The sequence below is a fragment of the Neopsephotus bourkii genome, unplaced genomic scaffold (genome assembly GCF_033783945.1).
Source record: "Neopsephotus bourkii isolate Nb327-2 ecotype Australia unplaced genomic scaffold, CSIRO-AGI_Nbou_v1 NB_1547, whole genome shotgun sequence".
NCBI classification, from domain to species: Eukaryota; Metazoa; Chordata; class Aves; order Psittaciformes; family Psittacidae; genus Neopsephotus; species Neopsephotus bourkii.
The window spans coordinates 652,648-724,736 of record NW_026902023.1 but is presented as its reverse complement, the minus strand read 5'-3'; positions in this window follow the sequence as shown (position 1 = coordinate 724,736).

The window sequence follows — 72,089 nt, the reverse complement described above, 5'->3', positions numbered from 1 at the left end:
ACAGTCAACTGGCAGATTGCTAATCCTTTCTCATTTGTACTGTATTTCCTCCTACCTCAGTGATTATAAGGTTTGTTTCCCTGGCTCAATATCCATAATTTAAAGAACTAAACTATTTCTCAGTATCACAGTGCTAATTGTATGAGGTTTTCTTCCTCTTCTTTTTACACGTGGGAAAATAAACAACAATTTTCTTAAAGACTATAAACTTCATTTGTTGCCTTTTAGTAAATGCAATAATGGAAAGTTTCTCTTGCATGTGTGTGTAAAATTCATCCAGATTGTTACTCTGTGCACACACATACGGCACATATAGGCCAGTTAATATGCGTTCAGAGACATTCACTTTATACTAAGTTGCTTGTGTGATCGCACATAGTCACTGGAGATTATTCTGTGCTTTTCTGTGGCTGAAGTTGTTTACAGTGAGCAATGGGAGAGGGCTAATCCTCCCTCAGAGCTCTCCATCTGCAGAAGCAGATGACTGTTCATTTCAGAAATTTGTCCTAATATAGGGCAAAAAGCGCATCTGCTTAATCACCCAAATGGTCCATTTTTATAAATGGATGCTTTCTTTTATAACTATCATGCACACATACAAATACAGACACAAACTCCACTGCAGTTTTGGTGATTGATTTCATTATTTTAATGGGTGATAATCCACATTATGAAATAACACAGATCTTTTCGGGTAAAGCTTTCACAAACCACTTTATTAGAATATGCTACTTAAAATAGTAAGTGAAAACTGAATAGTTATTGCTTAACATACATATACATGTATTTCTTCTGAATAGCTCAACTGATAGACACCAAGCAACTGTTTATTGTCAAACATATACAAAGAAAGAATTATATATGTAGCAGATATTATCCCTGACATAAACAAGAGGACACTATAGGTAAAATTCTTTGTTTGAAAAGCTGCTGCCAGGAACACTGTCCCAATACCCTTCACTCTTTCATCACACGTACTTCATGCTCAACCTTTATTACCTGCAGGATCAATGCATTTAGAGTTAGATTATGCAGTTAGACTAAGCCAGTACAGTGTTTAGTGGCAACTATTCACTGGAGAACATTATAAATTGAGGTGATGTGAATTTCTGAAAGAATTCTGGAAGTTTTTTCATATATTGAACAAATACTATAGTGCCATGCAATTTTCATATTTTAGAGAATTACAGCATTATTTCTCTATTGGCAAGACAGGCCTCGGCCCTAAGCAGTAATAGGGCCTCTTAACTATAGTACTGAGAGAGGCTACGTGGAAAACAGTTTTCTATACAGTGAAACTTTTCAGCTTTCCGAGTTCTTCCCTCATCTTTCTTAAGGACTGGGAAAAAAAGGCTTAATAATTGTGTGTGTGAGTGTGCTTAGAAGTTGGCTTTCATGGACAGGTAAGAGGAGTATAAAAGAGAAATAAGATGAGGCAAATGTTACAAAAAAAAAACCCCAAACCCTCAATATGTGATCAAGTACTTGTGCTTACATCCCAATCAAGCTCTTAAATTATTGACACAGTTTGCCTTTTTTCCTGGTGGATGTTTTGTCAAAGCTGACTTACTTTGACTGAAATGTTTCATTTTTTAAAACCAGGCATTTCCAACAGCCACGGTTTCATTAAAGCTTTTACATTAGGAAAACAAATGGTTCAGTGACAAGCTTCTAAGTGTGGACTTCACAGTATCAGTCTTACAGTGCTGGTGAGTAATGAACAACAGTTACACAGGGCTCAAGGAATGTAGTGTACCCACCAGTGCCATGCCTGTATTATTTGTGGCACACAATAATGTAGAAATATCATAACATGATTAATATTTCATATCTTTCCTGGTATAAAATATTAATTTGGTTATTCATTCACCTTTAATGAGCTAAATTAGAATAAAGTTTGAAACAGTTTAAAACATTAGCCATGTTTACTGTCTTATAACCTAAACACCCATTAAAGTTTCCATATATGAAGCTGCCATAGCCAAGGTTTTTTGACAGATTCCCCTCCTCCACATAGATCTTCTGCTGTTAGTAATATTTGAACTTATATTTTGCTTATTTATATGAAAATTTGAATGTAGCAGAAAAAGCTATATAGAAGTGCTGTTGAGACTGTGGAAAACACAGAAGAACAAGCTGTCATTCCTATTCTTTGTCTGGGGGAGATGCACAAAACTTCCACTTCAACTACTTCTGTGGTCATGAAGTGACTATCTGACATGGCCACTCCACACAAGGAAGCCTGGCTTCATTCATTAGATGCAGCCACAATTTAGGCAGAGGTGGTAATAAAGAATAAAAGCACTCATTTTCCATCAGGCATACTCAAAGGAATGTGAAAAGTACAGGATGAAATTTTCAGAATAAAATGAAGTGATGTAAAGAAGAACATAATGGCAACTGGAAGAGTAATAAAGAATAAGGGGATGCCAGGTAATTGGCATCAGAAGGCAAAAGGGCATGAAAAAGAAATAGAAAAGAGTAATCAAGATGAAGGAAGCACATGTTAAGACATAAGGCACCAAGTACAAGTCTTTAAATGTTACCTGTGTATTCTGTCAGATATATCTGAAGGGGAATGTTTTATGCAGTCATATTTTAAACTTTATGACTTAGTAATTACATAGCCTGACTGCCTCAGAAAAGTGAATTAGAATACAGTATTTAAACTACTATGAGCCACTATCTCATCTGCCAGGTGTTAGGCATTTCATAGTAGCTTGAGGACTCTATTTATATGTATTATATAGCTTTAAATATTGTACATATGTGAATAGAATTACATCATTTTAAATATGCACATTCAATGAGGCATCTGTGTTTTTCACAAACATAATTGCATGAAAGGGAATTGTGAATGAATCCTTGGATTTGTGATTTTAACATAAATATGTGGTAAATATTGTTAATGCTCTGTAAAGGAGGACAGGGGGCTAAATACAGTAAGTGTTGAGGAGAGGTGTTATTTCCAAATGTTTTGTGTTAAATATCTAATCAGCATGGAAGATTCCATCTAAATCTCAGCAATATAAAATGAATGGCTTTCAGTTTATCCTCTATTTTTCGAAGAAAAGTGCAGTACATTCTACTAAAAAAAAAATAATCACTTCCCATACCCAAATTCCTGTTTCCCAAAAAAATGGCTTTCAGTGTTGCATTTTTATTGAAAAGATTGTGTTGAATGCAATTCTGATGGTGCAAGTCTATAATGTAATGGGTCTGTTTAAGAGAAATAGCACCTTTGCATAAACAATTGAAAATAATTAAAATGCAGGTACTTGCATTTTTCATTAAATGTTTGCATTGCATTGCTATCACCTGGCAGCCTCTGGTGCAGGCATGGGTTCTTGAAGTAGCTACTTCCTGACACCCGCCCAAAAGAAGATCCCGTGTCTGCAGTCTTTTCTTGAATGCTGTTTTAACTAGGATGGAGTAGAGGCAGTTGATCACACAGCTGGTCTTGTGTTTCACCAGGAAGGTGTATACCTTCTGGATGTGAACAGTGTGTTTCTGTGTGACCTCTTCAGACTGTTCTGTGTTGGATATTTACTCCTGGTTTGTTCTGGAATGGAATAGGCAGAAGTAGATAATTAACTGGTCTTGGGCAATTCTTCTGTGCTATAACTTGGCATTGTTAAGGTCAAGTGTTTATTCAAACCATCTTCAGTGGTTTTAAGCCTAAACCTACAACCCTTTTGTTCTGAAAGGTACTAGGTGTGTTCATATCATTAGATAGAGCAAAGAAGCAGAATGGGGCAGTTTCCTTGCCTGTTTCAGTACTTAGATAAGATCCTCCAGGTGGGACTTGATACCAGTATAATTGCAAGTGTAATTGCTGTGTAATTACTGTGTTTATTAAATATCAACACAGCATGATTGAGTTTATATCTCAGAGCATCACTTTAGAGTGCTACTGACATGTCCGTTGGGTTGTGTCACACTTTTTGAACAGATGTCTGCTGCAGGACTGATCTTTGACCAATATACCCGTCTGTGTTCTGGGGAGAAAGGCTTGGATTAAGCCCTATGGGAAGTGCAGTTTTATTTGCTTTAAAAATCCCATTGACTGCAAATGTTTTCTCATGATGCAATGATCTGTGGTGGTACATTTATGCTGGCGAAGCCATCCCTACTGAGATGGGGCTTTTCAAGTGTAGGTTGTATTACAAGCAATTTTTATCAAAATACGTAGTTTTTAAGAATTTCAAACATTAATAAATTACTTATCTAATTTTTTTCCATAATTTGCATTCAGGACAGAATGTCGTCATAGCATGTTTTTGAAAATCTGATTTCAAGCTAAAAAATGGCTATAACTATATAACTAATTCAACACATGATTTTCCTGAAATGCAAGCAGCAGAATGCAAGATTTTATTTTTTTTTTTATTACTTAGATCACTGTAGTTTTAAGGATAGAGTTATAGAACAAGTTCCTGAGGAATTTGTATCTAAACCCTATACCACTCTCAGCTCAAGATTATTATATTCATACATCTGATTGGTTATTTTGAGCAGAGAATAAAATTCCAAACCACCTATGTTATTTTTATTGTAAGGGTTTTTGTTTGGGTTTTTTTAATTGTTGTTTTTTCTAACAAGTTCAGCACATCCTTCTGGGCAGAGAGTTATTATTACTACTGTAAAATCATTTAGAATGCATTTGCATGGCTTAATTGACCTTGAATAATGCAAACTGTTCTGCTCTGGCTGACATGAGATGGAAGGAAAAGGCAATGAGACTTGCATAATCTTCCTATTAATTCAATCTGCCAAAATGAAAGGAAAACTGACTTAGAATTTGTCTCAAATCACTTCCCTCTTCCCCAGTGACACAAAGATACAGAAAGAATCTGAAAAGAATTTGGTCAGCTCTCAGGAAGGCACAATCATGCCTAATTTTAAGACATCTAATAATGACAGACATGTTTTGTGGCTCATGGAGCTCTCCTTTATAATGGTTATGGTTTCACCAGTGGTAGGTTATTTTAAGTTTATAATAAATTTATTTCTTTTTAACTAAGCAGCTTTACTTGTTGATTTGCTCATCTATTCATCCACAGTATGCAAACCAGTCCTTTCCACAACTCTGTATGAGATGCTTGCATTTCCCTCTAACTTGTAATGACAACTCTGGTCTTCAGCTAAAACTCTTCTCAAGTGCTTTCTTTATAACCTTCATTTTTTTATGCTGTTGTTTTTCTCTTGGTGGTTTTATGTAATTATCTTAGATATTTTAAAGAAACTTTACAATTATGTCCAGTATTTCCTCTTGGAAAAGAGCTCTGGTTGGTAACTTCTCAACTTGCTTTCCTCAAATACCCCCACCATGTTTTGGGGATTTTTGGGGGGGTTGTGTTCTTTTAGACAGGTGTTTTTCTATTTAAAGTCTGATAGATAGGGTTGACAATTTTATCTCAGAAAAAAACACGCAGCTTTACTCTGATGCTAAATTTTTTTGTTGGGTTTAGTGTGGATTGTGTTTCTAATTTTGAAGTATATCCTTGGAGGTATATCCTTGAAGTATATCCTTGGAGATGCATTGAGTACAGTGATTCTAACCACATAGGTATAGTTGAGCAACAATAATCCAAATAAAAGTGTTACAAGAATGCACATCACTGATCTTTCTGTTGCACAGCTACAGTGCCTGTGGAATGCATTACTTTTGCTGCAAGCCTACCTCTTTATCAGTCAACTTCAGTCAGATGAAGTCTGAAAATGTATTTCTAGACTTCTCATGTTAATCATCCAGTTGCGCAGCAGTTCATGCAGGCAGGCGAGCAGGATGGTGAGCACTCACTGTATGACCAAGGCCCAGCCTGGGAATTCCGCTCTGGCTGTCCAGGGGGTGATCAGTGTAGGCACCCAGACAGAGCCAATGAGAGGGGAGGCTGCAGTGCAGAGCTCAGAGTGTAGAGATGGCCTGCACTGGTCTTGTGAGGGAAAGGTGCACAATGGTCAGGGCTGCATCCAGTGCTCCCTGGTGGAGGTCCTGCTGCAGCAGGTGGCTGAGCTGTGGGATGTTACCTATAGACTCTCAGGGAAGCTGAGAGGAAGCAGGACTGCTTGCTCCAGGCCCAAACTGTTCAGGGGGCCTCAAATGTCCACTGTAGTTCATGGAGGAAAGGAGGAGGCCATTAACCAAGGAAGCTGGGAAACAGCAATAAAAAAAAAAAAAAACAAACCAAACCAACAAACCAAAAAACAGCAAACAACAAACCAACAACAACAAAAGGAGGAAGAGGACAATTAAAAGCAAGGAGCTTCCTCCTAAATATATTGTCCCCACCCAGAACCGCTTTGCTGTCCTGCAGGGGGCTGATGAGGGAACACACTTGCACCAGAAACAACCGCCTGGGGCACTGCTAAAGAAGATCACTACTGGTGCTGCCAGGAAACAGCAGTGGGTGGTAGTAGTAGGGGACTCTACTTTGAAAGGAACAGAAGCACTCACCTGTCGGCCTGACCCAGTCTCAAGGGAGGTGTGTTGCCTACCAGGGGCACGGATCAGGGATGCTGCAGAGAGGCTGCCTGCTCTAGTAAGTCCCACTGACTATTACCCACTTCTAGTGATCCATGTGGGTGCTAGTGATATAGATAGCAGTAGTCTGGAGAACATAAAGAAGGAGTGCAGAGCCCTCGAGGTGGTGGTTAGGGGCTCTGAAGCTCAGATTATCTTCGTCAATTCTCCAGGATAAAGGGGAGGACCCTAAAAAGGCTAGGAGGATTGGCCAGGTTAATAAATGGTTAGAAGGGTGGTGCCATAGTCAGGGGTTTGGGTGTCTTGAACACAGGACCTAAGTTAGTAGGCCAGGTCTACTGGGGACTGGTGGAGCTGGTCTTTTGGTAGGAGGATTGCCAGACTGGTCAAGGATGCTTTAAACTAGATGTGTTGGGGAAGGGGGGCATCATTCCATCCCAACCTACCCAGTCAGTTACCAACACCTATAATAAATGCTTGGAGCAATGTAGAGATATTCCGGCTGCTCCAGCCAATGAGCCAGCTTCATTTGGAGCTTGGCTCAGATTCCTCTATGTCCTAGGTTCAGCAGTAGCAGTCATTTTTTCTCCTTCTTAGTAGCTGATGCAGTGCTGTGTATTTTACTTTCGGCCTGGGAACAGCGCTGATAAGACTGATGTTTTTAGTTACTGCTCAAACGTTTAGTCTGACCAAGGACTTTGTGAGCCTCATGCTCTGCCAGGGAGGAGGGGAAGGCGGGAGGAAGCAGAGACAGGACACCTGACCCAAACTGGCCAGAGAGGTATTCCATACCACAGCACGTCATGCCCAGGATGTAACTGAGAGTTACCCAGAAGGGCTAGTTCACTTTTTGGGCGGGATGGGTATCGACAGGTAGTATTGTATTCTCTTCCCTTGTTGTTTCCCTTATTATTATTATTGGTGGTAGCAACAGTGATTTGTGTTATACCTTAGTTACTGGGCTGTTCTTATCTCAGCCCGTGGGAGTTACATTCTTTTAATTCTCCTCCCCATTCATCTGGGAGCTGGGGTGGAGGAGGAAGGGGGGGAGTGATCAAGCAGGCTGCTTGGGTTACTGACTGCACTTAAACCACAACACTCTATACAAAGGCTCATAGCATGGGGAACAAACAAGAGGAATTAGAGGTGTGTGCGCATCTGCAGTGGTATGATATAATAGGCATCGCAGAAATATGGTGGGATGGCTCCTATGATGGAGTGTTGGAATGGAAGTTTACAGGCTCTTTAGAAAAGACAGGCATGGCAGGCGTGGAGGGGGAGTTGCCCTTTATGTTAGGGATAGGCTGGAGAGTATGGAACTCTGTCTGGGAATAGGTGAGCAGTCAACAGAGAGTCGTGGGTCAGGTTTAAAGGGAGAACAGTGGTGGGAGACATTACTGTGGGGATCTGTTACAATCTGCCTGATCAAGAGGAATCTGTGGATGAAGAACTTTACGGACAGACAGGAACAGCTTCATGCTCACAGGCCCTTGTTGTCATGGGGGACTTCTACCACCCTGATATCTGTTGGAGTGACGGTACGGCCCGGCACAAACAATCCAGGAGGTTCCTCAGTTGTATGGAAGACAACTTCCTCCTGCAAGTAGTAGAGGAACCAGAAAGGAGAGGTGCCATGCTTGACCTGGTGCTCACCAACAGGGAAGGGCTCGTTGGAAATGTGATGCTCCAGGGCAGCCTTGGTTGCAGTGATCATGAGATGGTCAAATTCGAGATACTCAGGACAGTGAGAAGAGTGTGCAGCAAGCTCACTGCCCTGGACTTCAAGAGAGCAGACTTTGGGCTCTTCAGGAACCTGCTTAGTAAGGTTCCATGGGATATAGCCCTGGAGGGCAGAGGGACCCAAGACTGTTGGTTGGTATTCAAGGATCATCTACTACAAGCTCAGGAGTGTTGCATCCCAACTAGAAGTAAGTGCAGCAGGAGGGCCAGGAGACTCCCTTGGATGGATAAGGAGCTGCTGAGGAGACTTTGAATGAAAAAAGAGACTTATAAAAGGTGGAAGCAAGGACAAGTGGCCTGGGAAGAATACAGGGATATTGTCTGGGAAGCTAGGGACCAGGTTAGGAAAGCTAAAGCCCAGTTAGAATTAATTATCCTTCTACAGAAGGGATAAATAGTGAATAAAAGACAGACTAGGGACAATGTAGACCCTCTCTGGAAGCTCTCAGGAGAAATGGCTTCCCTGGATTGGGAGAAGGCTGAGGTTCTTAATGACAAGTCCATGGGACATGATGAAATCCATCCACGTGTCCTGAAGGAGCTGGCAAATGAAGTTGCTAAGTCACTGGCCATCATATTTGAAAAATCATGGCAGTCAGGTGAAGTTCCCGACAACTGGAAAAAGGGAAATATAACCCCCATTTTCAGGAAGGGGGAAATGGATGACCCATAGAATTATAGACCAGTCAGTCTCACCTCTGTGCCTGGCAAAATCTTGACCAGATTCTGCTGGAAGGCATGATAAGGCACATGAAAAACAACAAGGTGCTTGGTGACAGCCAGCATGGCTTCATGCTAAGGGGAAATCCTGCCTGACCAATTTGGTGGCCTTCTATGATGGGGCTACAGAACTGATGGACAGTGGTAGAGCAGTTGATGTAATCTACCTGGATTTCTGTAAAGCGTTCGACACTGTCCCACATGACATCCTTGTCTCTAAATTGGAGAGACATAAATTTGATGGATGGACCACTCAGTGGATAAAGAACTGGCTGGATGGCCACACACAAAGAGTTATGGTTAATGGAACAATGTCCTGCTGCAGACCAGTAGCAAGTGGTGTCCATCAGGGGTCAGTGTTGGGACCAGTCTTGTTCAACATCTTTGTCGGTGACATGGACAGTAGGATTGAGTGCGCCCTCAGCAAGTTTGCCAATGACACCAAGCTGTGTGGTTCGGTTGATACGCTGGAGGGAAGGAATGCCATCCAGAGGGACCTTGACACGCTTGTAAGGTGGGCTGATGCCAACCTCATGAAGTTTAACCATGCCAAGTGCAAGGTCCTACACCTGGGTTGGAGCAATCCCAGGCACAGCTACAGGCTGGGCAGAGAAGAGATTCAGAGCAGTCCTGCGGAGAAGGACTTGGGGGTGCTGGTTGATGAGAAAATGAACCTGAGCCTCCAGTGTGCACTTGCAGCCCAGAAAACCAACCGCATCCTGGGTTGCATCAAAAGGAGTGTGACCAGCAGGTCAAAGGAGGTGATCCTGCCACTCTCTACTCTGCTCTTGTGAGACCTCACTTGGAGTATTGTGTGCAGTTCTGGTGTCCTCAACATAAAAAGGACATGGAACTGTTGGAACAAGTCCAGAGGAGGGCAATGAGGATGATCAGGGTACTGGAGCACCTCCTGTATGAACATAGACTGAGAAAGCTGGGGCTGTTCGAGCTGGAGAAGAGAAGGCTCCATGGGGACCTCATCACAACCTTCCAGTATCTAAAGGGTGTTTGCAGGAATACTGAGGATGTACTTTTCATTAGGGACTGTAGTGACAGGGTAAGGGGTAACGGGTTAAAACTTAAACATGGGAAGTTTAGATTGGATATAAGGAAGAAATTCTTTCCTGTTAGGGTGGTGAAGCACTGGAATAGGTTGCCCAGGGAGGTTGTGAATGCTCTATTCCTGGTGGTGTTCAAGGCCAGGTTGATTGAAGCCTTGGTTGACATGGTTTAGTGTGAGGTGTCCCTGCCCATGGCAATGGGGTTGGAACTAAATTATCTTTCCAACCTTAACTATTCTATGATTCTACGACCCCCTGATTATTTCTGGTTTTGTTTTCTCAAGTTAGTTATATTTTTTTCGTTGCTTCCTTTTGTAGTTGTGCAGGTGAATAGTATAATTTACTGCATTTCCCTTGATGCAAAGCTCCATTATTATTGCAGCAAAAGCCAATGGAGATTCTGTAGGAAATGTATGGCTCCATTGCATGTCAAGTGTGGGAAGAGTTTTCAGAAGCTGATTGGAATCATCTGAAAAGTTATAAACCTTCTTCAGTTATTAGAGGTTCTTTGGAAAGATTTTTTTTTTTTCCAATTCTGTAGTCTTATTAGAAGATTGGGACTGTATTGGGTTTCAGAGTGTACTTGAGAGTTCAGTTTATGGTCCTTGTACTGCATTCCCCATACCAGAGGCTGTTTGGGACTGTGAAACAGTGGAAATCTAGTGGCCTTCCCATTTAGGTCATAAAACACAGAATCCCAGCACATGTATTAATTTTTCTCTAGTACATCCATTTATTTTTTCTTTTATTTAATGTATTTCTAATTACTGTGAGTCTTCCATCATCCCTTGGCTGACATTTCAGTAAATGTTAAAGAACAAAGATTAAAGAGCAGCCAATGCAAGTGTGACTTTAATTAAACCATTGAGCCAGGATATTTCATTCTGAATATTACTGAACTTGCATTATCTTGCATTTCATTGATTAACTGCATTTAAATGTAAATTTTGATTCCATATAGCCTATATTATTTTTAATCAAGATAGTTCTGTCTTAAAATGAGGCAATTTATTTCTGAATCAGTGTTCAGTGTTAGTGAGAATACAGTATTTATTATAGATTATTTTAGCATACTCCTTGGACCAAGAAAAAGTATACTTTGAACTATCCACATGTTTTTTCCTACTCTAGGTAATATAATGCCTTTTGATAGTGTTTCTGGATTTTTAAGCAAACACCATGAGTCTGTGTAAAGTGCAACTGTTACTGCAAGTAAGCATTTTGCAGGACAGGAGGCTGAAATTACTGATAATCAGGTATCTGATAGCTTCCTTATCACATAAATGAAAAGCATTCATAATACATTCAAATAAATGGTTTGTATCAGAAATGGTGACCATTTCTGTTCAATAGGAATACATTTAACTTCTCATGTTAAAGCAGCAGTTTTTCTTTGAAAATTTCCCTAGCTGAAGAAGTATTTGAGCTCCTGAAGAGGTCAACCAGCTTCTTTTGAGTAGAGCATTTTTAACATTTATCTTAAATTATTTGGAATTTTGCTTATTATACTTCCTCTGTTAAAACCCCACAGCTCTAAACCATTTAAACAGATTATTTATTCTGTCTTCTTTACCATAATATTCCATTATATATATTATGTTATTCTGTGCCTCAACATAAATCAGTTGCCTAATTTGGTGAGTGAATGAAGAGTCCATTCTTGCTATATTTAATGAAAAAAAAGCTAAAACAAAACTCTACAAATTTTATACTGTGGTTGCCTGGGTAAAGGAATTGGGATCAGCAAGGGCATCTATTTGCTTCAGTTCTTTTAAGAACAAGTTCAATGCTGCCACTTGTGCTTTTGAAAATACCAGAAATACTGAACATGTGACTGATGAGCAGTGAATGGTAAGACTGGGTCAGTACATTTTTTTTATTTTTTTTTTAACTCTGCCCTTGTTCCCCCCTGTTTAAGTCCATGACAGTTGAAATCAAAGCTCCATCAGCTCTGAATCATATCACTCCATTTATGGACAGTCTAGCAAAATGAATCTTTTCAGACATGACTTTAAGGTTAACCTGTTTCAAGTACAGTCACTCATGGGTTAGTGCAGCCTCTGCATCTTGTAGAGCTGAGTATAAAGTAATCCCATTTAAGCTATTCCCGCTTGAAACTCAACTGGGTGTTCATGCAGTTGAAGCATCTGTTGATGCTTTACACTGGTGCATACTTGAATAGTATTTGCTAAATATTGAGAATATCTTTGCAACATAGAATCATAGAACGGGTTGGGATTCAAACAGATCCTAAAGATCATTCAGTTCCAAACCCCCAGCCATGAGCAGGGACACCTTTCACTAAAGCAGGTTGCTCAAAGCCCTGTCCAACCTGGCCTTAAGACTGCCAGGGATGGGGCAGTCACAGGTTCTCTGGGCAACCTATTTCAATGCCTTACTACCCTCACAGTGAAGAGTTTCTTCCTAATACCTAATCTGTATCTTCCCTCTTCAGCTTAAAGCCCTTCCCTTTGTCCTGTCATTACATTCTGTTGTAAAAAGTCCATCTCCAGCTTTCTTACGGGCTTCCTTTAGGTACTAGAAGGATGTTCTAAGATCTCCCTGGAGCCTTTTATTCTCCAGGCTGAACATAGTTATCTTTTTAAATTTTGGACAGAGAGTGCTCATACCATGAGACAAGCTCAGTGAGACCCACGTTATCAGTTGATGGAAACCATTCAGGCTAGGTTGGGGGGATGGCTATTAACCACTTTTGCTTCTTTTAAAGGACATGGTAGAGTGAAAGCCAGTCAGGAAGCCTGTATGCCTTGCAATACACGTTTGTGAGACAAAACAATTAATGACCTCTTGCTTAGTTGGAATAGGCAGAGTAATCAAACCCAGTGTATCACAAAAACAAATACAGTTCTTGAAATAATTGTCATGTGAACAATTACATGTAATATGAACTCAGCTAATATGAATCATTATGAACTCAGTAATATGAAGCCATATCAGCAGTTGATAATGTATGATTAAGACTTGAATATCATTGAACTGCACTGATGTAGATGTGATTTCAGTTTAAGAAGCAAAAAGCCTGTGAAAGTTTCAAACCAAAGTGACTCTATCTTTCCTAAGCTTACTCTGTGTATCAAGGTAAATATGAATGAATATTTACTGAGTGGAAATCTCTAAGCAGGGTTTAGTCATCCGTACATCAGGAGCAACTTGGACCTTATTACAGATTAGTAGCTCCTTGCCTGATAGTCAAGGTATCATAGGACCCTACCCAACTTTCTGAGTGGCAGTGGCATTCTAAATATTTTTTTCTGAGAACAAGAGCAAACATTTACTTCTGTTATGCTTTCAAGTGTACCCTTTTGTATGCCTAGTGCATTACTAAGTCTGAATCCTTAGCCTTGCCCTTCAGGTTGTAGCACCAGTATCTGTGAGTTGGGCCTTCTCTAGGCTGTTGACAGCCATACTGGACTTAAGTTGAAGTTCCTTTTTACAAGTTTCCTTTTTACATCCCACCAAACTCTAGACATTACTTTTGTTTAAAATAGACTAGTAGCTTATTATCCTCATCATCATTTTTGCAGCAAACAGAGAAAAGTAATAATTTCTAAGATACAGTTCATCTCATCCTGAGGTACATGTCTGAAACAGGCCACATACATCACACAAAGTATCTGTTTATCCTCAACAATTTTAGAGAGTGCTCAGGGTGATTAGCTGAAAAACCTATGCCCCTAATACAACAGGATAAACCCAGGTGAGATAAATCTTAAAATCCATGGGCAGCTGCACTCTCCCTTAATAGCTTTAAATAAACAGACTGTCATGACAAATGTATAATCGCTTCCAAAATATTTATCACTGTACTAATTAGTTTTGACTGGAGAGGCATATATTTTTTCTGGTTTGCATATTTATCTTCTAGTTTTACAATACTAACTGCACTGGGATAACGTATGTAAGTATCATATAGTTTTGCATAAGATTTGAGTCTTCTAGTAAACCAGTTTTTAAAATACACTCTATCTGCTTTTAAAGTAATCTCTTAATAATAATCTTGTCCCATCAGCAATAATTCTGTGAAGGTATCTAAAAAGCATAGCATTTTTCTTCATTGCAGAAGTTGTTCTTTCGTATATATGAAATGATGAATAGAATTCTCTCTTAAATCTAGGGGGTTTGGAAGCTTACTATTAGAAATTCAGGTTCTTTCTACTCACAATGAAAAGAATAAAAATAATGTAGATATTTTCCTGCTGAGAAGTATCTCTGGTGTCAGTGATGAAAGGGCTGTTATCAGGGAACTGCAGAAGAATTATCTTGCAGCATTTGTTTAAATTAAGCCTATTTTATTGGCCTTTTACACCTTAGAAGGACCTCTTAGATTATGGCGGGTTGAATACTTGTCAAAGTGTGATAAACTCTAGCTCATGTTGAAATCAGTGACAGCTGTGTGAAACTCTGCTTCTACAAATGCAGGCAAATTTTGGGGTGCAGTCATACCTAGACGAGGTTGTGGGATTTGAATTTTTCTCTTAGAAGTCTGTTGGCTAAACCACACTAGATTAAAGGGAATGTTTGAGAATGTTGTGACACAGAATCACAAAGTGGCCTGGGTTGGAAGGGACCTTAAAGCTCATCTAGTTCCAGCCCCTCTGCCATGGGCGGGGACCATTCAGCCTGGCTTTGAATGCTTCAAGGAATGAGACATGCCTCTGTAAGTACACTTTTACAAATGCTTGTGCTCGCACACCTGGGCACATGCTGAGACAAGGCAAATAGTCTTGGAGGAGCAGGAGCCCATCTGAGCATTCACAGTGGTAATATGCACACTTGCATTGTTGTGGTAGATATGGTCCTCACATCTCAGGAACAATTTGTCAGTGCATAAATAACCTTGCTATCAGGTTCATAAGGAAAAGTGAATACCAGCAGGTCAAAGGTGGTGATCCTGCCCCTCTATTCTGCTCTCGTGAGACCTCACTTGGAGTACTGTGTACAGTTCTGGTGTCCTCAACATAAAAAGGACATGGAACTGTTGGAACAAGTCCAGAGGAGGGCAATGAGGATGATCAGGGGACTGGAGCACCTCCTGTATGAACATAGACTGAGAAAGCTGGGGCTGTTCGAGCTGGAGAAGAGAAGGCTCCATGGGGACCTCATAGCAGCCTTCCTGTATCTGAAGGGTGTTTGCAGGGATGCTGCGGATGGACTCTTCATTAGGGACTGTAGTGACAGGACAAGGGGTAACGGGTTAAAATTTAAACAGGGGAAGTTTAGATTGCATATAAGGAGGAAATTCTTTCCTGTGAGGGAGATGAGGCACTGGAATGGGTTGCCCAGGGAGGTTGTGAATGCTCCATCCCTGGTGGCATTCGAGGCCAAGTTGGAGAAAGCCTTGGGTGACATGGTTTAGTGTGGGGTGTCCCTGCCCATGGCAGGGGGGTTGGAACTGAATGATCTTGAGGTCCTTTCCAACACTAACTATTCTATGATCCTATATCAATGGTGGGAAAAAAATAGATATTTTATAGTGTGCAAGTATGTTTATATATGTATAAATGTACTGTAAATATAAACACTTGGCAGTCAGGAATTTCAAGCTGGCTTTAGAGTAGCTGCTGCTACTGAAATTAGTAGCCAGCAGGGTCTCACTACCATTTTGTATTGTCTTGAAATGTATTCCAAAGATCCAAGACTAATTAGCTTTCAGTTTTAATATTATTACTATTTTTCAGCAACAGTTTAGGCCATCTCTTTGCTCCTCTATGTATATAGGGGTATATTATTGCAGCATTGGATTTCTAGGAAATAAACAATATAACAAGTTTAAGTAACACTGTTGTAAATATTCAGAATTAAATGTGCCCTAGTTCCTTCTCCCCCCATCTCTTTCACTGCTTCCCAAGACTGTATGAGGTACAGGGAAAAAAAAAAAAAAAAATAAAAGAATGATTTTTGTTGAAATTTAATACTTTTCCTCTTGTTTACACACAGTAGTTACAAAGGCATTTCTATTTCTGCCTAAATTACAAACTGACATAGATTGATGAAATCTTTGCAAACAATATGACAGTAATGTATATAGCACTTTCTGTGGTTTGAGAAAAGCAGTACATCTGGCAGGAAAACTGTTTCCATTGAGAAAGATAAGCTATGATGTGGTATAAAGATTTTGCTAAAAAAAAATAGACTCTGCATTGTACTTACAAGAAGAAAAGCATCATTTTGGTTTTGTTTGCTCTGTTAATCCTACAGACTGTACTTAGGCTGTCAAAATCTCCTTTTAGAGATATCTCCATGACCGGTGAAACATGACACATGAACCATGAAAATCAGGCTCATGTGTACTGAGTTATTTTGTGATACTTGTGGTTCTTTTGTAAGTTCAGCTAATACAGCTTCACAGGTCAGCTGTGGGTTATAATTGAGTTAGATTATGTGCTTGAGGCTTTGAAACAGCAGATCCTCCAGCAAAACGTCAACAGCTATAACACTTGTCACACACTTAAACCCAGTGACTCACCATAGTTTCAACTCTTTTGTGACTTATCTGTGAAGGTGCTACAAGTTATTAGTTTAAACATAGGTATGGAAGTGTATGGAAATATATCTACTTATAGAAATATTTTTAATAGGTAAATGCCTTTATACATGCAGTTGCCTCCGTGTGAATTTAATCAATATACTGCAAAGCTTTATTGATTTTGAATAAAAATGGAAAAATTACTTACTGTTTAGAAAAGAAAAGAACAGATTTTGGCAAACAAAGGTTTATATTTAATTTAGGCTGTGCGTGGAAAATATGATGTTTTAGTGCATGCAACATAACAGCAGGGAAGAGCTTCCCACATTCCACAGAAGCAGCTCTGTTTCTCATTTGTGATGCTCTTTTAACAACCAGACAAGAGGTTTCTGGCAGAAATAAGCTGTGGGCCTTGTTGAAGTCCTTCCCTCCAGTGAGGTTCAAGTCATACAACTTATCATATGGATTTTTATCAATTAGTTTCACTAGCTCTCACAGGTGAGTTTCACTGGTTGTTTCTAGGGAAGCACTGCAACACTGCCTACAAATTGACCTCCCACTGTTGTAACGTACCTGTTGTGCAGATTGCTTAGCAATGAGAGTTTTACCTTGAAAGCATAAATTGCAATGTTACTGTGCCAGGGTGGGGTTTCATTATGCTGCCAGAAAAGGTGGATTGGTTAGTTTTTGTGCTGCACACAGCATGTCTGCATCGAAACCAGTACCTGTCCTGCAGGCATCAGGAACACAAAATCTCATTACCCAGTGTGCTTTCAAACCAGGACTGCAGCCACTTTGATAGAATCATAGAGTGGTTTGGGTTGGAAGGGACCTTACAGATGATTCAGTTCCACCACCCTGCCATGGGCAGAGACACCTTCTGCTAGACCAGGTTGCTCCAAGCCCTGTCCAGTCTGGCAGGGGGCAGCACACAGCTTCTCTGGGCAACCTGTTTGTTGGTCTCATCAACCTTAAAGAATTTATTCCTAATATCTAATCTAATTCTCTTTCAGTTTAAGGCCATTCTGCCATGTCCTGTCTCTACATGCCCTTGTAAAAAATACTTTTCCAGCCTTAGCGTATTGGTACTGTGTGCAGCTTCTCCACAGCAGGAGCTGTGGAGGTTGACAAAACGAGTGGGTGGTAGTGTCCCAAAAGGTGACAGTGGTGGTAGTTCTGGCCCGGGGCCCACAGGACCCCCAGCATACCAGTGTGACCTCTGGTGTGTCAGCCTGCTGCAGCTGGGACTGCGTGTCTGCCAGGATGGTGCATCGGTGTTGTACCATGTTTTGCTGCTCTAGAAAAGGCTCCATACCTAGGTAGGTACCTAGCTGTGATAGAAACAGAAGTTAAATCATTGCAACAAATAAAAGGGTGGATGTATCTCCCTGGAGAAGAGAAGGCTGCGTGGAGACCTCATAGCAGCCTTCCAGTATCTGAAGGGGGCATATAGGGATGCTGGGGATGGACTCTTCATTAGGGACTGTAGTGATAGGACAAGGGGTAATGGGTTAAAACTTAAACAGGGGAAGTTTAGATTGGATATGAGGAGGAAATTCTTTCCTGTTAGGGCGGTAAGGCACTGGAATGGGTTGCCCAGGGAGGTTGTGAATGCTCCATTCCTGGCAGTGTTCAAGGCCAGGTTGGACGAGGCCTTGGGTAATATGGTTTAGAGCAAGGTGTCCCTGCCCATGGCAGGGGGGTTGGAACTTGATGATCTTAAGGTCCTTTCCAACCCTAACTATTCTATGATTCTATGATTTGGGTTTGTATGCTGGAGCTGTGTCATTCCATCAGAAGGTCTTGCTGGGCTTTGGATGCCCATCTGAGGGGCAGACATGAAAAAATTATCTGCTCTGAAGTTTGAGGCCTGCCCTGAAGGCAGAATTGTCTGCTAGCAGAGATTAAAGTTGCCACTGCTCTTCACTTTCCGTGGGGGTAGAGGCGTGTGTTGTCACTTCCAACTTGACAGTAGCTCCTGGAGGCTGTGATGCATGGATGCTGTGCCAAACAGCTTTGCTGTGGAAACTGCTTCCACAGCAGGGGCTTTCCAGTAGTACAGTAGGGTATATTCAGCACAGGAATATGTTCTTGGTTCTTGTCGTGGTTTAACCAATGCCAGACAGCTTGTTAACTCACTCCCCCCCCTTCTTGCCCTCCCCTATTCTCGGAGGGACGGAGAGGAGGATCAAAAAGAATGCAACTCCCACAGGTTGAGATAAGAACAGTTTAGTAACTAAGGTATAACACAAATCACTACTGCTACCACCAATAATAGTAATGATAAAGGAAATAACAAGGGAAGAGAATACAACACCCCATCACCAGGTGACCGATAACTTGCCCCCCCCAGCCTGATCAAGCACCAACCCATACCTCCTCCAACCCTGCAGTCCACTCTCTATCCCCCTTCCGGGTCACTCTCCCAGTTACATCCAGGGCATGACGTGCTGTGGTATGGAATACCTCTTTGGTCAGTTTGGGTCAGGTGTCCTGTCTCTGCTTCCTCCCAGCTTCCCTCCTCCCTGGCAGAGCATGAGGCCCACAGAGTCCTTGGCCAAACCAAAACATCATTGTTTTTCAGCTCTGTTCCCAGCTGAAATTCAAAACACAGCACTGCACCAGCTACCAAGAAGGAGAAAAATGACTGCTACTGCTGAACCCAGGACAGTTCTGTTCAACTCTGTAGATCAATTGTAGGCAGACATGCCTTTACGCACATGCTTCCAATTTAAAAAAATTCTGGAGAGAAAAAGTAATGTGTTTCCCCTGTCCCATCTCCAAAGTATTTGTTGTCTCTGTATTTATCAGGGCTCGATGCATGCTGATAGGCTCAGCCTGTCTTGAGTAATGTGAACTTTGTTATAGATATAACTTTAGTGGGGAAAAAAAAAAAACCAACCAAACAAACAAATGAGAGATTTTTATTTCTTACTGTATAAAAAAGGGATATTTATTTCTCATCCTATGAAAGATGACCTTACTCTGGTTGTCTTTTGGTTTGTGACCTTTGAGATCATGCTGGATAGTAGAGATACCATATACAGACTTCTGGGGCTAAGGAGAATTAGTTTGTCTTCATTACATGGTCAGTATTTTACAAGAAAAGTCTTGTGAGGGCATGACTCTACTGCTTTTAGGGTAGAAGAGTGAGTAAGCTTTCCTCACCTCTCAGCGCATCTGTACCATAAGGGTGTGAAAGTCCTTTTGTTCCAGTTTGCTTTTTTGGCATACCATTTTTATGGGCAGAAGTACTTAGATTATCTGATTAACTCTAGTTTGCTTTTGTGAACTGAAGAAAAGTAAAACATTAAGAAATGAAGCATAGACATGAGTTATATAATTTATTTTTTTTTTTTTTAGCTTTAATATTATAAATTGGTTCAGTCAACCGGAGATACATATTAGATTTAAAAAAAAAATAAAGGGTCAGTGTATTGTATTGGTTCTGCTGTTCCATTTGCATTATTTCAATGAAGCTATAATGAAATTGCAAAGAAATAACACTAATCTGGATCAGAATGTTTGTTTTGAGTGTGCATTTTTAACTGGGAATCTGTGCCCAATACTTTTGATTGTGGTAGTGCAAGACTGAGCCACATAGTTTGAAATTTTCAATAATGTTAATATCAGTGTTACAACATCTTTTGTATCATCTTCTGGTTGAAGTCATAGAAGAATTTTAGCAATTATCTAGGCCTGTTAGCAAAAGAAAGCAGTTAAAAGTAGGGTGAATACCTTTGTGCAATACTCCAGGCATACACATTGTAGAGCTGATTTCATTGTATTAGGGAAGATATTTACAGATGCAATTTTTTTTTTCAGTATTTTTCATTGGCTGATAAAAAAGAATCACATCTCTAAAGTAACAAATGGAATTATTCAAGTTTAAAAGTGTTTTAATTGAAAAATTTTCTCATGATAGTTCATTCATTGCCAGCCAAATGATTAATTGAAGTACCAGGTCAGCTGAGAGAGAATATAAAGTCAGATACATGAGAAATATAATGACAGAAATATTATGACAGAGGGGAGATTTAGAGTACATAGCAGGAAGATGCTCTTTACTATGAGGGTGGTGAAACACTGGTACAGGTTGCCCTGAGAAGCTGTGGCTGCCCCATCCTTGGCGAGGATGTTCAAGAGGCTTTAAGCAACCTGCTTTAGCAGACGGTGTCCCTGCCTATGACAGGGGGTTGGAACTGGATGATCTGTAAGGTCCCTTCCAAACCAAACTGTTCTGTCACTCCGAGATTTTTAGTGACAGTATAAGGAAGAAGCAGAAGGCATGTGTAGTTCATACATTCAATTATAAGGCATTGTATTGCATGCCTTGTATGTCAGCAGTCTTGAGGCAGTTTGTCCTCTTCTGGTAAGATGGCTTTCTTGGGACCTCTAGGGCACTGCATCCAATTGCCATTAGTAGTGAGCCAGGATTTAGTTGAAAGAGTCTGTACTAGAGTTATGTAGGGGATCTTCAGTGTGGAATACTGGTGTTGGTGGGGGTGATTTTGCAGGTGATAATTTAAACTGTAAGTCCCGGTATTTCATAGACAAGAAGGAAAACATGATGGGCATTTAAGTAGGGGCTGTCTTATGGAAGAGAACTGAGTTCTCATGAAAAACATAGCTCTTGTGTCTTTCATAAGACTTACATAATGAAGTAAAACCATGGTAATTGATTATTCAGACTGTTAATGATTTTAGCAAGAACTGAAATAGCTTTTCAAAAAGGAGAAAAGATCACCCCAAAACTGTCTGCTTTGTTTTTACCAGCAAGCATGGGTTTTTCTTTTCTGCTTTCTGCTTCCACCTGCTGAAAATGTTCCAGTCTCCAATCTAATCAGCTCTTTACTCCTCTTCAGAGCAGCTGTAGGAAATCAAATGGAGATAATAGTATGAGTCAGGTTCAGGAAGTTTGAAATCTGATCAGAATCTCTGTTCTGCTGCATCTTACATCAATGCATACAGTAGTAAGTTTCTAAAATACAGGAAATTACACTCTTGAAAATTAAGTGTTTGAGTGGTATATCTCCATTTTTTTAAAAAGGGTGGGATTTTTTCTTTTTTTTCATTAGTGATATGATGCTGCTCTGCATCTGTGGATATGTTGGAGCATTCTCTCCATGCATGTTAAAATGATAAATGATTCTTGCCTTGTCAGTAAGGGAGCATTATGTAGGCAAATACTGTATTTGCTTCTTGATGTTGGATTTAATACTTTTCTGCTTGCTCATAAAATCAATTTGCTTGGTTTTAACTGAAACTTGAAATTCTCCTATACATTCAGGACTCCAGGATCATGAATTATTGAGAAAGAAAGAAGTTGAATAGTGTGAGACTTGTGATTCAGTTACAGTGCCTGTGACTGTAAGCTAAATTTCTAGAAGAATATTTCTAGATAAATGTTTACTGTATTAATAAATCTATACCAAAATAGATTTCATAATTTAGATTATTAATTTATATGACAAGGCTTTAAAAACTTTTGCTGTAAGCAATTTTGGCATGAAAGAGCATAATCTGTTTCAAGATGTAACAAACTGTTGTTCAAGCCCTTACTTAGATCTGTTGTATTGTAGGACTAAAAGGCAGCTGAAACATGTTTAATCTCCTGTATATGGATGTGCATTTCACAAAACCACGAATGTCATCGGGTAGTTTTCAGTATAAATGTCTAAAAGGAAATGTCAGATATGGGCATAAATTTACAATTTCATTTATCTCATAGAAGTAGCTTTCTTCATTAGCCTTTGCTGTTCGACAATTAATTCAGAGTTCAATATGAAGTATCACCCTAAGTGTTGCACGTTGTCAAGATACCCTTTTTGCTTCTATATTATTTTAGAGTGCTGCCTATCCAGTAGTACTGACTTTTGCTTCAGCTTTTCAGGAGGGAGTACTGCATGTAGTATATAAGGATATGCATTAGAATTCAATTAAAAAATGTCTGGACTTGTATTTTTTATTATTTTTCTTTTGTATTTGTAAATCTTATTAAAAATCATGGTGAAATTATGCAACAGAGCTATGGCAACTTATGGTGAATAATGCTGTGTGAACCAAATCATTAAGAAATCTATCATGATACTTAAGTGTTCAGTTGCCTAATCTAAAACAGATGAATGGGCTACAATGACAGAATCTTCGTAAACTGCTCAAGGTAAGAATCATCATAGAATCATGGAGTATGGTTTGGAAGGGACCTTAAAGATCATCCAGTTCCAGCCCCCTGTCACAGGCAGGGACACCTTCCACCAGACCAGGTTGCTCAGAGACCTGTCCAACCTAGCCTTGAACATTTCCAGGGATGGGGCAGTCATATTTCCTAGCATACTGTAGGCAGCCAAGAACCATCTCACTGTGATATTCTCCTGCCTTCATGTTTTGTTTGTGATACTGTTAATGTGACGGGAGAGAAGCAAAGGGCTGCTGTGCTTACCTTGTATTTGCTGTGAATATGTGTACTCATAACCCCTCTACTGTTCAGGTGTGTTGGAGCTGAGGCTGATTTTAGGACTGAAGATGCTCCTCTTATCTATAGAAGCATGGAATACTGTCCCCATAGCACAGGTGTCCTTCTCCTCTGGAGTGCTTCCAGTATGTTTTTAAAACAAGGGGATTTTTTTGTGTTCATAGTGGTGTGTAAGTCCAGTGAATTTCTTTACAGCTAAATGATTCTGATGCTGATCTAGTACATCATCCTGAATCTCTATGCATTTCTGTACGTTTTAAAGCAGTGAAAACATCCCTCTTGCTGACAGCAACATTAGTAAGGGTCAGGGCTTTTGGAATTTTTTAACCTTTGTGATGTCCCATCTTCCCCCAGGAAGACAAGAAGCATTAGAAACTTATTCATTAAGCAAAATTACGTTGTCTTGTAAATGTGCGTCTTGATGGCTTATTTTAAAATGTTACAAGGCCCATAAAAATCCTTGAATTGTATTTATTGTTTGGGAGAAGTGGAGTTGCAAAGCTTCCGAAATAGATCTTAGTAAAACCCATTTAAGCATTGAAATATCACAAGGCAAAGCAGAAGTCAGTACTTTGGAACTGACTGCAGACTTCGTCAGAAATTCAGAAAGTTCTGTTGGTCATTGGTAAAAAGGTTGAAGTACATATAGTGTACATAATGTATCTCCTCCTAACCCTTAATATATATTCTGTAAAATCTTAGTGGCGTATTCCTTCAGGATATTGACAGTGCTTTAGGAATTACAGGTATTAGAAACAAACTGATCTGTTATCCTGTCAATGCATCCTTCCTCAATTAACTCTCAGCACAAGATTTTTCCTTTAACATACTCTCCAGTTTATTGAGAATCACTGTAAGTTTTCTTGATGCTTAATCTAAATTTATATTCTTTTAAATTCATCAGATGTTGCAGAATTTTACACTTTTATTACCATCCTGATGCTATAATCTTACAGTGTCTTAGGTGAGTTTGCGTGCATCCACATCAGCTGATATTTATAGTCCTTTTCATCATGCGTTCAGTATTTACTGCTTTTCAATTGCAAGTGGCACTTCCCACACTTCAGAATTGTAAAAGTATTGCTGCAATTTTTATTTAGGTTCTGTTTACATTGCGTTCTTTCTTCTAGTCACCAGTATTCATTGCCCATTATTGCTTTCTCTGCATTCCTAAAATGAAATAGTAGCCTGTTACACTAACCCATGTTTATGCAAAATCAGTTTGGATCCCATTGTTTGAAGATCACTGTTTGACAGAGCACAGTAAGGAGAATAAAACAATCTGGGTTTTCCCGTGAAAAATATGTAGCATTTGAAAAAGAAATATTTAAAACCTTGAAGCAGGTAAGTCCCATTCCATGGAAGTTTGACTACCAAAGTTGTTCACTACATAATGTTTAGAAGATTTCTGCAGACATACTTTTTAACCAAAAGTGTACTTTCTACGGTGAAGTTTTATTTAATGTTGTGTTAAGGTAAAATGAGGCAGAGCTTTGATGTTGCTGATGCAACTGAGATATTAATGATGATGTGCTAAAACTGTCAAACTGTTGTTTGATTTAGGCATTTCAAGTAGTAAAGCAGAGAAAGCTCTTACCCTCTTGGTTGCAATTCCAAATTGCACATGATTCATCCACACAACTAATTTTCTTTGTACAGTTTTTAGTCATATACTTGGAATATATTACTTCTTAAGTGAATAAATTATGAACACATGTTGCTCAATAAGCATTGTACTTTAATTAAAACAGATAATATATCTGCATTCCTACCTGCTAAATTAGATTGTAAATGAATTGCTCTGTTAAGGTGTTCTGTGAGACATAACTAAATGATACCACAGAATACACTGAATATATTATTTCAAATTTGATTTATAATTTGGAGGGGGTATTATTATTATTAATTTCTGTGAGAGGAAGAAAAGAGATTTATGTTTCATGCCCTAAATCTTTGCTCTTCATCCTCTTAGCATCACTGCTTGCATGCACAAGGAGGAGTTTTTTCCATCACCTGCTGATCCAAGTGTACTGCTTTTAAACAAATTATCCTAGCTGGGTTCACAAAGATTGTAGCACTCAGTGTATTGAGCTAAAGCCCACTTGTTGCTGGCCTAATGCACAGCTGAATCCACACAGAAGAATACAAAGACATTAATTCAATTTAGCTGTCTTTAAAATGCTACCTCATAACAAAACAAAAGTGTAAATAGCTGAAATAATGTAATTCATACTTACTAATACCACTACTAATACTAATTTTACTTTTTTTTTTTAATATCTAAGGAAATACATGTTTCTTACCCATCCATCTTTTGTATTTTGCTTGAAATACTCTTGCTTATTATACCATCTTTCTTTTCTAATTACTTTGGGTAAACGTTTGCCTCTTTATCAAAGATCTAATCCGCTGTCTTAAATGAAGAATAACAACAGGAAGTACTAAACAAGAAAGAAACAGATCTTGAGTGTATATCTTTTCTTTGTGAAAATGTTCCTGGTGATTGTAAGCACGTGAATGAAAGGAAGATGAATGCAAAGTGATTTTATAAAATGACTAAGCTGCCACAGTAAATAAGCAAACACCAGAGGAGTGCTATGAGTATGATCAGAGACAGGCTGAGAGAGTTGGGCTTATTCAGCCTGAATAAGACAGGGCTCAAGGAAGACCTTATAATGGTCTTCTAATACCTAAAAGGGGCCCACAAGAAATCTGAATGGGTTTTTTTTACAAGGGCATGTAGGAATAGGACAAGGGGGAATGGCTTTAAACTGAAAGACAGCAGCCTGGTCTATGAATATTTTAGCTAAATTATGAATGAATAAGGACTTCAGACATGTCTACCGCTCATTATAGTTCCTCTCAGAAAACACAGCAAAGCAGCAATCTTTTTAGATCTCTGTAGACCAGTGGACAGATCTGTGTATGGCAAGTTAGTATCCACCACTATTGTCTCGCAGCATTTTTTTTTGTATGCTAATAGTCCACAAAGATATTTTCGAATTAACTTGATTTCTGCCTTCCAGTTGTGTTAGCAGTTTAAAACCACTCTGGAAACTCTTAAACATAAGAATCTTTTGAAATCTATTACTATTTTAATAATCGAAAAAGGCAGAAACTTTATGACAAGTTCCAGTACTGATTTCAGAATGATAAAAAGATTCTAGAAGCTCATGTTATTTTTCTGTTTTAGAGACAGTGCTGTTGGCTGAGCATTAAAAACTAGCAGTGAGTGTTCATCAGTTTAAAATGCTAACCTCTTATGGTCAACCATTCAAAAATATTATGCAATCAAGATGGTAGCCCCTTGTTATGGTGTTTAGCCAGTGGTTTAGAGTTTTTATGACTAATCATTAAGGATTTAGCTATATAGAGAATGGGCACAAAATCCTTCTTTAATCTTCTTTCTTTCACTAAAATTGTGACCACTGTAGGCTATTAAGATAACATAGTGATCATTATAATGAATTTGTGAAAATCAATTTTAGTAATAAGAATTAGGGAAATTACTTTCTAGTCTCCAGGATAGTAAATCAGATATTTAAAATCAATGAAAGAAAAAGCTGTTCATTGCATACAAACCTTGTAATGTAACAGTGTTTTTATTTTATCCATATTATGTATCCAATATGTTAAAAAAATGTTCTCATGCAGTAGGTAACATGCTTTCATCTCTATAAATGTAAAAAAATGGCTGTTAGCCTTCAGAATCTGTGGCTGCTTGTCGCTGGTGATGTTTTTCTCTAGTTGTTTTTTAACCAAGTTAATACTTACATGTGGGCCCTTCATCTGTTAAACATCAGGACAATCCAGATAGTAGTCTCAGTTATGACAAATCTAAATTTTTTAGCATGCTATGAAAGAGGAATATGGTTGTAATTAGGGTAATGTTGGTTCTGATCCTGGTAAAGGTTGACTTTTTCCTAGTGTAACTAGAGAGTTACTGGAGTAGACATGTTAATCTTTATGATTATGTGTAAGCTAAATTAGAACTAAGTGAACTTCAGGGATTTTAGATTAATTTTAAACTTTATTTTATTTTCAATCATACAGTTTTTGCCTGTTTTTCACTAGTATTTATGCTGTTTGTTTTCAGTCATTCAGATGCCTGAAGGCAGAAGTAAATCCCATATATCTTACACAGATATAACTACTTTGTAGTTTATTTTTTACAAACTTGAAAATGTAATTATAAGTGCTGTGACAGAAGCACAAAAAAACTGAAATTAAAATTTTATTTGACACATTTCAATCCTCACAAAAGTTGTACTACAATATGAGTACATTATGACAGTTACTATGGATGCCAGTAGTAACGTAAGTATTAAATATTTAGGCATACGTGTCTGAAAAGCAAGCTAGTAAGCATTGTACAGACTGTGGATTGAGAAACTGAGGAACAAAAATCTCCAAGTCACCTACACAAAGGCACAGTTCAGTCTGAATATTAAAGAGGAAACATTCATAGTCTCAGCTATTGGTAGCTTGCTGCTTCTGAAGCTCACTGCTTCATAGCAGTAATACATAGCACATACAAAATTCCTCTATTAGTGTAGGAAATATGCATGATACTGTCATTCTAATTTAGTTGTCAAATACTTGTGTTTCTGCTTCTTATACTGTGATTTACTGTCACTTTGCTTCACCAGTAATCTTGTTGGCTTTAAGGGCCACTCATGTAATAAACTGTATTTCATAAGAGTAGAGTCACAAGAATCTGTGTGTGCAGTTGACTGTTCTTGTTGTTTGTAGGGTAAATTTAGATTAGATATTAGGAATAAATTCTTTACTCTAAGGTTGGTGAGACCAATGGACAGGTTTTCCCAGAGAAGCTGTGGCTGCCCCACCCCTGGCAGTGTTCAAGGCCAGGTTGGATGGGGCTTGAAGCAACCTGGTCTAGTGGAAGGTGACCCTGCCTGTGGCAGGAGGTTGGAACTGAATGAGCTTTAAGGTCACTTCCAACCCAATCCATTCTGTAATTCTGTGAAATATTAGATGAACTTAAGTTTATGCAGCATTTGCTTAATATACATAAGTTTAATAAACACAATGCTTAATAAGAAGCACTGTGTTTCTCCGATGGATTATTTCCATCCTGAATAAGTGGAAACACTTGGATAGCATAAAAGGAAGTCAAACTTTGTGTTGAAGTTGCTTGATTTATGTACACATGCAGATTAATAGCTGAAATGCATTGAAAGTCTACCACCCGCTCACTGAGGCTTCCAGCATGCCTGGATGCCTTTCTTAATATCTAAGGCAAGTAGAACAAAGAACAGTTGGATAATGCTATTTTGGATAATGGTATAGTTCAGTCAAGATGAGGCTTTTCTATTGGACTGGCAGAGACTGCAGCTCTTTTCACTCACCAGTTCCCAGGAATGTGATGTGAATGCTGTTATACTGGCAGACAGTAACAACGGTGCCTGGAAAGCAGTTGAAGAAAGACGGTTGGCTGACCAGAAGTGTGGCTGAGGTTTTCTTGTTAATATTGCCTGGTGTCAGCATGAAATATAAAGGTATTATGAAAGAAGTTTTTGTTTTTTTTTTAATAATAATAAAGTAATTGAAGTTCATAAACCTAAAAGTATTAAGCTTTCAAAGAAATAGCTCAGACTTTTGCATAGTAAATGCAAAAGTCAGATGGTCCTCAGCTCCAGCTTGCCAAACTTAGCACTGCACAGGAGAACAGACTGCAAGAACTTTATACATTCACATTTGAGAAAAGAAGTATGAGGGAAAATTGTTGCCTTGTTCAGAGTCCTAGTATTGTAACAATCTCAAGGGGTTTTTTAAGCATAATGCGTTTGGTATTGAGAAAGAAATATCAAAGAAGTTATATTGGTTTGTAATAGAGCTGAGAATATTCACACATTTTGTTGAGTATGTATTTTACACATCATGTAATTTGGAATAGAATTAATAGGGAGAACTGTGACTGGTGGAAAAAGAATTATAATCATTTGAACCTGCTGTAACTCTTTCTGAGGGTGGAAAGTAGCAGAAGTATCAAACTGAACAACAACCAAAAAAAGGGAATCTCTTACGTAGAAAGCTGTTGAAAGAAACCTACAAGTTATATTTTTGTACACAAATGACAAATTGCAGAATGCACATTTGGCAGAAGAAAAGAAAAGAATCCCAGGTAAATTGAGTGATTTGAAGTGTAAACCAGTTATATATAGTTTTCAGGCTATTAACAGTAAGAAATGGTACATCAGAACTTTAGAAAGAACATAAATATCACTATAGGGAGTCTCTTTAAATGTTTCCAAGGGGAAGGATTGGTATGATTGTAAAATCATTACATGACAAAGAAAATGAAACAAAAGAACAGTATTTAGAGTTATGTATGCATAGTTGCTGAAACTACATACATAAGACAAAGCTTGACCCGTGAGTCTGTGTTTTGATCCTAGTTGTACTGCAGACAGTTCTTTCACCAGTGTATTCAGGCACTGCATAGAATAGCTTGTGTGTGATTAAAGTGTATTTTTTAGATAGTTGTCTAGTTGTCATTTGAAGTTATCAAGAGGTACAAAGCAAATTACTTGTAGCTTTTTCCCAATGGTTAGTTTCAATTTGGCTTTGGCTTCCAACTACTGAGTTGCATTAAGTCTTTTTGTGTTAGAGATGTGTAGAAGCTCATATTTTTTCCCTTTGAAAGTGCTCGTATACAGCTATCAAGTCACCTCTCATTTTCTTTGATGAACTGAGCAGACTGACATCTCTGAATATTTTTACAAGCAGCAGTGAAATAAATTTTTTACCTCCCTCTGAATGGTTTGAGATCATTCTTCATAATGCCTGTCCTCAGCATCATTCAGCATGCTACCGTTTTTGAGATCATCACTCATATTTTTTAATTTCTTCATGATTGGTATGTTGCATAACATAATCCCTAAATTTAACTTAGAAGGAATCATACTTGTATTTATATTTGACTAATGATTTTTGCTTAAAAGCTACTTTGGGCATGTATCTGCTAATTTGTTCTAAATTCAAATTTATATAAGCTTCAGCAATATGATACGGTGCTAATCCTATAGTTTTAAGTTGTGAGGCGTATTTTCTAAGCAACATATGCTAGTAAATCAGACTTCTTAGAGAGGTATTAATTAGTTTATATCATTATCTGTGGGAGCCAGAATAGGCTATTCTGTATAAACCATGCTAACTTTAGTTTTCCTTGACACATCATCTTTTTTTTCCTGTGGTTGATATTGCACCAGTTGCCACAGGTTTTCCTTCATGGTGCTGCCAGCTATTTAAAACCATAACATGAACATGCCTGATGTCTAGAATATCTCTCTTATGTATGAGTTATTCAAAATTTATATCTCCAACTTGGGAAGCTCCTCAGGTGACTCACTCATGACTCCTGAGCACTAAATAGTGTGGTCTAAAAGTTCTTGACCCATCATCAGTGTGTCATTCTCTCTAAAAAAATAGAAACCGGAAGATATTTCATGGTTGTTATTAATAATGTTTTGTTACAAGTCACTGAGGCTTTCACTATACTTTTCAGCATTTGAAATTTTCCATAATGTGAAGTTGAAGTGAGGTTTTTTTTCTCTCTTGCATTACAGGCTGGACCTTAAAATGTATGTGCTTTATTATCCAGTTTTCTTCACTGTTTTGTTACACTGTTCTATGTGTGTTTTCTGCTGTGTGTGTTTTCAAGGTCTGTTTGTTCTTCATTATCCACTGTAAGAAAACCAAAACGAAGAAAAGAGTAATTGGATTTTTAACGTGCATTTTCTATACCATGTTAATCCCAGACATATTTTAAACACGTTTTAAAATTTCAGTTTTGTTGTCAAAAAATTCAAATAATACCACCTTTGTCCTATTTCATCTCAGCAGTACATACTTAGGAGGCTTGAGAAGTGGGAACATGTGAACCTCATGAGGTTCAATAAGGCAAAGTCCAAGGTCCTGCCCCTGTATTAATAAAGGCTGTGGGGAAGGACAAGGTGTAATGGTTTTAAACTAAAGCTGGGTACTTTTAGACTAGACAAAAGGTATAATTTTTGGCTATGAGGGTGGTGAAACACTAGCACAGTTGCCCAGAGAGGTAGTAGATGCCCTGTCCCTGGAAACATTAAAGGTCAGGCTGCTTATGAACAACCTGACCTAGTTGAAGATGTTTCTTCTTATTGCAGGAGGGTTGGACTAGGTGTAATTTAAAGGACCCTTCCAGCCCAGACTGTTCTGATTTTCTTATTTGAGCCAGATTGTAAGAATGGCTATGAAAACATTTTGTATTTATTTTTCCTTCCTGTCCTTTCCAGGTTTACTCATAACTCCCAAATGTGCTATATTTGCTTGGTTAGCACTCTCTTTTTCTGCTGCTAAAAATTGCCAGGTGTTTTAACTAGCAGTCAATTTAGTGGAATACTTCTCAGCTCTTGTGAATTGTCAGGATGTTTTAAGTAGCATTTGGCTTGTAGAGTAGTGTCTCAGTTTGCCTGTGGATGCTGATATACTCCTGTCTGTGCAGCTTCTGGAACTAGTACCATGAGCTCTACAACAGGTAGGTGTCAGCATATCCAATTATTTTTGTCATTCTTTATTCTTGTGTAAGGATTTTTACAATCCTTTTCTTTAGTATCCTTCTAAGAATTGCACACCAACAGTTGTATCTCCACATTATCTTACTATCACCTGCACTTTTTTATTAGTGTCCTAGATATTCCTGAAAATTTAATGGTTGTGATACTTCTTGGGCACCCATTTTGAGGTTTAAGCAAAAAAACAACCGCTGTATTGGTACAGACTGTAGGCTTATCTCAATAAATACAAATACAGAAGGAACAGAGCAAAGTAGAATGGTCCTTTCCTCATATGTCCAGTCAATGGCGTTAGCAGTTTCCGGAGGAATTGCATTCCAGATCATTGTATTTAATAGCCACTAATGGATTTATCACATCTTCCTGAGAGATCTTAAGCTTCTGGCTGTTGTTGTTGTTCAGTATGGTATTCTAAGAGATCACAATTAAGATTGTATGAAGTACAAGAAGGCAGAGTTATGCTTTCTACTTCTTGTTAGCATTCATTTTTCAGTTTACCAGGAGTGCTGATATAACCTTTCTTCCTAATGCTGTTAATAAACTCACTCAACAAGTCATATTTTACATTAGCACTCCATCTATTTCTTTGTGGTTTGTTTTTTTAATGCAGTCAATGGGTAGAAGGCATCTACCTACTATGACTTTTGTAGCCTTTAAGACCTGTGCAGTCTTAGAGATACTGCAGGAAAATGGAACTTCTGCATCTACAAAAATAAGTGGGTTTGTAATTATTATTCTGGCCTGGAAGAGCAAAACAAATGTAGTTTACCCTTTCAGTCTCCTCACTCACTTTATGTTATTTACCCCTTCAGTGTTGTAGAGAAGAATTACAGAGGAAGCAAAGAAAATGGGTGTCTGAGGAGGTAAGAGGGCAAATGGCATGTACAGTGAAATCTCTTGTTGCAAATCTGGCCTCAAACTTGATCATCTCTCATGCGTGGAATTGCAAGCTGTAAAAGAGGCAATAAAGGGGCCTACCCAAAGGTGTCTTCCAGCGGTTTGAGATTTTGACTAATTGCTTCACGATGATAACAGTCCTACTTAAGATTAACTGAAATTGCTTCCAGGTCACCAAATCCTTTTTTGACAATGGCTTTCCCAAGTTAAGGAATTATTTTGGTGGTTGCAGATTGCATTGAAAGTATGGCATTTTACTAAGTTCTGTCAGTTTATTATTCACATGTGCTACTGTGCCATCTGGATTTTGAGCTGCTTTTTAATTTCAGAAAGTTTGTTTGTTTGGGTTTTTTTTGTTTTTTTTTTCTTTTTACTTGTTTTGTGTGTGTGTGATACTCTATATGCAAAAAAAAAAAAAAAAAAAAAAAAAAAACAGCAAAATCCACAGTGCCATTTAGGCATGGCAGGACAATGGGGAATGGCTTTAAACTAAAAGAGAGTAGATCCAGATTAGATATTAGAAAAAAGCTCTTCTCTGTGAGGGTGGTGAGGTAGCACCTTCAGAGAAGCTGTGGCTGCCCCATCCCTGGCAGTTTTCAAGGGCAGGCTGGACAGGGCTCGGGGCAACCTGATCTAGTGGAAGGTGTCCCTGCCCATGGCAGAGGGTTGGGGCTGGATGAGCTTTAAGGTCCCTTCTAATCCAAACCACTCTATGATTTACAGACTTGCAAACCCCTAGCTGTTGTTTTAGGTCCAGGGTTGTTATAGGAGCTCACAGATCAGTTATAGTCCATCTATATTCATAGGTGCAACTCCTGCCCTGCATGTTCCAAGCAGCTTCTTGGGTATTAAGGAGGTCTTTGACCTGCTTGGTTTTTAGCATATGCAAAGCACTAAATATATGTAGACAGCCAGATCTTGAGTACTTTCTTGTCATAAAATCATCTCTCTAATTTTTTATTGGTTTGTTGTGGTGTTTTTTTTTTTTTTAGTGGTTTAAACCCAATTTGTCTGCTGGAAGAAAACTGTCTCCTGAATTTGTTGAGTATAGTTCCTACACTTTTGGTTAATATGGGAAATGTAATGAAAGGAAAGGAGATAATTCTCTTTTCCTGCTTGTGAAGAAACTATTGTGTACCACAATCTACCAGCTGGCTGAGTCTGCAAGAAAATGTCAGAGCTGGCAAAGCACATAAGGGATACAACTTTCACTGATGAAATTTTTGCTGCTCTTCAGCAGTACCATAGGAGTACAAGGTTATTTGTATACAAGCTTATTTGTAAAGTAGGTTCCTTACAGACTTATGTGAATAGGAACATAGTGAGACCTTCTAGTGTTTTGCTGTAATGTTGTAGTGGAATAACTTGATCCTGAACATATGCACCTAAACAAGAAACTGTCTATGTTTAGGATTATCAGAACGAATTTGCTGAGGGTTTTTAGCTGGGGAGGAAATTTTGATGGACTGAACAGAGGATATAGTTAAGGGGCTTGCTCGTTCTGAGCCAAGGAACTGTGACTTTACTACCCTGAAGTCCGGCTTTGTGATGTTCATAATTGACATGGACAACTTAAACTGTTAGCGGTGGGTTTGATCAAGAAGGCAGTGATTATGCCAAATGGAACAACCCTGAATACATCATTCTGTTCCTGGAAGTGTCCCACTGAACTTGGAGAAACAGGCTATAGGGAGAAACTGGGTACAGAGAAAAGCCCAACCCCTATGGCACTAAGGAGAAGTGTGGCAAGAAATGCTAGATAAAGCTCCTTAAAAGAAAAATAGTTTTATGCCACTGAGGTTGGAGTAAAAGCGGGATATCGGCTATCTGTTCTTCACACACAAAAGGCTTTGTTTTTCTTGCTGTTGAGGGGAGAGATCCGAAAAGATAGGAAGAAGAAGGAATTACAAGAGAGTCAAGAACAAAAGCAGTTCAGGTCTAGATGTTATAAAATCTGGCATACAATTTAAAATGCTCTTTTATATGCCAATATGAATTAAAAAAAAACAGTCCTCATCAAGTTCTGATAAAACAGAAAACACACTTGGTAATTTGGTTTGGCTGTATTATGTTAGAGAGCCATGACATCTGAGTAAAGAGTGAATTTGAAGGCTTAATTATACAGGTGTTAAAACTCCTGTGCTCACACCTGTACAGGTACCCTACCACAAATCAGTGATCATAGGATAACATGGGTAGGAAAGGACCTCAGGATGTTTCTGCTCCAAGCTGCTGCTCACAGCAGGATCAGCTCTGAGTTCAGCCCGGTTACTTAGGTTTTTATCCTGTTGGCATCGATAAGTCCCCAGGATGAAGACTCCACAGTGACTGTGGGCAACCAGCTCAACTTTGTGACTGTCCTGTAGCAATCTTACTGCAAAAAAAGCAGGAAAGTAAGACCAGTGGACTGTATTGGAAGAGGAAGGAATGGGTAAAGGTTTTATATAGAACTGTTAGATGTAGTGTTGTAAGTAGGAATTTGAACACAAAAAATGTGTTTGAAATATCAGTACACCTGCAGATTCTGAGCAACACCGCAGAGGTGAGAATGCCTGACCTTCCAGGGATTTACCATTTGCTATTTGCAGATGTTTCCATCTGGTTTAATGCCAGGAAAGTGCCTAGAAAATTAAGGTTTATTCACCATCTGTCATACTCACAAGATCCTTTTGAATTTCATATCATTGATTCATAGCTCAGTCCAGTACCTCCGTCATCATAGAACTGAGGACCTAAGGCATAACTAGCAGAATACAGTATTAACCTTTTCTTTCCTTGTGATTTTAACTTGTGAAGTTTCAAGTTCTGAGATCTCAAGTTTCCTGATAAGGAAAAAATCTGGTTTGTGATATGTGGATATGAGTTTATGAATAGTAACGTTATGGATGCATTTGACTCAGTTACAGATATGCTGAATGCAAAGCAAGACAGAACATGTAACTTGGCATAGAAAAAAAAATCATCTTTGAAACTGTATCAGAATATTAACTGTGGGGATCTCATGCTGTGTGGGACAACTGTGAATGCTGCAAAATTGACTTCAGACGTAAAAAAAAAAAAAAAATAATAAAAAAAAAAAAATTACCCAAAACTGGAGCTGCTGAATCAGCAAGTTCTACTGAGGTGTGGGAGGTTGTGGCACAAGGTAGAGCTTTTGTGCTAGACTTCAGCAGTTTCTGTTAGAATCATAATCCTGGATAATCTTGGATATCACCAAAGATAAAATATTCTGGGAGTTCTTGTGCATCCTTTTAGTACTAAGAAAGTGTCAGGAAGAATTTGCTCACAAGTATTCTTCTGTTTGGCAACCTACTACGTATTGTAGATCTCGTTTGTTAGCAGGTGTGGTAACACCCTATAACAGCTAGGCTCACAAGCCTCACTTTCTGCTTTGGATTTTAATTTCACAAGACCTTATTCTGGTGTACTCTGAATTTAATATAATAATAGTCCTGAACGGTACAAGTGTTTGAAAACTATCCTGAAGAACAAGTATTAATTTACATGGAATAACTGGATCATTGTGTTCTGTGAATTTCCTGACTATTGCAACTTCAGTAAATACTTTTCCTTCTTACAGGAGTTGTAATATTTTTAATTTTTTTTTTTCCTGGTGATTTGGGTCGGTAAGTTCAGCTATCATCAGACTTTTCAAATAAAGCTGTTAAAGTGAAAATCTCTAAGGATTGCATGAAGCACTGTAGATTCTTCTCAGTGAATCCAATATGGATAAGCAAGGAGATTTATACTTGGCTACATCTTGTTTAACTGCTGCATCCAAGTCCTTGCACTTAATATTTCTACAGCTCCGACTTAGGATAAGGGAGCCTTATAGATTCTTGATAATTCAAAAAGGGTAGATTCCTATCACAGTAATGTTGAGAAGGTATCTTGTGCCTTACACTCTGCCTTGGTGATTTCTTACATTTTCTCTTGGTATTTGCATTGCAGGGTTCCACATTCACAAAATGGAAGTTCAGTGTCTGTAAAATCACAGACCTGTTAGTGTTCTAGGATGGCACTAGAAATAAGTGGAGTATCTCAGATGGAGTCCAGTGAGTTGTCCGAGCACCGAGTTCTCAGAAGGGAACATGAATATGTGAACACAAATGATAACCTGCAGAGTGTTTTAGACAGTCATGCAGCAGGGAGTGCTGAGGTTAGTCTAATTGGAGTTTACAAATATGGGATGGGCACCTTCAGATCTGCATAGAGACACTTATGTTTCCACATTACCAAAATGATCCAGACCTGAAGCAGAAGACTTGAATATGCTTTGACTGGAGAGTTAGATCACCATAGTTACACACAAGATATGTCCATATGTATACAGATATGTATTTATATACATACAAACACACCTGGTTCTAATTTAAAGGCAGCCTGCATTTTGAATTCTACTTTCCTACCTTTTTTCTAGGGTAGTAAGTTCTATGTGAATTAACTCTCAGTAGTCACAAGTATGTATGTATGAAAATGCTATTGAAGTAAAATAAGAGCTGAGGCTTAAGGCACTAGACTTTAGCTAGCAGTCTCAAAATGCCACCTTTGTTAATAGCTTTAAGCAAACTGTATTTATCCCAAGTGAGCATAGCTTTAAGCAAACTGTAGTTATCCCAAGTGAGCAGTGTTTAACTTTACATGCCATCCTCCTTTGTGAAGTTTAACTGGGCTGCATTCATGACCAGCGTGAAAAGAATTGTCATTGAACAAAGATGAAGCAAACAACTGCTCACAGTTAAAAAAAAATATTAATATTTGTTAATATTAATGGTAAGTATCTGTGGTTTCGCATGTGCAAAGTGCTCAGACAGATTCCAGAGCTGCTACTGATATCAGCCAAATATATCCCTACACAATGCGAAAGCCTATTAAATTCAAGAAGTCCTAGCAGGGTCAGGTTTTCAGGTGTTAATTTGTGAGACCTTAAAAGGTGTATCTGGGAGAACGCCTACTTAATATGTACAAAAGGCTAGACAACTAGTGCAGCGGAGCCACATCATCTCTATTTCCAATTTTAATCAAGATAACACTGTAGCTCTCTCCTGTACAATATAATGAAATTTCAAAGCACGAGCTTGGTTAAAAGAACAAAACGGGGGGGGGGGGGGAAGAAAAAAAAAACAAGGCAAAATGCACCAAAGCTTGTTCTTGTAACTAGATTAACTGTTGTAACCTGCTGGAGGGATATTTTTATGCCCAAAGAAAGAGGTGATTCACAAGGGTCTGCAGTAGTCATTCCAGGAAGAAAATTAGCTGTCAAAAGAGTAAGAATGTGTATTTTACTGTATGGAATCTGGTTTCCATTCTGCAGGAAATTCCTTGGATGTTATTTTTTAAATTTTGTGGTCTGAGTTAATATAAAAATCTATTAAAATTTGCATCTCAGTTGAAGCCTCTGACTATATGTTAAGACTTAAGAGGAAAGGAAAGGTTCTTGCAAAAATGTTTCATGGTTCATTTGATGGATGGAAATGTGTATTTTCTTGGCAGTCTGGAACTTTCCTGGAAAAAAAAAAGACAAAAAATATTTGGGAAAACTGTTTCTTAAAGGGACGTGCAATGATTTTTGGAGTCCAGAGCAGTAGTTAATTTTGTTATTTCCCCAAGGAGCACGATTTGATGAAGTAGGTCTCAGAGGCAGTTGTAAACCTATTTTGTTTATGACACTACTCATTCTTTCCAACTTTCCTAAAGCATGCTTTTTTGACCTGTACACTTGTTCTTTCCTGCATGTGGGTCTTGGAGAGATTTGTAATGCACCGTGTCCGTTTCAGTGGTAGGAAATGTTGACACTTTTCAGACGAGGAAACATAATAATACTTCATCATATTATGTTTGGTAAGCACCCAGCTCCCAGGGAGATGTAGCTGGCACCATGAAGTAGAAATATTTGTGAGCATGCTAAAGTGCAACTCCATGAAATATATCCACTGCATAAGAACTAACAGTTTCTGTGTAAATGTCTGATTTTGCTTCTTTCATCAGAAGAGAATAAAGGACAATAAAATATTTCTCAGAGCCTCTTCAGCTGCAAGAAGAAACACTGGAAAGAGAGGGTAGGAGAGCAGGCTGTTAATGAGTTACCAGAAGAAATTATTAATTTAGCAATAATCTAATTATTAAAATCTCAGCAAGAAAAGTTGTTACTGTAACATAAATTGCAAGAAATGAAGGTCAAGAGTAAGATCCAGACAGTTCAGTGTGGTAGAGTAGGTCATCTTTGACTTACTTTTTTTACGTTTGGCATATGTAATAGTTTGCTTTTACTGTACACAATGTAAAAAAAATCCAGTAAACTAAATATTCCACTGTAACACTGAAAACCCTGATACTGTTGAAGCACTCGAAGATGCTAAAGAGAAATATTGTATGAACAAAAGACTAGATCAGTGTTGCAAAAAAATAGATATGTGTTAATGAGATAAATTGCATAGCATAAGATTTTCAATTTTGATAGTGCCCTTATAATGTTTTTTACTACTTAGTGGAATGTGCTACAGGCTTAGAACCAGTAATTAGATATTTTTTTTTTTTTTTAGATTTATTTTCAGGCCAGTCCTTTCCCAGGGCTGTGGATTACTTTATAATGCATTGCTTTGCCCTGAAACTCTTATAGGAAGATGTAATTATTTTAGTTTGGTTTAGTATTTGGGTATCAGCATTCTCTGTCTGGCATCTCTTCTGTTACTATTTAATGTAACATTTCATTACAGATTTTTGATCAAAGTGGCTTTGGGTAACTTGTGTCAATCTTCACACTGCGTCTTCCAGCAGCCTGGACTATATAATTGCTTTCATCTCATTGGCAAAATGAATCCATTATTTTATGGACTATGGCTGTTGCTGCATTGGTGATATTGCTAATATCTTTCATAAACTGCATTAAAAAAATAATGTGGACAAGAATAATAGAGGCAACCTGGTCAGTACCCCAGTTAGCAACTGTAAAGCAGTGTCTGCTGCCTCCAAAATTCTAAGTATTTTCATGTCCAAAGGTTAGTTGACAAGAGTCCCAAGGGAATCTGTATGTGAGAAGAAAAAGAAATTCAGTTAAAACAATTCACTATGAGTAAGTCAGCCTGTGAGAATTTTTCAAACCTCATACTCAATTCTTGCAATTATGGTCTTTATTGCCATCTATAAAAAGAAATGTTTGAGGCTTCATGTGGCATAAATAATTAAATGTTACTTTTGTAGACCCCCGCCAGCCAAAGGTAGGGTTAAGTAGGTTTTGAGCTTGAAGGAGTTCTCTGGTAATCAGTGAAAATAATTTAAGTGGAAAAATATGATTATTATTCTTGTTAACAAGACAAATATGCATGCAAAATGAACTTAATTTCACCATTAATGCTGTTGATGTTATTTTTTTTCTTTTAAGTTCATTTCTAGCTACCTGGCTTGTATATATCAAACTCTATCTGTTAGAGTATAATTTTTCAAAACATTTGTTGACTTTTCAGCATACTCTGAGTCATAAAGAGCAATAAGAGGTCATCTTTTCCTGTTTCCTTGCCTCTCTAAACAGTAATATTTATACCCTGAGGTTAACGTTCCCTAATGTATGTTAGTCTCTGGTATACCTTCAGACTTCCAAGAGGTAAAACCCACTGTTACTCAGTCTAACTGTACAATTCCTATAATATCAGTTTTACAGGAACTTTAACCCAGGTGACTGTTAAACAGAAGACTGAATTCAGGAGTTACACATTGAGTTTCAAGGTGCTTTACTTTGCCCCCTGAATAAATTCCTGACCTACTAACCCATAACCACCATGTCAGATTTCCAAATTCTTTGCTGGGCATATATTTCAATTCAGTAAGACTTCTAAAAAAAATCTTTGAGTTTTTTTTTGTTGTTGTTTTGTGATTTGTTTTTGTGGTTTTTGATTTTTGTTCTTGGTTTTTGTTTTGTTTTTTTTTTTTTTAATTTATTAAAGGCTTTAATGTCATCATATTTAGCATTTCTTGTGTGTGTCTTTGCCTTTGAATTTCCCAGAAAGCCAATATGAATTAATTAGAATCATGCCATGTACTACTTTAAACTTTTTTAGCCTTGGCTATCACACAGGAGCACATCAGTTTTAAAGTTATAAGACGGTCCTTTGGGGAATCTGCATTCAAGCACTATTTTCTTACAATTATTCTTGTGTTTCATTCACATTTTCCAAAATCTTTTGTATAACTCTAAGAAACCACAGTAGGTCTGTCCTATTAGATATAGATACATGACTCCAACCTGGCTTTCCTTCTAAAGAATAAAGAAACCTGTTTGAGTGAGTTTAAAGAGAAAATAAATCCTTATGGCTTGAAAGCATTATTACAAGATTAAGATTACATTATTTCTGTATTTCCAAAGGCTACATTAATTTCTTGTGCTGTGCTGTGTGATGCTTAGTTTTTGGAAGCAGTGATAGAATTATTTAGAATCAACCAGAAACTCTCATGCAGAGGAGAAATGATGCATGGAAACCCCATGATTCTTTCCAGAAAGAGCTGATATTTAACTGGTTTCTTCAGTAAATTCTAGTTCTGTATATCATTTTGCTCTCTATCTTGCCTTTTCAAGTAGAGACAATATTTTTTAAATCTCCATTGCCAAATTAGAGTCTTGCTGTCTGCTGCTGTGCAGGTGACATTCCTTCTTGGCTCTTATGCTCAAGAGAGGACGAAGCAATAATATAATTCGGTTCTTCAAGAGCTTTGAGATTATTTAAAAATGGCACTGACTTGAAATATCTCTATTTCTGTTAGAATACGTGGTATTTTGTAATGTAACACTAAATCCAAGCACTGTCAGTTGTAGATTGTACTTTATGACCAACATACAGAGAATGTATTGTAGTGTGCATCTTGTGTCAAAAGGGTCTGTCAGTCCTTTATGAACAATGGACCTGGTTATCTTAACATTCATAAGATGAGTTGGATTCTCATAGCTTACATCTTCTTGCTGACAAGTTCAACGGGGAGAGGTACTGAAGACAGTAGTGTTTACTAGCCTGGAAGTAATGTGTTAGAGGTTATATTCATTATGGCACACTATGTCAAGGGGCTGGAAGTTACAAAAGGCCAGCTAACAGTGTGCAAGATTATGACAAAATTAATTAGGGCAGAGCATACTGGTTATGGCTCACTGCAAATGGCATTGCTGGGTGAGTTTGAACAGTCAGAGAGATAAAGGTGATAAAGTGCAAACCTATCAAATAAAAGTTTATCTTCCTCAAATTACTTCTACTCATCCTTCATCTGTACTAGAAGAATGTCTTTTCTGTAAGTCTCCTTCAAGGAAAGCTCATCTAGCAAAAGAAGTGGGATAAAAGTTAATTTATAGGCATTTTCTGATGCCTTTTAAAGATAATAAAGTGCTCTGGAGTTAGACAATGTCAAGAAGATCCCAAGTTATGTAATAAACACTCTTTGACAAGCACCATCATTATTGTAGTGTTTAAATTAAAAATAGTGCTTTGGAAAGCAGTTTTTGGTGTGGTTTTTTTTTGTTGTTGTTGTTTTTCTTAATTCAACTGCATAGCTGTGGGGAAAAAATAACTGTTTATGTTGATTGAAGTAGGTGGTAGGTCTTAATTGGTGCGAATTTCTGGTGTACTTTTTGGAAGGGTTTCAATTAAAAACTAGATCTTTCACATTAACAAATAGGATTTTAAGCTGTCTCTGAGGTTTTCTCAGTTAGAATGTGGGTATGGGACAGCAATAATGTTTATAAACCAAATATGTAAAAACCTACAGTGCCACCTTTCTCTTCCCTTCCCCACTAGAAGGTAGACTGGCTAAGGAGTATTAAAATTTACACCTGTTGCAAGGAGCCATCATATCCAAGGGCATATTAGATGCAGGTCTTAAAGTGTCATTACAATAGAGGAGTGCAGCCAGTGTCCCACGGTGCTGGCACATAGTGTTTTCTACAAAAAAAATAAAGGCATTTAAATGTTCTCAACCAAAGTTCCTGAGATATGTATCTCCCTTTATTCAGATTCTTCAAGCTTGGCTTTAATGTTGAAAACCAAAAGGCTTTATATAATACTGTATAAGGTTATTAACTCTGTGTGCACTGCTCTCTGATTTTGAGATTATTTTAAAGCCAGCTACTGGGAAAAATAATGCTTGAGGTTCTTTGTTTTATCAAGAAACATCAATCTGACTTTCATCTGAAATCTAAGGGTGTGTTTGTAGCACAAAAAATTATGGGAAACTAAGCTACAGTTACCAGTGCAAAACTGTTCCTAACACTAGCGCAACTAAACCAGGTTTGACAGTTTCTGCTGATAACGCAGTATTTAGAACAGCAGTTGAAGTACTTCAGTCTGATGAGGCTATTAAGCGCAGAAGATAAAAACACATGAACAAGATGTTCCAGCAAAAATGCTACAAGTTACTTTGTATCATACATGCCTTTATAGTAATGAAACAAAAAAATGAGATAAGAATAACATTCTAAACAAAATAAGATTTAGAAGAAAATTGATGTTGTGGTTTAAACCCAGCCATTAACTCAGAACCATGCAGATGCTTGCTCACTCCCTCACCCACCCCACTCCAGGAGGGATGGGGAGGAAGATCTGAAGAGTGTAAATACCATGGGTTGAGATAAAAGCAGTTCAGTAACTAGGGTATAACAAAAACCCACTACTGCTACCACCAATAATAATAATGATAAGGGAAATAACAAGGGAAGAGAGTACAACCACTCACCGCCTGTCGACCAATACCCAGCCTGAACTGAGCAGGATCTGGGCTTTCCGGGTACCTGCCCCCAGTTTATGTACTGGGAATGATGTACTGTGGTATGGAATACTCCTTTGGTTAACTTGGGTCAGGTGTCCTGTCTCTGCTTCCTCACTGCTTTCCCTCCTCCCTAACTGACCATGAGGCAGAAAGTCCTTGGTTAGAGTAAACATTGATGAGCAACAACTAAAAACATTGGTGTTATCAGCGTTGTTCCCAGGCTGAAAGTCAACACCACAGCACTGCACCAGCTACTAAGAAGCAGAAAAATGACTGCCACTGCTGAACCCACGGCAATGGACTACATGAATAATACACAGAATTCTTAAATAGTGTACCACTGGTGTGGGGAAAGAAAATATTTATTGGTGCTTAGATTTTCAGCGAATACAGGAAAAAACAGTCAACAACAAATTGTATCACAATGAGGAAATTTATGTACAACAGCAATGTTTGAAAATGTAAGTTAAAAGATAGTAATGAGTATTTTTTTATTAACATTCTGTTAATATTTACAGCCAGTCAAATAATGTAATGAACAAATCAACCACTGATCTTGAAGTATATACTTTTCCAAGCTCAAGCATCGCACTGATCATTCAAGCCTATTTTCTAATCTCATCTCTGTTACATTTTCAATATTTTACACATACTAGAGTTTATTTTAGGAATTATTTTATATACGCACCTAATCATTGATGCTGCAAGAACAAGTGTTTCATTCTGCCACTTTGATTAGTCCAAATGAGATTAAGTATGTAAGTACTAGGGCCTTGATTTTAATTCCTATTATTTTAATCTTCTTGTGTCCTTAATCATCCAACAGGTTCATTGTCTTCAGTTTGACTACACCCTTTAAGCGCTAATGTAATAAGGCAGCTACATGAAAGAAAGGTCATGACTGTGTTGCTACCAGAAAATAATTTCCAAACCCCTGTCTGTATTCCTCATATCCTTCTTTCTACAATATCTGAAAGTTTTCAGAGCATTTATTGCATCTTCTGTTTGTTTGCCTTTCTGCTATATCACTAGACAATTTTAGTGTGGCAATTTACTGTGGTAAGTATTCAAGTTTTAGTCATCATTTCAGACAGAGCTGTCTCGTTTCAGATTGTAATATGCATCATGTTCTAATTAAAAAATACTTAGTGTGTTAAAATTCACAAAAAGAAGTTATTCTATCCTGTTTGCTTAGAAACCAGGAATGTGTTTTGTTTATTCATTCTGAGGCAGTTGCGTGTAGTTTATCGTATGTCAAAATAGATTATTTTGAAGTTGGAGCCAAGTAGTATTTGTCACCAATGGAATGTTACCTGTTTTTTTATGAAGCTCTTGAAACATAAGGAAATGGAGCTCTGTGTTGATCTCAGGAGGCTAGACTTCATCTTGATCCCAAAGCAACATCAATAACATGCATGCAGTATTATGCTCTTGAAGTCCTCAATGACTTTTCCAGTTAAATCTCTTGTATTCTTAGAAAATTGCAATATATTTCTGACCTTAGAAGTGGGAACTTTGGCTTTCTTTGTTTCATTCCTCATCTAATTTAAATCCTCTTAAGCTCCTCAGTTCTTGAACCACTCACCACGGTCACTGAAAACATATATTCCTTTCCTCTGTGGCCCTTTTTTTTTAATATCAGTATCTTCCCTATTGCTCCATTCTCTTGTTATGAATAACATCAGTGTGTGCAATCTGTAAGAGAGATCTTATTTTCTAGACCTCTGATTATTTTCTTGGACTTTGCTTGGATTCTGTCCCATTTCTTTGTGTTAGTCTTGATGTGTAGTATCCAGAATTGAATGCAGTTTTTGCCTGTACATTCAAAGAAAATTTTGGCCTTTTTCACCACAGCATGTCTCACAAGTAAGCCATTATATCCCATGGGTAACTTTCAGAAAAGAAATTGTCTCTTATGCTTGTTTTTCACCCTGTACCTGCACAGTGGTTATTCTGACCTAAGTAGTTTAATTCTTTTGGCCTAAATGGTCTACCTGCACTTATCCTTTAATCATGGCATCTCAGTTTTCAGATTGTTCCCCTGATTTGGAGTAGTGCAGAAAGACACCTAAAAATCTTTAAGAAAATTTCTGAGGATAAAGTAGTGTAAAAATAAATGTATTTACATGCAGAGATATTTGGTAGGGGATTGGATATTCTACCCTATTCATGGTGGGAGATCAACTTTCCTTAACCTGGTACTGAAGATGCAGTACTGGAGTTGCGCAGACAGATTACTTTTGCTTAGCTCTTGTATGTCTGAAAAATCTACTTTACTCTGCCCTCTGTAAATACTTTTTTAGCACTTAGATTGTACTTCTGCCCTTCAAAAATATGGGCATGTGGTGTGAAAACAGCTCCAAGCCACTGCAAAATCAATCTCGTTTGACCTATTTCTACAAGATTTTCACTGGAGGGGGAGAAAAGTGGAGTATGTTAATAATCTCTAATTATCCATCCTTATCGTCGAAGACCCCAAATCTTCCTATCTATCACTTCCTTGTCCTTTCCCCTGAAATAATCTTGTATTTTTAACTTATTTCTAATGATTAATGTGATGTTTTTATTTCTAGTCTTGATGATTAATATAAAACGTGATGGGGAAAAGACATTGTTCATGCAAGTGTATTTGCATTTTAAGAAGTTTTCAGAAGGGGAAGTGACACCAAAATTATTATATATTAAATTCGTGATTATAGGTTAAGCCAGCTTTATGAACATACTGTACAAGAAATATGTCTGGGTAAGAAAAACCCAGAAACTTAATGTGATGTTCATTTTGCTTCAATTATTTGTAGACACTATAGAATTTCCAAACTCATATTCATTGAGGAATATGACCATTCATCTAAATGCACAGTTTCTTCTGGCTCTTGTAAAGTCTGGATTTATACCAGAATATACCTTACTGCACATCTAACATTTGTGGGGTTTGTCAGTTTCTGTTCAAATCTGAAATATCCCCCACAAGAAATACAAAGATGTAACTAGGCCTAGAATGGTTAAAAATTATAGAATAATAGACTGCTTTGAGTTGGAAGGACCTTAAAGCTCATACACTTCCAACCCACCTGACATTGGCAGGGACACCTTCCACTAGGCAAATTTGCTCAAAGCCCCACCCAACCTGGCCTTCAATGCTGACAGGGAGGGGGCAACCACAATTTCTCTGGGCAGCCTGTGCCAGTGTCTCACCACCCTCATGTTGAAAAATGTGGTCATCTGAATTTATTAGTGAGGTTTATTAAACAAATTGTTCACAAAGTTTCAGTTAAACCTTAGCTTGTGAATTTCGCTGGGCACATTTATGTATTCAGATCTTTTTATAATATTCTCAATATTTAAAATTAGAGCTTGTGTTGTGATTCAGGGCAAGTATTTAGCATTCCTAAATTTGGGTTCCAGCTCTTGAGTAAAAACTCTTTTAACCTTGCAAATGTAATTTTAGTTTATTTCTAGTGGGCCAGAGGCAGCTGAAAAACACTGTTATGACAGAGCTTCTAAACATAGATATCACAGTTGAGAGAATTCATTCACATTCATTTCTGATACATGTTAAAACTTGGCTAGTGAATTTTCTCTGCCTAGACAGTTCAGTATTTATTTTTACTTTCTGTAACAGGTGGATGAACAGAATAACCTGCTTCAGTTAATGCTTTTTCCACACCACCTAATTTGGGAAGCCATCAGAGCTTCAGAATGTGAAATTAGGCATGTTAACTGACAGAGCCCATCAAGCATAAGGAAGAGCAACAGTATCCTTACTGTTACTGTAGATAATATATTCAAAGCCTGTCACTCTCTGATCAAAGAATATGTTCATTTAGATATTGTGCAATTCCATCCATTTAAATTAGCTGCACTGAATTTGGATGTATTAAAATTATTGAACCGTCATAGAGCCAATACAAATTACACTACATTAAAAAATAAGCATTCCTAAGGAGTTGCAACAAGTTGAAACTCAGCTGACTTCAGTATAAAGTTGTTTCCTGTAATAAAGTTAGTAATATTAGGGTTTGAGAGTTAACTATGGCTACAAGAAATAATTCAACATTCAGGAACTAGATACTTTTTCTTTTTTTTTTCAATCTGTGCTGTTTATTTAGAGCATCAGCAATGGAAATACAACAAATGGCTTTCTACTGATTTTTTTTTGTTGTTGTTGTCTAACTTAAGAGCAGTGAAAGTTTACTGTCTGAAAAAATCTGGAAATCTATGGAAATGTCTTAAAAGGATAAATTCTGAAATTTAGTAATAAGTGTTTGTGTGTGACATATGTACAGAGAGATTTCCTTATGGCCACTTCTTCATATTTACAGAAGATGCTATTTTAAGAAGGTCTGATTGAGTTTAAAAATTTGTCTTAAGAATTTCTCATTTTATATTAGCTGGAAGTTAGTATAAAACTCCTGATGTTTTGTATTTCAAACTACAAATACATGTGGTTTTAGACAGCATACTTGGGAAAAAGTGTTATGTTTATCTGAACCACAAAATTTAAATCTATATAATGAAAATAACGTTTTAGATTAATAGCTTTAACTATATAGTTTGTGGAGACTGATGTATTATTTCCAGTATATACTGTTTACTAGGAAAATATGGGTTGGATGCATATAGTTAAAATACATAGGTTGGATGGGGCTTTGAGCAACCTGGTCTAGTTTCAGGGGGTTTGGAACTAGATGATCTTTAAGGTCCCTTCCAACCAAAACCACTCTGTGAGTCTGTGTCTCTTACTGAATATTTTTCTTTTTAAGTAAATTAATGCTCATTTGTGAGGTTTGGCTCAAGCATAAAATTGCTACACTTTATTTTGCCAACTGAAACAAAATAACTTCAATAGATCTAGCTTCTTTTTCATAAGCAATTTATATCAATGACTTTTTTTCTTTTAAATTAACATTTTGGAAAGATCATCTATTTCTATACAACCACATACACCTGAAATTATGTATGTATAGAGCCAGAAGTTGTAATCTCTATAAAAAGAGCACCTGCTTCAGATGTTAAATCAGAGATAGTAGTAGCTCATTGTAACAATATTTAATTAATTAACACCAACTAAGCGGAGCAAGCTAGTGTTCATGTTTGCAAGACCCTTCAGATGCTCTCATCCTAGATCAAAAGACGTGTAGCAGAATAATGATGTGTTGTTCTTGCCTTGTTAAAATACAGTATCTAACTAGCATTTGAAACTATGCTGGTTTTTAATCTGACTTAGCGGCTGTTGAGCGTTTTAGAGTATTTACCACACCGCTGGATCTTCCTGTCTATGAGTCCTTGCGTGTTTTGTGGCTACCCTGATGAGAATGGTTTTAAATAAATAAAACCATCAACATAAATAAAAGTTTTCTTCAAGGTTGCTAAATATGCTCCTGCTGACACAGAGCCCTGAGGAATTTGCAATGGAATATTGAAGCCAGGTAGCCCATATGTCACTGCATTCAGCTACAGTAGTAGGGAATAAAATTACTATTCATAATGCAAGCACTTTATCACTGTTCTTGCAAAAAACCTGCTGTGAACTTTGAGACCTTGAAAGCTAATATGCCAGAAACAATAGTGGAGAGATGGGAAGTTAGAAAAGGTAATTCTTGAGCTGTTGTTAAATATAAGCCCTTTTGGGTCCCTATGTCTGGAATTATAAATAAAAAAAAAAAAAAAAAGAAAGTTTGTCAGCTGGAGAGCTATCAGAAAAATCCATTTTAAGTCAAGTCATTTTAGACTAGAGGGAATATAATTTGGGGTTTCACTGAACCTGTAGACTTTTTATAAACAGTATGAAGAGTTCTGTTATATAAAAAATGCAAAGCTATTTCAGTGAAACACTTCCCTTTCCCTAGGGGAAATAATTTTTTATCTACTAAAGGAGGAAGTGAGAGGTGGTAAAGGGGTAAGGAAAAGACAGACTCACATGCCAGAGTGTTTTGCCTGGCAGTAACCTGATCAACATTCTGGTAAAAACTCATAAACCAAAGTTGTATAACTAGAGGTACAGGAAACTATTTAGAATAGTTTTAGTTTGAAGCAGAGCTCCTTTAGTTGAGGTCCTTCTTTTCTGATGTTCATTTTCCTCCTGGTAATTTGACAGCTTTTTCCTGATTTCCCAATTTTTATCTCTCCTCTGTATTGTCAGGGAGTGTTTTCCCATTTCTTCTTGAGGAAAGGAAAACCCAGGTCATGGCACCTGTGTGAAATGGAGCAAAATTCAGAATCAGATTTGAATGGAGAAGAGAAATGTATTGCTTTTGCTGGTAAAAGAAGGCTGGCTCTGTGTAGGTATTTCACTTCTTTTTGCCTTAGCCTAGGAAGCTCCAGGAAAGTGTTTTCTGTATTTCCAGAGAGGGGTTGGTTTGTCTGTTTGGTTTTGGCCTGAGCTACCACCTCACAGCAGTTTGTGATAAGGGACAAGAATCTGATTTTTTGCAGACTTCTGTGCTTAAGCACATGCATGCATACAGGCCACATTTTAAACGTGGATGTATGTGTGGGACACATATTCTATCAAGAAGCCAGGTATTAAGAAGGCATACTTTGATATTTCAAACCTGTAGTGGTTTCATATTTTCATATTTGATGTCGTTTGCAAGCTGAGGAAGAATTTCAGCTTTCCATATTAGCACTATGACTAATATAGATGTCTGAGGTAACTGCGAGTATTTTCTTCCCTATTATCACCTTCTGCTAGTTTGATATCTCTTGTTCTATTAGGAAGCAGTGTCTTGGGTACATTCAATTTTTACCTTTGCAAATATTGAAAGTTGTAAGATTTTATTAGAGAAATATATAAAATCTGTAATGTTGCTTAGGTACTATTAAAGCAATCCAGTTGGTTTTATGTTGAATTATACTGGGGATGGGAATCTTGAGAAATAGAAACATAAATGAACCTTCAGTCAAAAATTAGAAGAGGAAAAGCTTTTTGGAAGAAAACATGTGCATCCTACTATGTATACTAACTGCCTTGCAAGCAGGGCTTCAGAAATCTTTTCAGGTGGATACAGCTTCTGTTGTTGCACATGGGCAATTTAATCAGGAAAGAGTAAATGCAGAAGTCCTGCTAGGATCACCATCTTTATATAGCTTCACATATTTATTTAATCTTACTATTTCTAAACTGTACTCAGGAAGAAAAGTGATCCTTATTTTACTTCAGAATACAGATGCTCATTGTATTACCTTTCAAGTACAAAGCATGCAAGCACACCATATGAATATTATTTGCTGCTTGTTAGAAGAAAAAAAATAACCACTCAGATCAATTTGCTGCCTTAAAATGCCCTCTAGTTTAAAGACCATAGAATTATATTTGATAGTGGCTTCACCAAATAAACTCCTTCAGAAATGAGGAATATTTCTGTCAGTTAATGCTCATGTCACTTGTGCATCATTTGTCTAAATAAAAATGTAATTTCAGCAGATTTTGGAGCTTGTTGTTGCACAAATATTTGTATTCTTTTTAGTTAGCTTGTATTTGAGAAGTATATGAGTTTCCAAATGTTGAGAATATTTATAAAAAAAAAGAAAAGCTTTTAATTAGAACTTCTGGAATACAATCAATATTTTAATGAAGAAACTGATTCTTTGGTGAGATCTGTAGGACAAGCAGGAGAGTGTGAAGACTTCATTATTAGTAGTTGTCTCAAATCTGTGCTACAGAAACTGTCAATTCAATTAAAGAATGTAGCAATATGTATTAAAAAGGAATTCAGGGATCTTTTTTTTTTATAAATAGATGTGTTCTCAGATATTTTAATGAATAAACTATTGCTTTAAGTATATGCGATTTTAGGTTAAGTTTGCTTTGCTTGAAACTGTTCAAACAACTGCCCAATTATCAAAGCCCTTGATGGCAGGGCTCAAAAGTGAATGAAACTTGTGGGTGCTGATGCTTATCCAGTGGATTAATAACACTTGGAACAAAAGCACAGTGGTGGTTTATTCTCCCTTCGTCCCCTTCCCTCTGTGCTGCGTAGTGTGCTGTCTTTTCTAATCTGCTATGAGTTACAGTGTTAAGATGATAACAAAGCATGTTGTCTTGGCAAATCTACTTAACAACTGAAGGATATTAAAAGTGTTTTTTTCTGTGCAGCAGCTTTACTTCTCCACCTCCCCTTGTAAATAATGTTTTGTATCATCTGTAAAGTGGCAAAATTAAATGTACATCCTTGTTGATTAGTCTCAGAAAAGTCCCACCATACCTGGCGTAGCCTGATGTTTTGCTTTCTTCCTAGGATATATGTATATTGTTTGTCCTGATCTCTATTCAGAAGCTACACCCAAGGTAGGGCTGAGCTCATGTAACTTAGTTATAGAATCATAGAATGGTTTGGGTGAGAAGGGACCTTAAAGATCATCTGATTCCAACCCCCTGTCATTGGCAGGGACACCTTCCACTAGACCAGATTGCTCAAAGCCCCATTCACCCTGGCCTTGAACGTGGAAAAGTTATGCAGTCTTTCAAGTTCTAGACTCCTTGCCTTAGATGCCAGGACACTCAGTTGTCCTGGAATGTGATCTTAAAATCAAGGAACTGAGCTCTACTAAGAATTCACATAAAACTTTCACCTGAAGAAATATGAGAGACAGCCCATGGAATCTGTGCCTATGGGAGTAAGCTTTCTGAATACACACAAGACAATATTTGTGTGTAGCCTCTTGTGAGATTCAAAAAAAAACCACCCAGTTTTCTGAATTCTCTCTTTCTTTCTTTTTTTTTTTTTTTTTTTTTGGTTTGGTTTGTTTCCTTTGTTGGAGGTTCAGAGGCTATGGGACAATGACTGTTCTGATGACCTCTTGTGACACTCAGTGTGATTTTCTTTATTGCACTTGAATTACGATGTTTTTTCTTAAACTTTTTAAACAAAAAAGTAACCCACTGCTGCCTTTTTGAAAGGTAATAATGAACTTGGGGCCTTCTTAGGAAAAAGAGTGTTAAGCAAAAGAAAACCTTCTAAGCCAAAAGTGGGGCTCTAAAAGTATAGGGAAGAAAAAAAACTGTGTTTTTGGCACAGATAAGATCACACTTGTTTGTTCCCCGTTCCAGTAAGTCTATTTAGCACTGTGTGCCCTCTTCCTTACACACAGTATTGTTCTAGGGTTAATAACTGAGGTACCTTTTAGGATAATGGATAGGCTTGTGACTCTGATTACAAAGTAAGAGGCTTTTAATGCCATGCAGCAGTAGACCTACAGTGGAATTTTTATGCTGTTTAGATTTGCTCTGGTTTAATATATAGAAAATAGTATTTGTTTCTAATGTGTGTGTATAAGCTTTAATTCCTCTGCTTAAGTCCATAATTCCTCTGCCTTAGAGTAAGAAAGAATTAAATGGAGTAAATCCAAATTTTGTGAAGACATTTTGTACTGTATATCAAATCTTGTAACTTGCCCTTCCTTTCCTATGTTCAGCACTTTCCACTGAAAATTTCCCTTGGTATCGTCGTCCATGATAGAGAAATACATGTAACAGTTTAAGAAGGGTAAATCTCAAGAAATGTGCACTGCTTTGGTACTGCAAGCTGAGAATTTATAAAGAAAAGCCTTCTGAATTTACCATATGCTTTGTAAAATTCATGGTGTTTGTCACCTGAAAGCTCATTTGACATAAAGAATATAGAAAGACTACCTTCTTATAGATAAAAATCTTGGCCTACCAGCCTGCATCAAATAACTTGGAAAAAATGCAGTCAGAATTGACTTATATATATGGTCATTGGATCTATTTTATTGCAGCTCTAAATAGAGATCAAGTGTACTCAAATGAAAAGAAGTAGCTGTATTCAAATGGCCTGAATTCTACCAGTGTTCCTGAACCTGCTGTTTCCTAATTGTATCTTGATGGCTCCCATTTTATCTCAGCAATTAATTTAGAGAATCTGGATTGCTTTTTAGAGGCTCTCAGGAAGTGTTGACCTTTCTCTATTGACCAGAGTCATGAATTTACCACAGTATTTCCCAGGGTGAGAAAACAGGAATATTGTGTTCAGCTGTGTATATATTTCTACAGGTTGACTTAAGTTTGCATCCTCTAAACTGAAACTTTCAAGCGATGCAGATATGTCTGACTTAAACAGGGGAAGTTTAGATTGGATATAAGGAAGAATTTCTTTACTGTGAGGGTGGTGAGGCACTGGAATGGGTTGCCCAAAGAGGTTGTGAATGCTCCATCCCTGGAGGTGTTCAAGGCGAGGTTGGGCAGAGCCTTGGGTGATATGGTTTAGTGTGAGGTGTCCCTGCCCATGGCAGGGGGGTTGGAGCTAGATGATCTTAAGGTCCTTTCCAACCCTAAATATCCTATGATTCTATGATTTATTTGAAAGAATTAACCATTGTAAGGGTGCTAGGGTTGCTTAATTCTGTGCCTGCAAGTTAAAATACATCTTTTTTCAAACCCTTTCAGAGGACTGCTTACTATTCAGCTATCTCTGTATCTTTGTAAGTGTCGTGGGTTTGTGAAACAGTTGCATCTTGTGACCATGTAAACTCCATAGGATGATGCGATTCTGTGAGGAGGTACTGGCCTTTATTTCAAGACTGGGATTAGAGTAGCAGTAGCTAAAGTCATAGTGGGCTACAGTTCCATTCAGGTATTGTATTTTTAAATTTATTTTTAATTTATTTTTATAATTTTGTCCAGACTTTGTCCAAGGCAAAAGAATGTTATTCCCAGTAAGACTAACCTGAATTTTACATGTAGCCTTGTGATACTGTATTTAAAGGAGCAGTTGCCATCTTCAGAAACGTGTGTTAACTGCAACTGTACTCATACATGAAGCATTTAGAGTGGTGGTGCTTAGCTCCTTGATGGCTGAGATCAGGTTGAGTTATAGAGTTGTAGTAGGTTACAGAAGTTGATGAAACGTTACACTGCAGCTGGATGGAAGTGGCCCAAGCCTGGGGATCGGTGGGTAATTTGGATATGGAATATCAAGAATGTGAAAAAGTGAAATTAGCATTGTACTAGGATGCAAGGGTAATAAACATAAATATTTGCTAGTGTATTTGATCTTTCTGTTTGGGGACAATTTCTTTTCCAGTTGCCATAGTTTTTCTCATTTCTTTTTTGCTTTTATTCATGGTACAGTTCTTGTTCAAAATGATTTGTTGAAACAAGATGTTCATGTGGAAGGTGCGTTCTTATTTGGTGCTTAATCTTTTGAATAGTGTGAGAAAAGATGAGTATTAAGACATTAGTTGGTGTGATTCTCAATGTTTCTGATTTAATTCATTTGGCCTTTTTAGCTCATCAGTACCTTTTCTGCTAATGCACACAGGCCAGGAGAAGATCTGTGTTTATTAACAACTTCAGAATTTGGAATTGTAGTTTATACTTAGAAGGAATCTTGTTAAGATATTTCATTAACTTCTGTTAATAAAATGTTTGTTTTGCTTGCTAGTGTTGCATCTACATGTGTGTAGGTACATGAACTGTCTGGAGTTAGTGTGCATACAGGGAGCATTCTACCTATAGTAGCTGTGCTTACTTCTCTGGAATCTGAAATTTCTTGCATTTTTCACGAATTAATGCAAGCAAATTCTGTATTTAAGTCATTCATTTTAATAACTTGGGACAATATTAAATATGTAGCTATGCTATATTCTTCTGGTAAAGTTTCACTTGCTTCTAAATGGAAGTGTCAGATAAAAATGCTGTCATTTAAAAAATTTGAAAAGATGAAAACCTTTTTATATCAAATGTGCTTCTGTAATAGGGAGAATAAAACACTTTATGTAGCAGTCGAGAGAAAGAATATGAAGATTTTAGACCACATTCAAAACAAATCTAATCCTCTACTTTTCATGTTTAAAATCCTTTAAACATGTCTGAATATTCCTTCAAGGATGCTAAGCTTTTGGCTAAGCAGCCCTTGCAATTATGGCCTGCAGTACTTTCATCCGCAAATCAGAATGCACTTTACAATAATTAGTCAGTAGTACATCATGCAGATAGGGCCTTTTTAATAACACTTTAATCATATGAAAGAAAATAGTAATACTAGGAGGTGATTGATATGATATGATATACAGAGGGAAGAGTGTTCTCCTTGAAGTATTCCAAACCTGCTGGTTGGTTGAAAAACACTGAGTTTGTATAAATTTAATTACCCAAAATGCTTCAACTAATAAAACTAGCCACTTTTTTTAATTTTTCTTTTTCTTTTCAAAATTCACATCTGAAAATACATTTTAGTCTTTATAAATGGAGGATAATTTAAACTGCTTAACCTGACATAATACTTATTATTCCTAATGCAACATAGCATAACTTGTCAAAACAAAACACATGTGGAAGGGGGTAAAGGGTGCAAATTTTTCAAATAAACACTTTAGAATTATTTAATAAATAAGTATTGAAATAAGTAATGTAGTAACAGCACTACCTGTATGAGAGTTAATCGCCACAGATTGTGTTCTCATGTCTAATCAAATGACATAATATTGAGTTAGTAAATTGTGTTATTCATGTGAGTATTACATCCATGCATAGAGGAAGCTGATGATTTCTCTTCAGCATCTGATGCCCAGATCCTGAAGACAGATAGCTAAAGAAGGTCTTTATAAAAAATGCTTTTTAATAACTATATTTTCTGAAACATACTATCCTACTTCCTCTTGTTAAACATAGTTCAGTAACATTTTACTTACACAGTATTCCTATACTTGAGAAAGAAGCTCCTTGCTTGTTTTGAATATACCTTGGGACTGAACTTGAAATCACATTTTCTTTAATACTGCAGTGTTATTCTAAACTTGCATGTGGGAAATAATGTTGAAAATGTTAGTGATGGTGTTTGGATCTAAAAATCAATTTATATTCAACCGATGTGAAAAGAAATGTATTGAAACAGGCATGCACAAGACAGCATGATTTTTCCATCCTGAGACCTGTTTCAAAAATTTTTAAAGCAGTGACAATGTGGCTTAGGCAGCAGCATACCTTAAGCAATATTCTGACTTCCTCTGATGAGTTTCAGGTTGCCTACCTTAAGTTCTTTCCAATCCAGTTAGATTTTGGTCTAGAAGTATTGTCAGAATGAGTGACTGCTATGTGATGAAGATAGGTCTCAGAAAAAGCATTCCTTAGCATAAGTTCCTAATTGCATTAACAGATTCACATATACATGTGTACTTATATATCATGTAGAAAAGGTTAGACAAGATTACCTGCTTTCCTGCGCATGCTTATTTCAGCCTAGTTTTTTCCTTAGCAGTTTAACATAAACTTATGCATTAGAACACTGAAATCACTCATTTAAATACATATTTTCTGTAGATTGAGGGAAAAATAGAAAGATTCAACTTCTAGAGAAGGTTGTGGGAATGTTCATGCAATATAGAAAGCCTAACCTTTGGGAAAAACAGAGGCTTGCTCTGAGGCAAACAAGAGTAACGACTGGTAAAATGATCCATTGAGAGAATAAAGATGAGTCACAGATTGTGTTCCTGAAGGATACAGAGAAAGTGTCCATGAACTTTATTCAGAACATTGAATTTAATCAGTCAACATCATTATATAATTGTATGTTCTGATGCTATCATAATACAGTGAAAACATAAAAATAGTCCAGTGTTTGATTCATTAATAATGCAGGCAATGTTGCCATCTACATGGTATTGAATTATAATTTTTTTTCAAGTAATCCAAGTATATGTGTACATTTTTTGCTGTGTGTTTACATGGGTGATACTCTAACAGTGTATGAAGATTACAGGGATCCATTGCTACATTTACTTTGCAAATACTGATGTAACCGAAAAATTTGGTAACAACACAAATATTCAACTCTGTATCTTGCCTCCTGTCATGGTTTAACCCCAGCCGGTAAGCAAGTACCACACAGCCGCTTGCTCATTTCTCCCACCCCAGTGGGATGGGGAGGAGGATCAGAAAAAGGTAAAACCATCAGGTTGAGGTAAGAACAGTTTAATAATTGAGCTGAAGTAAAATATATTATTACTACTACTATTAATAATAATAATAATGAAAAGGGAGATAATGAGAGAGAACTAAAAAACCCAACCAGCAAACAGTGATGCACAATATATTTCCTCACCATCCTCTGACTGATACCCAGCCTGTCTCCAAGCAGTGTTTGGTGGCTCCCAGCCAACTCTTCCCAGTTTCTATACTGAGCACGATGTTCTAATGGTATGAAATATCCCTTTGGCCAGTTTGGGTCAGCTGTCTTTTGGCTTCTTGTGGCTTCAGCCTTCTTGCTGTCAGGACGAGAAGCTGAAAGGTCCTTGACTTAGTATCAACACTACTTGGCAACAGCTGTATGAGGAAGGGCTGAGGGACCTGGGTTTGTTCATCCTAGAGCAAAGAAGGTTCAGGGGAGACCTTATCACCGTGTTCCAATATTTGAACAGTGGCTACCATGAAGACTCCCATCTCACAGTGAGTAGCACAGAAAAGACAAGGGTTGATGGTCACAAGTTACTTCCTGGGAGATTCCGGTTAGACATGAGGAAAATTTTTCACAGTGAGAGCAATCACCCACTGGAATAATCTCCCCGGGGAAGTGGTGGGTTTCCCAGCACTGGATACATTTATGATTCAGCTGAACAGTGTGCTGGGACGTCTAGACTACACTGTGCTTATGCAGTGTTGGACCAGATGATTTTTGAGGTCCCTCCCAATCTTGTATTCCATGTTTAAAATCATCAGTATGTTACTGACGTTATTCTCATACTAAACCACAGCACTGTGCCAGCTGCTATGAAGAAAATTAACGTCAGCTTGAAACCAGGACAAGCCCTCAAAATAATAGTTAAGCTTGTTTTTAAAGCTCTGATATTTAGCTAGTTTCCCAAAAGCAAAGTTAGAAATTTAAATCAAGGGTTAAAAAGAGTATTGCTCTATTAATTACAAAAAGTAATGCGGAATTAAGAATTATCTTGAAAATGTACATGTATAGACAAAGGTTTTTTTTTTTTAAGAAAATTATTTAGGTCTTTACAGATAGTACATTCAAAGCTATTAAATAATTGAATTTATATGAAATATAAATAGCAGGTTGTCATGACATTATAGATTCTTCAAAAAAGCTTTTGGTATCAAAACTGCTGCTGTTAAGAATGTGCACTCTAAATAAAATTGCATTGCTGTTTTCCAGATGACAGTAATGAATTTTTAGAGCCTTTTTAATTAGTTTTTTTTTTAACACTTTCTACAGTAAAATGTCAAATACAATTAAATTAAATAAAACAAGTTAAAAAATCTGTGCACACAAACACTATTAAGGAGGAGCAAGGTTATAAGAGCTAGGACTAGAACTTAAAATGAATTAAGGGACAGACTTGTAAATTCCCTTACTAAAAGACAATATTTTTCCTTCCCTTCTTTGGAGTAAAAATTCAGAGGGAGCACCCATACTTCTGAGAAAAGAGTAACTGCAAAGGCTTCCTGAAGGTCTGAAACTGAATGACCAAAGCTTTATAGTTTTAACTTTACATATATTGGTTAAGAAATCAGATCATTTAGAAACCCTTTAATGCAAGGTTGGAAATGACAGTGATGCACGAAAATATTTTTTTTTTTTTCTTTTTTTTTAACCCTAACCAAATCTTGCTCAAACACCAATTTAAATGGTGTCATTTTAGAACTGTAAGGGAGGTAGTTTTGCTCGTTCTGGAGGTCAGACCTCTGATGAGGTTGTGTTGTTCTTCTCCAGTGTGCTTTTGTTTATATCACCTTCCAAAAAAAATGTTTATCCAAAAAAAAATGTTTACGACCTCAGGGCTTCCTGAGTGCTGTGTGCTACTGTGGCTTAAGGCAGACTTAATAATTAATTTTACTGATAAACCTATGATGTGTGTGGTCTTGGGGACATCAGAACTGATCTAAGGACAACCTTTTGCTCTTGATCACCTCAGGGAATACTTTCCCACAGCAAACAGCTTAAGTTTTCTTGTTGCAACAGCTTAAGTTTTCTTGTTGCTATATTTTCATCTCAGTATCCTCCTTTCAGATTTCCTGGAGGTAGGTGATGTGCACTACAGACACAGGCGCTTTTGTGAATCACGGTGCTGTGATACTTGTGAAGGGAGTATCATTGAGCAATGTGCCATTGAGCAGTGTCCCACAGGCTTCAGTTTCTTGTGGGAGAATACAGGAGGTGAATGGGATTAATTTTTAAAATGTGACTCATTGGTCTTCACCCACATACTTCCAAGCACCAGGACAAACATCTCCGCATGCTCTGGCAGGAAGTCAGGTGCCCAGATGCGCATCATACTTGGACAGCCTGTCCAGTCCAGATCTGAACACTGGGGAGCACAAGGGTGCCAGTGCCAAGCCTGGCCCGCCATTGTGGAGTTTTCCAGGCTGGCAGCACCTGCAGGTTGGGGACACCATCTCTGACCCCTGTTGAAGCCCACTGGAATGACTTTCCTGAGAGAGAGCTATCAGGATTTCCTTGCTGCCTCTCTTGGATGTCTAGAGAAGTAGCAAGTGAGGTGTATGCAGTGCTTGGGGCTCACTGACCAGCTGATGCAGGTGCTGTTAGCTACATTATGGTGCTGTATTTGCAAACTTCCCTTACATAGTATGCTAATTTTTATGTCACTGATGTGGCAGCTCAGATGCAACAGGCAGGTATATTGTGGGCTGTTCTGGTGTCCTCAACAGAAAAAGAACATGGAACTGTTGGAACAACTCTAGAGAAGGACACAAGGATGATCAGGGGACTGGACCACCTCCTGTATGAAGATAGGCTGAGAAAGTTGAGGCTGTTCAGCCTGGAGAAAAGAAGGTTGTGCGGAGACCTCATAGCAGCCTTCCAGTATCTGAAGGGGGCCTATAGGGATGCTGGGGAGGGACTCTTCATTAAGGACTGTAGTAATAAGACCAGGGCTAACAGGTTAAAACTTAAACGGGAGAAGTTTAGATTGGATATAAGGAGGAAGTTCTTTACTGTAAGGGTGATGAGGCACTGGAATGGGTTGCCCAAAGAAGTTGTGAATGCTCCATTCCTGGCAGTGTTCAAGGCCAGGTTGCACATAGCCTTGTGTGACAGTTTAGTGTGAGGTGTCCCTGCCCATGGCACGGGGGTTGGAACTTGATGATCTTAAGGTCCTCTCCAACCCTAAGTATTCTATGATTCTATGGTTCTGTGACCTGTGGTGGAAAGCACATGTGAAAATATGCTTCCTTCAGGCTGGACAGGTCTAGCACTTTGACTGGACTGGTGGCTTCCTCAAATGCTGTCTGTGCTTTTTGCAGTGTCTTATGATTGATACCAGATGGACAATGTGGCCTGTCATTCTTTGCAGAAGGGTTTACCTATTGTGGGGAGCAGGTAGAATTGTTTGTAGTCCATGTTCAGCTGTAATCTGAGTAAGATGGGGCGCACAAGCATGGGACTTTGGGTCAGACCAGCTCAAGTAAGCACAGTTGAAGTGCAGAAATTTATTTTGCTATGGATTTAGCTTCACCTCTTCTTTCAGAACTATCATGGTTTCAAACCCAGCATGCAGTCTCTCTCTCACTCCCCTCCCTTATTCTCTGCCCCCTCCCCCCAGCTCCCGGAGGGACAGGAAGAATCAAAATAATGCAACTCCCACGGGTTAAGATAAGAACAGTTTAGTAACTAAGGTATAACACAAATCACTACTGCTGCCACCAATAATAGTAATGACAAAGGAAATAACAAGGGAAGAGAATACAGTATCACCCATCGATATGCAACTCAACTGAGCAGTGATCTAGCCCTTCCGGGTAACTGCTTCCAGTTCTACATCCTAAGAATGACGTGTTGTGGTATGGAATACCTCTTTGGTCAGTTTGGGTCAGGTGTCCTGTCTCTGCTTCCTCTCGGCTTCCCCTCCTCCCTGGCAGAGCATGAGGCTCACCAAGTCCTTGGTCAGACTAAACATCTGAGCAGTAACTAAAAATATCGGTGATATCAGCACTGTTCCCAGGCTGAAAGTCAAAAACACAGCACTGCACCAGCTACTAAGAAGGAGAAAAATGACTGCTACTGCTGAACCCAGGACAAGAGCCCATAATTTTTTTCTTTTTCTGCAGAATTGTATCCTGGTTTTGCTCCTTCTTTGAATCTTTCCTTTGTTTTACTGTTAAGTCTGTAGCCTGGAAGGCTCCTATTAGAAGGACCCTTCTTAAACAAAGCTGAATTTCTTTGCAGTTTTTAAAGATGCTGGTGGGTGATCTCTCTTTTCAGCAATTTCATGAAAGTTTCTATCAGCCTTGACCTTCAGCAGTTCTCCAGCTTCCTCAAGTTGGATCCTAGAACTAAAAGCTTCTTCCTCTGAAGGTCTTTCTTGCTTTAGTGGCAGCTAAATAGGAACTTTTGACAGAGCCTGCTGTTATGAGTGCATCTCTGTGGAGAGGTTCATTTTGGACAGACAAATCACAACAGCTGTAAGCTGAGATTTTTGCACTCTGATAGTTAGTCTAAAAGGAGGCTTTTAATTTGTGGGGGGTTTTTTTTGTTTGTTTTGTTTGGGTTTTTTTGTTTTGGTTTTTGTCTGTTTATTTTTTCTCTCTGTTTTTTCCTTATAGATCTATCCCAAAAAGATGTGTGTTCATTCATTGTGTCTAGACACACAGGAACCCAGTCAAGATGCAGGGGATATGCTTTAATTAGGCTTCAGCTCTACAAACTCATCTGGGAAGTATCTAGCACTAATTCAAATAGGGCAGTTCATGAGTCTTCTCTGGTGGAAGCCTGGGCTGCTTCCTGATTGATGTTACTGTCTACCTGTTGAAGAAGCGGACTGGTACCAAAAGCCTTGCATTCCATCTGGGTGTTGGTGCTTTTAATTATAGATGCAACCACTCTCTGTGTCAGGGTGGAGGGGAGGGTGAAGAGAAGAGCATTATGATGGTGCTGTGAGGATTAGATTTGTTATCTTGTCTTGAGAAGTTAAAAAATAAAAACCAAAGCAGTATTCTCTCTTAAAAACAGCCACTCATCATTGCTTTATTAGTATTCTCAGAAATATTTCCAAACATCTACAAATAAAAGCCACTCTATGACAATTTTGCTGTAGGGAGATTAAACCATAACTGAAACTAAAACCAAGGTCCTGATCATATTTCTTTGGCAGCCTCAAGCCTGTGAGCAGAAAACAGGCATCTTGCATGTATACTTTTAGCCTCAACATACCGCAGCAAGTAACTGCAAGGTATTTGTTTCCCTGAAAGAAACATTCTGTTCCTGTGGTTTCTGCATCCCTGCAGCTGCTTCTGGCTGAACATTTCTCTTAAATGAAGTAATTTCAACAGTGGCTTGTGTGCTTGGAGTGTGCAATGATAACTGATACAAAATACATGGAAATTACAGATTTGGGGTGGGGGTAGGTAAGAGGGAGCTGGAGAAGATAGTGGCTGTGAAAGAGATCTGCTAAATCATAGTGTAGTTTTGATAAATGAAATAAAAATCTCAGAACTGAACATACACTAAACCTTCATAGGATTTAGGCATTTTATATTGGTTTGAATTGCATGGCTGCTTTTTTTATATATTTATGAAGAAAAACTCTTTACCAAATAAACATAGTAGCCTTACATGAAACATTTAAAAGGACAAACTGTATTTCCTATTGAAACAAAGTTTTAGTTTAAGTAATAAGACTATTGGGTCATTAAGTTCATGGGACTAAGATAGTGGAACTCCTATAATGAGAATGTTTGCTTTCTGTGGAGCTTTAGTTTAGGAAATATTTTGGTTCATTAGAGATAACATCTGGTCAGCTGTAAAAAGTTTTTCTTACTTCAGAAATGTTTTGATAGGAGACTCCACTAATGCAGATATTTCCACTGGCAACTGATTCTAAACAGTGAGTAATGGATTCATCAGGAAAAATGTTATATGTATTCCATCTCTTGCATCTAGATTTATAAGGATTCCATGAAAACGTGAAAAGAAAGGCGAATAACAGGGGAATTCAGGCTTGTTTAATGCTCTTTCTCTGCTTTTTTCAAGTCTAGGCAGATAAGATTCTTGTATATTTATCTTCTAATATTGATAGATATTTTAGTGACTTAGTATACAATTGGTTCTGCCAAAAATCCTATCAATCCATCAGTTATATATACTACTATTTTTGAGGATGTTGTTTCATTTATTCCTCCATTTGAGCTAAAATGCTCAGGATAATATTACCAGCCTCACACAGAATCTTGTTACAATGAGCCTATGCTCATTGCTGGAACACTTAGGTTGGTAATTGCAGAGATAGGGACATCAGATTCAATTTTTAACCTGTTTCATCCACTGAGATTTAGCTTTCTTTATAGTGATCTTGTCTGCGATTTTACAGGTAGCTCACTTCAAAAATACCAAATTACCTGTCAATTAGTTTTTGGTGATCCTAAAGATGCAGGATATTGAAAGAAAATGTGATTTTTTTAATATTTTTTTAAATGTATGTTATTCTCAGTTCTTTTTTTTTCTGGACAGAAGCGGTTTGATTTTGTCATGCCACATCTTTTTTTCTTTTTTTTTCTTTTCTTTTTGTATTGTTTCATTAGCCCAACACGATTGTAATTCAGTCTTCAGATATTTTCTGTTGCTTCCCTAGAATTTTTTTTTTTCACTTACTGTCACTGAATAAGTATTTGTGCAGAAAGGATTCCATTTTACATTTAATATCATAGGGGGTTTTATTAATAGAATAATTTAGTATAAATTATAAGTATTATAAATGAAATATACAGAGATACCTTCATTAATTAGGTGATCACTCTTTATTTTTCACAGTCAGAATCTGTGCACAGGGTGCGCTGTTTATGTGGAGTTATTGACAGTATCATCATTGTCATCCCACAGACACGGAGGGTGATGCTGGATTAAAAGTCAGGAGCTACAGTTTTGTATGGATCATGGATCCTACTCTCCAGGGGATCAGGTGGATGTATTGGGAACAGAGAAACCCAGTGGGGAGCCTGGCATGTTGTCTATGGGACCTCACCTGTGGGGTTGGGTGCACACATAAGCATGTCTGTCTGAAGGAATCGCATCTATTTCACTTGCTTTGACATGTTTCAAGGTAGATGAAATGACACTTGCCACTAGGGAACAACAAACAAGCAACTCCAGCAGAGAATTTCTAAGCAAGTTAATGCTGCCCTCATCTCAGAGGTGTAGAAGTGAGACACTGAGAATTTAGATGGAAAAATTTTGTTAGAAAAGTAAGTTAAAGAAAAGACTTGTCAAGAGTAAGTGATTTGGCATGCTTAAAGAACTGTCCTTGCCTTCCAGCAAAACTGTGAATAGTCAGTTTGACCAAACCTACCTCTCAGAGTAAGCACCCTGAAAAATGAATTAATGCATTCTTATGATACCTTTGTTTTATATACTTACCCAGTGTTAAGTGGCAGCTTCGTGGGATAAAGTCCAGGTTTGTACTGTTGCACTTGACTGCACTAATGTTCTCAAGAGTTAACAGTGAAGAAGTCTGTGTGGAAGATAAAATGGTGTCAGTAATTTATCCTCCTTTGAATGCATTTCTTAATATCTTAGGAACAAGCAGTACATGTTTCCACTGAAACCAAAACCTGTTTCTTAGGTAACAGAGGAATGGTGTGACTCTTGAAACCCTGTGAAATTCTAGAATGTGTAATAGACATTTGCTTTCTGTGGTAAATGTCTCCTTCCATCTTTTGTCTGCTGATATTCCTGACCTTGTCCTGCCTCTGCTTTCTGCCCCCTTCCTGTGTTATGGTCAACTTTGCCTCATGATTCCAGTCCCATCCCTTCCCTGTTCCATCTGTTCCTTAAATTTACATGAATATTTGGGTGTTTTTAAATATATATCATCCTATTGTTACAAGGAAATAGGATTGTTAAAATTCAATAGAAAAGGATAGGATTTTTCATTGTCATTTTCTCCTTTACTGATAATTTCTCAAAGCAAAATTGAGATGTTGTTTTTCAGTTCTAATTTGTATTTATCAATTTCCATACCAGAACTATTGCTTTGTGAGCTTTACAGTCTTAGCACATTGATATTTGATGTGCATCTCTCTACTCTTCCAGAAGCTAACTTTCCAAAAATGCAACTGAAAAAAAGCCACAAGAAAGATATGCTAGTGTCATTTTGAAGAGTACTTTACTTGACTTCCCCCTTTTGATATAGATGAGAAACTCTTGTGTAATTCTGACATTTACTTAATGATACCTGGTTAGTAAGGCTGCCTAGAAAAACTGAGTTCATAAGATACATAGTTTTGCTCTGGGGGTTTCAAACACCTCTCCATGGCACATGATGTATTGTAAAATTGTTGTAGGTATCTCTTTTCATGCTTTCTGTTTCAGAACACCTAATGTTCTCCCACTGAAAGAAAACAACCAAAAAAAACCTCCTTTTAATTCAGTTCAGTAAAGGGCAAAAGGCAAGCATTCTTTTTTTAATTTTTTTTTTTCAGAACGATGTTGATATGAGGCATGGTAGACTCACTCTTCTCTTGAGAAGCATGAATACAACAATCAACATGAGATATTCTGGAATTATATTTGGGTATGTGAAGAGGGTAAAATTTTCCTACACCTACTATTCTTAAGTAAATATGGAAATTGCAGATGTTTCTAGTATGTGTATAAGTTCTCACTTGTATTATGTATGCTTCATTCAGTTAATGTGTTTCAAATTAATTTTTAAAAAGACTTCTGTCTTTAAATATATAATTAAAATAAGGATAAAATATACCTGACTTCTGGCTCTTAAAAATTATGCATTGCCATGTTTATGTAGTAGGTATTAAGCCATAATGCAAAAATCAAGAACTCTGTGTTAGATGCATAATTTTCCCATACTGTGTGTGTGTGTAAGAAGTAGCACACCATGTAATCTTAAACGAAAACATGGTAGTTGAAGATAGTTTAATGATAGCATGGAGGAATTAAAGAGCAAAGGTATGAACTCTGTATTTTTGTAATGTTACTGAGACTTGGGGAACAACCTAGAATTATGAGAAATTCTTGCCTTCACTCAGACTGAAGTGGGCCACATCATCTCTTTTTAATCTTTCCCTCTCCCCAGTCTCCTTACCCAGAACGTTGATTTTCTGGAAGATGTACATAAATTCCTTCTGCTGCCTGCTTCAGGTATGCAGGTTCTTTTCTGTAGCTGTTTTTCTTTCCCCAAGTACATCAGCAGTTTACTGCTTATACTTGCACAGCATATCCATTGCTTCTACAAGGAGGATTAGTAAAAGCAGTTGATGCTATTTACTTTGTATTTGTTTGGCGTTTTTTTTGGTCTTCATTATTCTTCTATCTACTTTGAACTTTTGCCAGAAGTATAAAATAAGGTGTTACAGGCTTGTCAGGCAAGTTACTATATTAATTTTTGAAACAGTTCTAACCAGTATTATCAAAATAGAACTCAGGACTTTTTTTTTTTTTTTTTCCTTCCCCTTCACTAAATCTCTACTACATCTACTGGGGTTTTTTTCACATTATCCAGAAAAATCAGGAATGATGTGCTAAGAGCATAGATTCAGTTTTGGTGACATGAATCATGGTGTCTGTTTCAGAAGGTTTATTGCCTTTTTATAAGTAGCCTTTCTATCTGTTTGAAGTTCTTAAAATTGTTTCTTTCCCTTTAGAAAAACATTTTGCTGCTGAGTTGTGTTATACAGAAGTGAGTCAATTTATGTAAATTACTTTTCTGCATGTTGAAGATAAAAACAAATATATAAATAAATCAACAGTTTCAGATATCTGTGACAGAATTTCTAAATGAAACAATGGGAATAGTTAAACTGAAAAAAATGAGAAAAATAATACATGCTCACCTCTTAATTCTTTAAGTTTAAATGTAAGATGCTACTTCAAAAGGCAAGAGTAAATCTCACACCTTTGGAATTTTAAATCATCAATTTGCTTTCAAGCATGTTAGTTGTTTAAGTTGATTAGTTTAATTTCCTGACTTCTATCTAAACAAACACAACTGCACATTAGAATATTGTTTTTGAGCAGCCCATGCCAATGGAAACTACCTTACAATGAGAAAGTTGTATTGAAAGGTTGATACCTTAAACTAAATCAGGCTTATTTCAAGTACAAAGTTTCATCTTCCTCCTCCTGAATTCAATTCTGTGGGACTTTCTTCAAAGGCAGATTTGAAGGTTTCCAAAACTGGGTCCTTAATAATGAGCAGAGATCATTAGTTCAGGCCCAGTGTTGTACTACCGAACTATTGTATCTAGAATCTGAGATGATAACTCTGCACACTCCAGCTCTGTGACATCTTGCTCACCAATAGAGTCTACTCGTGATCAGCTCTGTGTAGTATAATGCAGGCATGTCCTAAAGATAGAGCTGTGTTGCAGCTAAGCACCCTTTAGGACATTAGCTATTATCCTTCTTGGGAGTTGCCCCATTCACTGTTACTTCATCAGTCTTTTTTCTGCTGCTGTTTCATTAGCAGAAACTTTATCTCCCTTACAAGTTTTCATCTAGAAATGATCTTTCAATAGTGAGATAGGCAACTAGAAACCTATAGCAGATTCTGTTTCTGCACACTGGTAGGTGTGTTCTGCACTCTCAAGAAATTCACATCCACACACAGATCTAGTCCAGAATATGTCTAATAGGGTTGTTAGATCCAGTTTTCTTGGTTTGCCTCTTTGTTTTCTCTTAAGCCAGAAAAGAAGATCTCAAGAGAAGCTTTCTCCACACAGAATATCTTTTTTTTTTCAGCAAATTACCATCTACCTTTAATCTTGCAATGTGTAATTGAAAGTTAAAAAATGTGATCAAATTCACAACAGGTTTAGATAAATGCAGTATTATTGCTTTTCTCCTTTTCCTATGGAATTTGATTCAAGTTGTTTTGATATCTTCCATTTGAAAGGAAAATATCTTCTGGAAGAGTTCAGTTTCCAAGATCTCTAGGTATTATCCGCCAAGTGTAGAATAAACAGTACTAATGTCATTGTTGATTCTGGCTTACAAGCATCTGTGTAATTTTTGTATTAGTTCAATGTAAGATCTTAAATTTTTCTTTTTAAATTCAAAGCAGGAATAAGAGTGAGCTTCCATTCTCAGACCTGCTACCCATTGCTTCTTGGTCATTGACATTTACTTTTGCAGTGGAAGTTAATGTAATGAAGTGGCTAAGGAATACATAGAGTCCATGTCACATGTTTTTTGCTTATTCCATTGCTCTTTGTCTCTTCCATTCAAATCAAAATAATTTTGCCTGGTATTAAATAGGGATTTTAATTAAAAAAGAAAAATAAATAGTTTACATAAATGTAAAGATGCCATTAAAAATTCAGTAGAGATGAGTTTTAATCAAATATTGTTATATTGTCTCTTAATAGTCAGCTGCTTGTGAGACTTTCCTTCAGTTAATTCTGAGGAGAAAAATTTTAAATTAGTACACTGAATTGTGCTACATGATTATACAGAGTTTGTTTATTGTTTTGAAGCACTGAGCTTAGCTTTTTAGGTATGAAAGAAGAAATTGAAGTCAGGCTTTAATAGAATTGGTATTTTTTTTTTGGTTAGTAGATCATTTTGTCTAACCTACAGTTGCGAAAGACGAAAAGTTAGTAGAGATAATAAATACTAAATTACTAAATGAGGTGATACAATTGGGCAGAAAAAAATGCAGGCAGGTTTTCAGGCACACTATCTCTTTCCCTCATCCATGACAGTGAAAGTATCAATGGTAAGCATTTTTTTGCAATTACCCAGCAGTCTGCATTATCTCTTTCCTTATATTAAAGCAGGTTTCTTGGTTTATCTTGAGTCATTTATATATATTGTGCTCTTTATTTTATTTTATCAGGATTTGCAGTTTATCAAAAGGTGAAAGACTGGGGGGTTTCTTTAATCTGAGGGTTTGATCATACTAAAATACCGAGTCAGTGGTACAACTTTATGTGTGCTAAGTGGGTGAGGTTGTTTATTCCAGTTACTGAAAGTAGAAAGTAGTGTCTCTTTTTGTAGTCCTGAGCACTACTGAAAATGCAAATTTACTTAAAGGAGCCTAGACATAACATAGCAAAGACTGCCAAATAAAACTTCCATTTATCTAGTTACATCATCTTTCCACAGCATGAATAAAGAACAGCACTGAAAATTGACTCACTTTTTTTTTCCATCAAGTAATGAAGACTGACAGCCCCATCTACTCCTAAAAGACAGCAGAAAAGAAAGGCCATTAAATCTATCTTTTTTGAGATAACCCATCTTCAAAATCATGTTGTTACTCTCACATAAACCTCAAAGGTGAAAAACTCGGAGATCAGTCCAATTCTTTGGCCATCTCCAAAATAAACAGAAGCATAAAAATATAAATTTTCAAAAATACTAAAAAATTCCTTGTAAATAAGTAAGTACAGTTTGCATGAAAAACTTTTATCAGTCCATATGGAAAAAACAAAGCAGATTTTATTAGTAATTACATCTGATGTGTTACTCTGTCCTAATATAACTGCTTTTCAGGCAGTGTTAGATGAGCTAAGGCTTCAGGCACATAAAGAAATATATAGAAGCTATCAAAATTATAGGGCTAGGTTAGACTTTGTTTGATCTTCTGTTTTACTAAAGTCCACATTTTACACAGTTAAAAAAAAAAAAAAAAGAAGCAAAACTGAAAGGGAAAGAGGAAGTTGCTATTCCCTAGGTTGTTCCATTAGACAAGTGTTGTGCCACTCCTCTATAGGAATCATGCTGGAAATGAATGATGCCTACAGCAAGGTAAAATAAACATAGAAAATGCAAGCTATCAAGGTCACAATTCAGCTTAGAAACCATTACTCTTTGGGGAGTTTTTATTTTGTAAACCAAACCAAACAAAACCAGATCAACTTGTCCTTCAGCTAAAATTGGCTGTTAAAGGCTAGGAATTTCTCCTGTACACTGAGAACCAAGAGCTGCAGATCTGAGTCAAAGGCATCTATGAGAGCATGTAACACATTAAGGGTCTAGCATTAATCAATATCCCTGGGATACTTACTGGAGGAAAACATGCAGAATCTGTATAGAGTGAATAAAGCTTTAGGCTGGAACAGGCACTGCGAAGTCACTGTAGAAGTACACTACAGTCTAAGAGGTGAAAAAAGTTTTCTCCCTCTCCTCCCCTTTCCTTTCTCTCACCATACGCTATGGTTGTGTGGGTGGTTTGGTAGGACCTCTTTCAGTTCTCGGCAACAAGGTGATATTTCTGGTATTAATGTGCTGGTGGCATCTAGGTTTGGGGATATGTATACAGAACATATAATCACTCAAAGATTCCTAAGTTTGGGCTGGCATTACTTCTTTTTTTTCTGGTGGAGGTGAACAATTCCTATAGAAATGGTACCACCACTCAGCATAGACTTGTGTCCTTGTCTGCTTGCTAAAAACACCTTTATTCTTCACATGTACACTCAAAAGCATCAAGTGGTAATAGACCTTTCACTGTGTCACTTCTGTAAGAACTGAATTCAGGCGAAAGCAACATGTGACTTGCCTGATGTGAGTATATGAAGTACGAATAGTAGCAGAGACCATCATCATATGTCCTAAATGAAACAGCTGAGCTTATGAATAACTGGTACTGTTTACCCTTTCGTGTTTTATTTCAAACTGGTGAGGGGGACTTGATGGGCATAAATCAGTCATTTCCACAGGCAATCCCATGGCAATCCAATCATTACCTCTGGCAGACAATCAGAGGAACCTGGCAGAAGTGAGCAGCATAGGCTCTGCACCTGGCATAGCACCTGCGCGAGGCATGTTTGTCCAGCCCTCCTGAGCCAGGTTCAGGTTAGCTTGCAGAGATCTGGAATTTTAACCCAGATGCTCCTGTGAAGCATGGGAAACTGCAGCAAAAGTGTTTTAAAAAATAGTAGAAATGAGAATCCATTCTGCAAATGTTGCTTGGGAGGATTTATCTTCACAGTTAATGAGAATTTTCTTACTTCCCACTTCTGTTTTTTTTAAGATAATGTTAGATGCAAATAGGGAAAAACATGAAAGGGCACATGAAAAGATGTCACGATGTCTTTCCTATTAGGTTTAAAGATTCCAAACAGGATTTTCACTGCAAGACAGCAAACAGGCCTTCAGATGTGTTTGCTAATTTTTTTCCTGTTTGCTTTTGTTTTCATTCCTCCACTTAAATTCTGAGCATTACCAACAAATTACAGTAAATTGCAAGCTTTCCACCTGTTCCTGCGTACCATTTACTGCTTCTAACAGGTTCTCTTAAACAAACCCAAAACAAACCTGACAAAAACACAAACCAACAAGTTTTGTTTCCCAAGAAACATCTTTGCCTCTCTTATTCTTCCCCGCAAAAAAGGCACTGATAGGAACTGAACTGCATTTTTTACTTTCACAGAATGTCATGCAAGTGCTTACTCCTACTTGGAGCTATGCTTACTTAGCAATGGTTCTATTTATAATGGTGTGAAAATACAGTGCTATTATAAGTAAAGCCATAAATGCTAGCCTAATAGTTATATGCTACCATCTAGTTTGTAGGTTTTATGGAATGGCAGTTAGAATGTTATGAAGAATTATACAGATCTTTAATTGCACAATCTTTTAAATTATGCAGCCCATGAACACAGTTCTTTCCAATGCCTCATACTACAGCAGTTAATTTTATGTTCTCTTAGTTCTGGAAACCAGAGAGTTCCTTTTAACAAGTCTGTGTTTTGGTATCAGATGAGTTCTGATTTTTTTTGATTTTTATTTTTTTTCTTGATTCTTTTTTTTTTTTCCATAACAGAGTTCTGAATATGGTTAGATGCAGAATTGCCCTCAGTTTTAACAATAATAAATCTAAGCTTTCTACCAGCAAGAAATTACATATATTTTGTTTGTGGAGAGAGGGAGTGATTCCTCAGTAGGTACCAGCACATGATGTTGAAGGTGCATCTCTGTGGCTTTCTAAACAGCAGACAGTTCCTTGGATTAGAACTCACAAGGTG